General features: G+C 41.9%; 1 protein-coding gene across 1 annotated transcript; it reads right to left on the bottom strand.

The window, feature by feature from the left end:
• Positions 1-13,009: 13,009 nt before the first annotated feature.
• Positions 13,010-69,204, bottom strand: syt14a (synaptotagmin XIVa). The gene is made up of 5 exons (XM_065012890.1): positions 68,701-69,204; positions 57,653-57,924; positions 44,312-44,761; positions 43,753-43,942; positions 13,010-22,295 (listed from the first exon to the last, which is right to left on the bottom strand). The coding sequence occupies exons 1-5, from the start codon at positions 69,002-69,004 to the stop codon at positions 21,982-21,984; spliced, it is 1,530 nt and encodes a 509-aa protein (XP_064868962.1). The 5' UTR covers positions 69,005-69,204; the 3' UTR covers positions 13,010-21,981.
• Between the last annotated feature and the right edge of the window lie 2,885 nt (positions 69,205-72,089).

Below are 72,089 nucleotides of genomic sequence, written 5' to 3'. Positions count from 1 at the left end.
ATTGACATGTTGAATGCACCGAGCTGTCTGTCTAAACTACTGGCACACAGCTCGGACACCCATGCATACCCCACAAGACATGCCACAAGAGGTCTCTTCACAGTCCCCAAGTCCACAACAGACTATGGGAGGCACACAGTACTACATAGAGCCATGACTACATGGAACTCTATTCGACATGAAGTAACTGACGGAAGCAGTAAAATTAGATTTAAAAAACAGATAAAATAACACCTTATGGAACAGAGGGGACTGTGAAGCAACACAAACATTGGCACACACACACACACACACACACACACACACACACACACACACACACACACACACACACACACACACACACACACACACACACACACACACACACACACACACACACACACACACACACACACACACACACACACACACACACACACACACACACACACACACACACACACACAATAACATACGCACTATACATACACATGGATTTAGTGGTGGAGTAGGGGCCTGAGGGCACAAAGTGTGTTGTGAAATCTGTGAATGTATTGTAATGTTTTAAAATTGTACAAACTGCCTTAATTTTGCTGGACCCCGGGAAGAGTAGCTGCTGCTTTGACAGCAGCTAATCTGGATCCATAATTAATAGAAATACAAAATACTGCATCTGATCTGGCAGACTTACGAAGCACAAATACTTAATTTGTAAATTATGTCTGAGTGTTGGAGTGTGCCCTGGCTATCCGTCAATAAAAAAAAAAATTAAAAAATTGTGCCGTCTGGTTTAATATGAGGAATTTGAAATTGTTTATAATTTTACTCAAGTATGACAATTTAGCACTTTTTCCACCACTGGATGTGGTTGGGGGTTATAGCATTTCTTTCACATGAGCCATCAATTTAGACAAGTATGTCTGGGTAAGATTCATCTAATATTTATAAAATCATTTTATCTGGACACTTTCTGTTTACCTGGGATTCTTGCTACCACTTTTAGTCTTAATCTTTACTACACTACTCACTGTTTAGCATATGACCTCACATGTGCATCCTTAAAGAGATGGGTGGGGCTGGTTTAAGAGGGTGTGAATAATGCTGAATGGGTGTACACAAAGGAGAGCTCTCCAGTAGGTACTAAAAAAAGGCCCTTTTCTCAAAAGTGTGTTTACACTTTTGGTTCCTCAAAAATGCAGTGTATAATATACCATGTTGTAGCTCTGAGTCTCTACTTTTATTTAATGTAAAAAAAAAAAAAATCAAATTTTGCTACGTAAGACCGATTTGAGCTGCTCAGTCACATATTATCTCCTGAAGGGGCAGAGCGCCACCCTGAGGACTGGGATCATTAGTTCATTTTGTCATGCTTGTTTTCATATCCACCACTCTTGACAACCGTGTGTCTGAAATTGGGGACGGAACTGTATTTATTATGCCCACAACTGGACAATAATGCACTCTCGATACCCCTGAACACTGAGGAACCTTGGGTAGAAACTCTGTGTTTTCGCATTACTGCTGTTCTGATTCCCGGCCCACACCGTTTACTTCGGCAACCAGTAATGTGCCCCCCCCATTGGCCAAGCCACTTGGGAGGACTGTTGCCCCATTAACTGCTTGGGGTGGAGGGCGTCCTGCTTTTATTTCTCCACGAAACAGGCCTGTAAGGACTCCATAGCTGAGCCAAACAACTTTGTTGGGGAAACTGGCTCATCCAAATACATCCGTCTGTCACTCTCAGGAATCTGGACCAACGTCAACCAGAGGTGGTGCTGAGCCACCACCGTCGCCCCCATATTTTTCCCCACAGCCAGGATAGTACAGCGGGACAGACACAGCACAAAATCTGCCGTAGCACGGATTTTGTCGAGAAGCTCTTAAACCAGCTTTCCTGCCTCTATAGTCTTATTCAGCTCCTGCAGCAAATCGACATGATACATCTGCAACATTGTTGTAACGCCGGGAGAGTGATGGGTGTGGAGTCAGACGCAGAGAGCAGAAGGTAGACGGGAGAAAACGCTTTAATGTCCTCAATCACAGTAACAGGTACAAACATGGGTGAAGCCCAAAACACAGGCGCAACAAACCCCAAACCACTGTTACAAAAATACAGGACAGCGAAAACCCAAAAGTCAACACCACTAACGTAAAATAACCACAAGCCCGCACAAACACCAGCGGGCTAAACAAACTTAAATAACACCCATCCTAAAACCCCAACAAGGAACAGGTGAAAACAATTAGACAAAAACAAACGAAAAGGAAAAAGGGATCGGTGGCAGCTAGTAGACCGGCGACGACGACCGTGTGAGCGCCACCCGGACATGAAGGGGAGCCACCTTCGGTGGTATTTGTGACAGCACCCACCCCCAGACGCACGGCTCCCGCAGCGCGCCGGCCTCGGGGACGACCCGGGGGGGCGAGGCACAGGGCGATCCAGATGGAGGTGATGGAATTCCCTTAGCATAGTGGGATCCAATATATCCCCCACCGGTACCCAGCACCTCTTCTCCGGCCCTTACCCCTCCCAGTCCACAAGGTACTGCAGGCCCCTCACCCGGCGCCTCGAGTCCAGAATGGCCCGTATCGTGTACGCTGGGGACCCCTCGATGTCCAGAGGGGGCGGAGAGACCTCCGGAACCTCACCTTCCTGCATGGGACCAGCTACCACCGGCCTGAGGAGAGACACATGAAAGGAGGGGTTAATACGACACTACAAAGGGAGTAACAATCGATAACACACCTTGTTTATTCTCCTCAGGACTTTAAATGGCCCTACACAATGGCCCTAGCTTCCGGCAGGGTAGGCGGAGGGGCAGGTTTCGGGTCTAGAGCCAGACCCTGTCCCCCGGTGCAAACACGGGGGCCTCTCTGCGGTGACGGTCAGCGCTCCTCTTCTGCCGTCCACTCGCCTGACGCAATGACTCCTGGACGGCTCTCCAGGTCTCCTTAGAGCGCTGCACCCACTCCTCCACCGCAGGAGCCTCGGTCTGGCTCTGATGCCATGGTGCCAGAACCGGCTGGTACCCGAACACACACTCAAACGGTGACATGTTGGTAGAGGAGGTGCTTAGTGAGTTCTGGGCCATTTCAGCCCAGGGGATGTATCTCGCTCACTCCCCTGGCCGGTCCTGGCAATACGACCGCAGAAACCTACCCACTTCCGGGTTCCCTCTCTCCACCTGCCCATTACTCTCCAGGTGATAACCCGAGGTCAGGCTGACCGAGACCCCCAGACGCTCTATAAACGCCTTCCATACTCGGGACGTAAACTGGGGACCCCGACCAGAAACGGGTGAATGGGTGAACAGTGCTTTCGCAGTTTGTAGGGCCGTAGCGAGACCGGGCAACAGGATAAGACGGCAGGACTTCGAGTACCGATCCACAATGACCAGGATCATCGTGTTCCCCTGAGACAGGGGAAGATCCGTAAGAAAATCCACCGATAGATGGGACCACGTTCTGGGGCCGTTCTGGAACGGGGAGGGGTTGTAATTTCCCTCGTGGCAAGTGCCTAGGAGCCTTACTCTGGGCGCACATACCGAACAGGAGGAGACATAGAATCACATGTCTCTCAACAAGGTAGGCCACCAGTACTTCCCTCTAAGACCTCGCATCTAAGCCAGTGTCTCCACACCTTCAGGGCCTTAACCTCTTAAGTCGACCCTCTACTTTTTTGAACATTCTGTTAAAAATCGCGCAACATTTCAGCGCCCTGCTACTCATGCCAGGAATATAGTATATGCATTTGCTTAGTCTGTGTGGATAGAAAACACTCAGACGTTTATAAAACTGGTTAAATCACTGCTGTGGCTTTACCAGAACGGCATTTACATCGAAAAGCACAGGAAAAACTGATCACTGAAAATGGGAAAATATATCCATGCGCTACTTGAACCCATTGATAAAGGTGAACCACAATTAATTGACTGAGGTTGCAGTACCTACAGCTTCCACACGGTGTCTAGAGTCTTGTCATTTCCCTTCGAGTTTTTTCTTGGTCAAACACATGCAGGACACCGTATCTCCTCCGGTCTAGGACCGGATATTTTCGTTGAGTTTCTAGCCGGACATTTTTCCAGACGGACAGCTAATGATCTTTACATCGCCTCCTGATGAATTGTATCGCTTATTAACGTTTACTAATACCTAAAGTTGCATTACAAATGTATTTCGAAGTGTTTTGTGAAAGTTTATCGTCGATTTTTTGAATTTTAAAAAATGACGTTACGTTTTGAAACTATGTTTTTTTCGTTTATCACACAGTCTACATATAACGATATCTAGGCTTTATATGGACCGATTTAATCGAAATAAAGACCCAAATAGTGTTTATGGGACATCTAGGAGTGCCAACAAAGAAGATGGTGAAAGGTAATGAATGTTTTCTATTTTATTGTGCGGTTTGTGTAACGCCGAAATGCTAATTATTTTGTTTACGTCCCCTGTGGGTCTTTTTGGGTGTTACATGCTATCAGATAATAGCTTCTCATGCTTTCGCCAAAAAGCATTTTAAAAATCTGACTTGTTGCCTGGATTCACAACGAGTGTAGCTTTAATTCGATACCCTGCATGTGTATTTTAATGAACTTTTGAGTTTTAACTAATACTATTAGCATTTAGCGTAGCGCATTTGCATTTCCAGAGCTCTAGTTGGGACGCAAGCGTCCCGAGTAGAAGCAACAGGGTAACCATGGCCATCAACTCCCTATCCCCCACATCATAATTCCGCTCCGCTTCTTTGAAAAAAAAGCACAGGGGCGGAGCTTCGGTGGCATACACAAGCTCTGTGAGAGCACAGCTCCAACCCCAGCCTCGGATGCGTCCACCTCTACTATGAATGCCAAAGAAGGGTCCGGATGCGCCCACACTGGCGCGTCGGTGAACAGCGCCTTCAAACGACAGAAAGCTCCGTCTGCCTCTGCCGACCACTGCAAACGCACTGGCCCCCCCCTTCAGCAGTGATGTAATAGGAGCCGCTACTTGACCAAAGCCCCGGATAAACCTCCGGTAGTAATTGGCAAACCCTAAGAACCGCTGCACCTCCTTTACCGTGGTCGGAGTCGGCCAATTACGCACGGCCTTGAAGCGGTCACCTTCCATTACCACCCCCTAGGTGGAAATGCGATAACCCAGGAAGGAAACGGCTCGTTTGGAAAACTCACTTTTCTCCGCCTTCACGTACAGGTCATACTCCAGCAGTCGCTCAAGAACCTTGCGCACCAGAGACACATGCGCGGCGCGTGTAGCGGAGTAGATCAAGATGACGTCAATATACACCACTACACCCTGTCTGTGCAGGTCTCTGAGAATCTCATCAACAAAGGATTGAAAGATGGCTGGAGCATTCTTTAACCCGTACGGCATGAGGAGGTACTCATAAAGGCCAGATGTGGTACTAAACGCGGTTTTCCACTCATCTCCCTCCCGAATACGCACCAGATGATACGCGCTCCTGAGGTCCAGTTTTGTGAAGAATCGCGCCCCGTGAAAGGATGAGGTAACTAAAACCCACAGTGATGGAATTTAGACCTCGATAACCAATACACGGACGCAAACCACCCTCCTTTTTCTTCACGAAAAAGAAACACAGAGGAGACGGGTGACATGGAGGGCCGAATGTACCCCTGTCCCAGGGCTTCCGTGACATATGTCTCCATAGCCAACGTCTCCTCCTGGGACAAAGGATACACGTGACTCCTGGGTAGTGCAGCGTTTACCTGGAGGTTTATCACGCAATCCCCCTGTCGATGGGGTGGTAATAGGGCCGCCTTCTTCTTACTGAAGGCGATAGCCAAATCGGCATACTCAGCAGGAATGCGCATGGTGGAAACCTGGTCTGGACTCTCCACCGTTGTCGCACCGATGGAAACTCCTAAACACCTGCCTGAACACTCATCAGACCACCCCTGGAGAGCTCCCTGTCTCCACGAAATCCTAGGATTGTGAATAGCCAGCCAGGGAATGCCCAGCACCACCGGAAACGCAGGTGAATCGATAAGGTACAGACTAATCCGCTCCTTATGATTCCCCCGTGTAATCATCTCCAGAGGAATCGTGGCCTCCCCTGACCAGCCCTGACCCTAACGATCGCCCCCTAAGGAGTGAACGGGGAAGGGGGGGTCTACTTTAACTAATGGAATCCTCAACCTCTGGGAAAGTCTGCGATCTTTAAAATTCCCCACTGCGCCTGAATCGACTAGCGCCTTATGCTGGAGAGAAGGGAAAAACTTCAGGAAGCAAATTAACAAAAACATGTGACCAACAGGAAGCTCTGGGAGAGTGTGGTGCTGACTCACCTGGGGTGACCAAGGAGTGTTCTGCCTGCCCTCTCGACTCCCAGATGGACTCCTCCAGCACCGACCGGAAGTGTGACCTCTCCGGCCACAATGGGTACAGGGGGAGCCTCCTCCTCCGGTCTCCCTAGATGCAGCCCCTCCAAGCTCCATCGGGATGGGAGCAGGGGGGCCAGGAGGTGGAACTGACAGGACCCTTTCAGAACGTCCGCGAGCAGCCAGCAGATGGTCTAGCCGGATTGACATGTCGAACAGCTCATCCAAGCTGAGCGTAGTGTCCCGACAAGCCAGCTCCCCGTGGACGTCCTCTCTTAGGCTACACCTGTAATGGTCTATCAGGGCCCTGTCGTTCCACCCCGCTCCAGCGGCCAAGGTCCGGAATTCCAGCACAAAGTCCTGCGTGCTCCTCGTCCCCTGCTGGAGATGGAACAATCTCTCACCTGCCGCTCGGCCCTCCGGAGGATGATCGAACACAGCCCGGAAACAGTGGGTGAACTCCAGGTAGTGGCCCCTCGCTGAGTCGGGCCCGTTCCAGACTGCATTGAACCACCCCAGGGCTCTACCCGTCAGGCAGGAGATGAGGACACTCACGCTCTCCTCGTCTGAGGGAGCCGGCCGAACGGTGGCCAGGTAGAGCTCTAGTTGTAACAGGAATCCCTGGCACCCCGCCGCCGCTCCATCGTCCTCCCTCGGAGGCGTGATACGCAGAGCACTGGCACCGGATCCCGCTGGAGGAGATGGTAGAGTTGCTGGTGGGAGGGTAGGTGGGGTAGTAGGGAGACCACTCCTCTCCCAACGGTCCATCCTCTCCATAATTTGATCCATCGCTGATCCCATGCGATGGAGGATGGATGTATGATGAAGGACTCTCTCCTCCATCGTGGGGAGAGGGGGGGTCGCTGCGCCTGCTGACTCCATATGGTGGGTGCGGGCTTCTGCAATGCCGGGAGAGTGATGGGTTACAAAAATACCGGACAGCGAAAACCCAAAAGTCAACAAACACCACTAACGTAAAATAACTACAAGCCCGCACAAACACCAGCGGGCTAAACAAATTTAAATTACACCCATCCCAAAACCCCAACAAGGAACAATTAGACAAAAACAAACGAAAAGGAAAAAGGGATCGGTGGCAGCTAGTAGACCGGCGACGACGACCGCCGAGCGCCACTCGAACAGGAAGGGGAGCCACTTTCGGTGGCCGCCTGAACCTCAGCCTGGTATACTTTGTCCAGCTTATCCTCCAAGAACCGGCACTGTTTATTTGGAACCACCGAGCTAGGAGTAGCCCCCTTGTTAGCCTTTGGAGCTAAGTAACTCGCCAGCTTTACATCCATCGGCGGCGTGCAAATGAGCCCAGTCTCCTCCATACCATCTACATTCATGAACTCGCCATAAACTGGCCTGGCTGAATGAGGGGTATCCTTTACCTTATTGGCTAAATCTTTAAACAGGGGGTAAGCAATGCTTCATTGCTGCAGGGACAGGAGGTAAATACCTTGCCCCAAACCTGGAGGAACTAGCCAATTCAACCCTTAGTTGAGCTGCCGTCCTACGACACATCATCAAAAGCACATTAACCACCAATAGTTCACGTTCCCCCGCCAAATCCAAAGCTTTAGGCTGTTCCGGATTGATGTCATCCGATTCACACTCTAAAAACCCTCCGGAGCCAACCACGGATAGTATATCACCACTGGAATCCGGACACTACCTGAGAAAACAGAATGAGCTTCACTCGGCCGGGATGATACCCATAGCTACTCCAACCACCGCTGCTGCTTTCTCCTGACCTTAGATGACCCCATTCCCAAGGTCATTATCACCGGAAGACCCTTCGCCAGCAGCCCTAATCTTTCTCACAAAGTAAGCCCACCGTCAAATGGAAGTTGAACCCAGCCGGAGACAATGGTCAAACAAACTGGTGCGAGCCAATGCCTCCTGAGCATGTTCACATCCCAGGCAAACAGGACAGTACTCGTGAGTATCTTTCATTTTCAGTGTAAAACCACGGTCGGAGGTTCAAACTTGGCTGGTTAGGCTTTTGTAACTTACTTTTACCACTGGCCATCTTACGCAAGCAAGGAAACACTGGCTACACAAGCAGTGCAAAAAGTAGTGGGTTTTAGCAAACACAAATCCTAACCTAGCAAGGAAGAGTTAGCTACACAAGCAGAGCAGAAAGTAGTTTGCTTTTATCAAACTCAAAAACCGATACCAAGACCCAAAACTCATAGCATCTAGGGGAACGAGTACTCTCTCCCCACTAATAGACACCTAAGTCAGTGCTGAATCTCATGGTCTTCATGTGCTTGAAAAGTTTCTAAATTGCATGACACGTTCTTCCTTCAGGCGAGTTGAAGAGCAAAGAATTGAGGAAATTATTGCGAGCCCTGGTGTTATAGCCAGGAAGGTGGAGTTTCCAAGGGCGGACTCGGCATCCATTGGCCTGTTGGGTGGGATTTCAGTTTTCTTCAGGTTCAATATGATTGGTCATTGACTCTCCACAGTATGCTATTTAGAGTGACCGACTGAAAGGGAACCTTGTATTTATGTGGTGTTTTGACCTCAGACGCCAGACCATTAACAGCTTACTAAAGGTGGTGTTTAGTTTTTAAAAACAAGCACACATAAAACTTAAAATCCATACATGCACATTAATAAAATCATTGAGGATAACACAATACATTCAGGGACTTATTTCCATTGTGGTCCTCTTGACACAAGATGGCTAGACAAGATCAAACACAGTATGGCAGTGAAATAATAAAACAAAAGCATAGAAGAAGAACATCTATCTCATCATTCCAGTTACATCATAGGGGTTATTCATATGGGCACAGAATACATATTTTTACTTTATTTTTAAAACTGTCCAGAGAGGACGTTGTTTTTATAGGCAGAGGCAACTCATTCCATTATGAGGCTCCAGTATACAAGAAAGTACCTTATCCAGCATTACGCCTGAACCTGTATAAGCACACATCAGCAACACCTGATCTGGTGCTGTGATTGTGTGCATCCCTAACACGAGGAAAGTAATCACTTAGATATCTGGGCGCAGGACCATAAATACTCCTGTAAACCAAACCTAGTCTAATCTGGGACACCCTAGCCTCGACAACAGTTCCTGAAAGCAGCTCCTGCCTATGCGAGTACATGGACTCACCTTCAATACTACCCTGATCAGCATATTCTGGGCTATCTGGAGCTTCCCCTTCATAAGATTAGATATTGAAGGTTTCTCGGAGGGTATTGTTTTATTTCTGAATGTTTTTTATTTGATTGTGTATTCATTGATATTTTTTTTCTCAGGTCACCATTGTAAGTGAGACACTGGTCTCAATTTGGCTGAATAAATAAAAGTAAATAATTTGATATACAGTGCATTCGGAAAGTATTCAGACCCCTTGGCTTTTTCCACATTTTGTTATGTTACAACACCGAAGGGATGGTGCCAAGTTTCCTACAGACGTAACGCTTAGCAAAAAGCCCAAAGAGTTCAATCTTGGTTTCAACAGACCAGAGAATCTTGTTTCTCATGGTCTGAGAGTCCTTTAGGTGCCTTTTGACAAATTCCAAGTGGGCTGTCATGTGCCTTTTACTGAGGAGTGGCTTCCATCTGGCCACTCTACCAAAAAGGCCTGATTGGTGGAGTGCTGCAGAGATAGTTGTCTTTCTGGAAGGTTCTCCCATCTCCACAGAGGAACTCTAGAGCTCTGTCAGAGTTGACCATAGGGACCTCAGACTGGGGCAAAGGTTCACCTTCCAACAGGACAACGACTCTAAGCACACAGCCAAGACAGCGCAGGAGTGGTTTCAAGGACAGTCTCTGAATGTCCTTGAGTGGCCCTGCCAGAGCCCGGACTTAAAAATCTGATCGAACATCTCTGAAGAGGCCTGCAAATAGCTGTGCAGCAATGCTCCCCTTCCAACCTGAAAGAGCTTGAGAGAATCTGCAGAGAAAGAATGTGAGAAACTCCCCAAATACAAGTGTGCCAAGCTTGTAGCGTCATATCCAAGAAGACTCGAGGCTGTAATCACTGCCAAACATTCTTCAACAAAGTACTGAGTAAAGGGTCTGAATACTTATGCAAATTAAATATTTCAGTTTAACATTTTTTTATAAATTAGCAAAAATTTCTAGAAACTTGTTTTTGCCTTGTCATTATGGAGTATAATGATTCACTAAAATGTATTAAAAGATCAGAGGCAGTGAGGATAACCAGGGATGTTCTCTTGATAAGTGTGTGAATTTGACCATTTTCCTGTCCTGCTTAGTATTAAAAATATAACGAGGACTTTTGGGTTTCAGAGAAAATGTGTGGTACATTAAAAAGTGCATTATCTTATTTAGGAATGTAGTGAAGTAAAAATAAATATTTTTCTAAAATATAAATATTAAAGTAAAGTACAGATCCCCCTCAAAAAATGACTTGTTCTAAAATATTTTAACTAAAGTACTTTACACCACTGCAAACCCACCCTCCCTGGGTGGCGACAACAGCCAGGCATTGTCAAAACTTGTAAAGAAAGTTGTTTATTTTGATGGACGGGGGAGAGATCCATTTATCGTTTGGAGAAACAATTTGTAAGATACGGTATACATATTGGTAACCATCTGGATGTCACCGTGACATGACATTTAGCTAACATACCTGTGCTCAGGAAGCACGACAAGCTGTTGTGAATGACCAGTGCCACTGGTGTTGAATCAAGGTGAATACCGAAGTCATTTGCTTCCTGCAGCTGTTTCACCTACCGCTGGTGGTAACTAGCGTGGCCAATTGTTTCCAGCCCACTATTTGGAGAAGGATAGCAGCTTACAAGAAAAATAACTTGTAATATTGGTAGTAACAACCTCAACATCACAGTGATAGTCTATTGCTCAATGGGGGGAGTATGCGCTGCAAGCCGAGGCACAATTTGTCACACAGTATGGAGAGGGAAGTAGCTGTCTAGCAAGTATAGCCAATATCAGGGTGACAGATAAAGCACAGTTATTGCAGTGATTTTCACAAAACATTTTTTTTATTACTCCATTCAAAACAGAATTATTCTGAACCTGTTGATAATGCTGCCAAATATTTTACGTTGAACAGGAAATTACGGTCTTGTCACGACTTCCGCCGAAGTTGGTGCCTCTCCTTGTTCCGGGCGACGTTCGGCGGTCGACGTCACTGGTTTTCTAGCCGCCACCGATCTATGTTTCATTGCCCATTTGTTTTGTCTTTATTGTACACACCTGGTTTCTATTACATTATTAGTTATTCCCTATTTAACCCTCTGGTTCCCACATGGTTTTTGTGCGTGTTTGTTCTGTGTTTAGCAGTCACAACTATATGGTGAGAGCTGGATTGTTTTCCCTACGTGGAATTTATTTTATGGTCGTCTTGAATAAAGTCTGTTATCTCATCCTCTGTTTCCTGCGCCTGACTCCGTTACACCTGCTGCACATCGACCCATTACAAGTCTTGGGACCAAGCCAAGACCTCATTGGTTACATTGATAAAGGTCAATGCGATTGAGTATCGATTGTGTGGATTGAGTTGTATCGGCAGAGCTTACCTCTGTGACCGGGCTCTCCTCATAATGAAAAGCTCATCTCTCGAATTGAAGAGGCACATCACAACATAGCTCGAATGTGATAATGCACTTGACATAATCGTTGGCACCGCTTAATACAAGCATTATATTTGATTTTGACATCCGAGGTGTGCTTATGTTGTTTGTAACTCGACACAGCCCATTCCTTGCACCAAGTTTTCATTATACATTGTTTAAATTATATAGTAAAAAAAAAGCCATAGTCCTGGAATATATGCTCTAGCATGCTTAATGGAGAATCTCCATTGAAATTGCTTTTTATGATAGAATAGGTGTAATCCGTGTAATATGGATCAATATCTTTGTTTTGTTTTTACTTAAATAGCAGCCTACCATTGTCAACAGCGATATCCTATGGCAGGTGGTAATTCGTTGAAGTTAACAGAGAAAAAGTGGTTTGTTCTGTTTTCCTTGAGAAAAGCCTCCCGAAATCAACATCTGCCAATCGAAAATATAGAGATAAGCATTCTACAAGTTCTAATCTAACCAACCATATATAGTTTATTCCAAGTTGCCTTGTGGCCTTTGAATTGTGGTAGTTTAAACAGCGCTACACCCCAAACGTTTGCCCCTGTTCTATTGATGTCAGCGGGATATCGATGGAAGTCATTAACAAATAAAGTGTTTCATTACACTTACTGCATTGGTGGCCTACTTTACTCAAAATACAACACTTCAAAATGTATCTCGCTGTCCTCTACAACTGGTAAATAATCAGTGATGTATTCCCAGATTCCGTGTGGTTTTTTAGCTCTGTGTTTTTTTTTTAGCTTAGTTCGATTTTAACAGGACATGCAACCTCATCTCTCCCATCTTGCACAATTGTCAATTTTTGACATTTGGCTATTTATCAATATGTCTTATCAACAGGAAGCAGCGACAGCATCATTTTCAACCTACCTTTTAGAAATATAAATGGAACTTTCAACATTAATTTCCAATGGTATTGTACTTATTCAGGTAAAAATTGCTGAAATAGTCCAAAAGCATGCTGCAATTGATTTATTTTGATGATATACCAGAAATCACCAAAATGGGTTTGCCCTGCCTACTAATGTCTTGGTTAATGTTCTAAGAATGGACGGAAAGTATATACAAAATTAAACACTAAGACAAAGTAGTTGTGTTTGATGCCAAAGAAATCCTTTTTTAATCAATAATAATCATAAAATACATTCTTACAAATCAAATCTGATCTCTAGTACACAGGTAAGTACAGAAGTACATTTACACACAGTGACACAAAGTCGTAGTAATTCCCAAGAGAAAAATGTATAGAGCCGATCGAATCGGTGGTTTAGGCAGTTTTTAAAAAGCAAGAAAATGAATCAAAAACTGAATAAAACTACTATGTAAATCAACTAATTGACAAAATAATAATAATGCAAAGCATATAACATACTTGTAAACATGTTACGTTTCAAGCCATGGTAGTGTGAAAGATTTACAAAAAAGGGTGCCAAACCTAAATGTTTTCCATATTATACAGAGTCACTGTGCTGTGTCCTTTGTGCTATCAACTGCCAGCCTTGGCACTTTCTATGCACCACCAGTGCATAATGCCAGTGGTGGAAAAAATACTCAATTTTCATACTTGCGTAAAAGTAAAGATACCTTACTGGAAAAATAGTCAAGTAAAAGTGAAAGTCACCCTGTAAAACACTACTTGAGTAAAAGTCTAAAAGTATTTGGTTTTAAATATACTTAAGTATCAAAAGTAAATGTAGTTACTAAAATATACTGAAGTATCAAAAGTAAAAGTACGAATAATATAATTCCTTATATTAAGCAAACCAGACGGCACAATTGTCTTGTTTTTATTTATTTACGGATAGCCAGGGTCACACTCCAACACTCAAACATCATTTAAAAACAAAGCATTTGTGTTTAATGAGTCAGCCAGATCAGAGGCAGTAGGGATGACCAGGGATGTTCTCTTGATAAGTGTGTGAATTTGACAATTTTCTATCCTGCTAAGAATTTAAAATGTAATGAGTACTTTTGGGTGTCAGGGAAAATGTATGGAGTAAAAAGTACATAATTGTATTTTGGAATGTAGTGAAGTAAAAGTAATAGTTGTCAAAAACATATCAAGTAAAGTACAGATACCCCAAAAAACTACTTAAAGTAGTAGTTTAAAGTATTTTTACTTTAGTATTTTACACCACTGCATAATGCATTATTAATAGTTTATAGTGACTTACAGTATATCACTCCATGCTGCATTATGAGCCCAAATTCCAAAGTGAATTATAAGACTATAAGCATTCATAACACCTTTTATAAAAACATATAGGCCATCAATATATTCAGAAATAATTACATTCTGCATTCTAAAAACGTTATATACGCTTTTATCACAGTTTATGGCTCCCTATGGCAGCATGTATACTTTAAATACCTATAAATGCATTCGCATTGCGTTACACACAGGCGGGTTGTTGAGTGCAAGACCCCGCAGGCTAATTCAGATTTATCTGTTGTAATGCTGGTGAAAATCTGTGAATTCTGTCATAACATGACACAAGCAGATGTCTTCTTAGTTGCTGTTTCTTTGGTAACAAAACATTTAGGTCAATGGTGTTATCATTCGGAATGTCTATCAGCGTCTGACAAAATTTGCTGACACTAGAACTTGTCTAACAATTACAAAATGTATAGGAAAGGGTTGAAATGTGTATCATCGATGTTTCTCATGCAAGGGTACATTGTAATAACAAAATGTGCCATGGGATTTCAGTGCTGGTATTTGTGGAGTCTAAAATTTGAGTAGATTTCTTTTTACTACATTACTGAAATTTGATAAAATCCTACATACTGTATATCAGGACAATGTTTACACACAGTAAATAGGCAAATACCAGTAGTAACTGTGCAAGTGTGTACATATGTGTTAAAAATGGCAATAGGATTGGGGTGTTACCTCATAAAAAATATTGACATCTTGAGAGACTGCCACTGGATGATTGAAACATTTGGTGGAGGACTGACACTTTCACACTCGTCTTATTCTGGACAAAAAGCCTACACCTCTGATTGAATAGAGAGAGAGAGAGAGAGAGAGAGAAAGAGAGAGAGATAGGGAGAGAGATAGGGAGAGAGAGAGAGAGAGAGAGAGAGAGAGAGAGAGAGAGAGAGAGAGAGAGAGTGCTGGTGTACTGTGGGACTTCTTGTGGAAGTTGACTCTACATATTTTCCTTTCTTATTTCTTTATCCTTTTTTGGGGGGGAGATGGGGGTTACAAGCTAAAGAACTGTACAAGAAATACACATTGCTTCTCTAAGTAATGCTGACAACAGCACTTAGAGACAACATCCCCCCCATACATTTAGTTTTTATTTGTATTATTCAATTCCCTACAGCATCTTATTTTGACAACAACAAAAAAACAGGAAAAGTGTGTTGCTTTGCTCTACTGTTCAAATTATTTATCCATATATAAAGAAATAAATCAACTAAAGTGTTTGAACAACGTATGTGACTAAAAACAACTTCTCACAGAGCTATTTCCCACTATCAATACAAAAATAGATCAACATTTTCTTGAATTTATTGTATACAGGATGTAACAATCAAGAAGTGAGAAGTATCTTTGCTGTAGTCAAATAGAACAGTTAAGTAGTGGAACATATACAGGATTTGTGATACTCCACAGAAAAAGCAACAACCACGTACCAGCCATACTAGTTGTGCACTTTGAAATGTAATGCAAAATTATTTAATTCTGTCCGGAGTGACCGGTAGTTTCTTTTGTCTCCTTTATTAAGTTGGACTTTTCCTTTAAATTATATGCTTTTTGCACATTTTGGCACTGTAACGTTGCGTGAGAGTTGTGAATGTGCTCCATTTGTCCTTTACCCCTACAAGAAAGCTCACTGGACTCCATTGGCCTTTGAATGGATCCTACACCAACAGGAGGATCAATAACGGGTAGAACAAGAGCTATGGCCCAATTATCTCTCCTCCCAATGTGTGCACTTGTTCACTTCCCTTCAATGATTTGAAAGGAAATGATTCGTATAAGAAATATGGCGGAAACTCCCACTAGCCCATGTCTCCACCAATCCAATGCTTTTATATTTTACAACTGTACGCTTTAGGAGAAAGGAGAAACCTAGAGTGTACGGCAAGTGAATGGGATTCTTGTTGTGCCCCCACAGCACACAGCACCAGGGGTCAGGGAAAAGAGAAATAATAAAGAACAGATGAGTGACAATGCTATATTAGACAGTACTGTAACGGTACTGAACAACCAGTTGAAAAGCGTTGAGATTATGGTGGCCCAGAGGGTGATTACTGCACAAGGTTTGCGATGTCAAATGGTCACATCCATATTTTTTTAAATTGTAATTTTACCCCCTTTTTCATGATATCCAACTGGTAGTTACGATCTTGCCTCATCGCTGCAACTCCTCAACGAGCTCAGGAGAGGTGAAGGTTGAGTCATGCATACTCCGAAACATGACCCGCCAAGCGCTGCTTCTTAAAACACTTCTGTCTTTACCAGTAAGCCAGCCTCACCTATGTGTTGGAGGAAACATTGCTCAGCTGACAACCGAAGTCAGCTTGCAGGTGAAAGGCCCGCAACAAGGAGTTGCAAGAGTGCAATGAGCTAAAGAAATCCCCCTGGCCTTAGCCTCCCCTAACCCAGACGACACTGAGCCAATTGTGTGGGCACTATGGGGCTCCCGGTCACGGCCGGCTGTGACACAGCCTGGGATCAACCCACAGGGTGTAGTGGCGCCTCAACACTGCGACGCAGCGTCTTAGACAGCTGTGCCTGGCACAGGTCACAGCCATATTGATCAGGCCACACCTTGCCACACCCACCAAACGGGTGCAAACGTACCTCAAAAGCTGTTGAAGAACAGTGCACACCATTCAAGGAAAACATGTCGTTCAGTGCAATCCGTCACACAACGTAGCAAACGTTGAAGCAAACTGAATGCAGGTACAAATAACCAAGTGACACATCATTAGATAAGGCTGCTAAAGATCCCTATCCATCATCGTTAAACGAAGGCTCAGAATTCCCTTGGTTTTGTGAAAAACTTGCTTAGTTGAAGGGCATGTGTGGCACTTGCACCTGCTTGATTGACCACCAACAATTATTCACATCTCCAATTTGCTATTGTTATTAAAGTAGAAGCTCAAATATCTCCTACTAATATTGTGCACTCAAAGTGTCACTTTTTGGTAATATGACAACACACATCAGGAGTGCTATTCCCCAAGCACTTCCAATTAGGAAATGTGTGGAGAGTACATGTGCAATTGAATCTGGATCAAAACACGCCACCTTTCTAACTCCAACTCCCCACGTACATTAGGCCAGTAACGTCATTGTGAGAAACAAGCAATGCTTAAAAGTTTAGACCAACCAGTCAGATTGGTATGTGAGAGTGCAGTCACTTAGCTTAGAGCAGGGTTCTCCAACCCTGTTCCTGGAGAGCTACGGTTCTGCAGGTTTCCGCTCCAACCCTGATTCTAATAACTAACTGGTTGATAATCTGAATCAGGTTAGTGTGTCCAACTGTGGTTGGATTGAACACCTACAGGAGGGTAGTTCTCCAGGAACAGGGTTGGAGAGCCCTGGCTTAGACCATTCACTCATCAAGACAGTTTCCTCTTTTTCCATTGTTAATCCCGGTACAGGTACAACAGCTGAGACGAGACGGTTTTATGCTGTTTTAAAACAATGTTTTCTTGATCTGAGCAGTCTAGTTTTAGAACATCTCAAGTCGGCTTCTGGAGTTTCCAAGATTCAACATGTCAAACCTTGGCTAAAGACTTGAGATGAGATGGGTCTTTTTAGCCAATCAGAGAACAGTGTGCTGAAGTTATGTGTTTAGCCAAGCAGCTGTTTTGCTGCAATCAGTTAGCCTAGTCTCAAAGTGGGCCCTGTTTCTGGTGCATGTATTTCATGATACTCGTTTGTTACAGCACCTTGCTACAACAAATGGCAATTTTGTTTCAAACTTTTATTACGTCATTGTAAAGAGGGAACGTTACTGTGGAAACGGTCTTAACCGCATCTCTTGTATTTTTTACCTGAATGCCCTATCTTTAGTCTGCTGTTTTACAACACAACACATGAAATGGGCTAGTTTTTCTAATCTTGCCTCTCATTATGTCGGCTGTTGTATCTGTACCGGGCTTTAGTCTGCTATCCTATTAATAAGCATGTTTATATAGGCATATTTGGATCAAATATTTCACTCTGGGAAAGGGACTAGGCAAGCGCTAGTCAACAATCATCAGACAGCATGCAGTTTTTCTAAACAAGTTCCACACTTGCTGAAAATTAGCCAGCTGTATGTTGGTCTTGACTCAAAGTGAACCTGTGTATAGTTGGTCCCATGTTTCATGAGCTCAAATCAAAGATCCCAGAAACTTTCCATACACACAAAAAGCTTATTTCTCTCAAATTGTGTGCACACATTTGTTTATATCCCTGTTAGTAAGCATTTATCCTTTGCCAAGATAATCCATCCACCTGACAGGTGTGGCATATCAAGAAGCTGAATTAACAGCACAATCATTTCATAGGGAAATAAAAGGCCACTTTAAAATGTGCAGTTTTGTCACACAACACAATGCCATAAGTGTCTCAATTTTAAGGGAGTGTGCAATTGGCATGCTGAGTGCAGGAATGTCCACCAAAGCAGTTGCCAGAGAATTTAATGTCAATTTCTCTACCATATGCCACCTGAAACGTTGTTTTAGAGAATTTGGTAGTATGTCAAACAGGCTTCACAACCGCAGACCATGTGTATGGTGCCTTGTCTGCTAGCAGCTTGCTGATATCAATGTTGTGAACAGAGTGTTCCACGGTGGCGGTGGGGTTATGGTTTGACCAGGTATAAGCTACGGACAATGAACACAATTGAATTTTATCGATGGCAATTTGAATGTACAGAGAGACCGTGCCGAGATCCAGAGGCCCATTGTTGTGCCATTCATTTGCCACCATCACGCCATCATGTTTCAGCATGATAACACCCCATGTCACAAGGATCTGTACACAATTCCTGGGAGCTGAAAATGTCCAAGTTCTTCCATGGCCTGCATACTCACCAGACATGACACACTGCATACTCACCAGACATTGAGCATGTTTGGGATGCCCTAAATCGACATGTACAACATCATGTTCCAGTTCCCGACAATATCCTGCATTGTGCTTACTTACTTTATCGTGTTCTTCTTATTTGTTATTTTTTGTATTACATTGTTATTGATTACTGCATTGTTGGTGTTATAGCTTGCAAAAAAGCATTTCACTGTAGTTGTGCATGACATTAAAACTTGAATCTAGACAAACTAGTTCTCTGTATCTGGGCCATTCTTGAATTCTGGTGGCATTTGGGCATGGCATTGTGAAAGAATACTTGATTTTTTATGCATTCTGGTACATGTTTACATTCTAAATAAACTAATATGGCAGCTTAATTACTTTAAATAATATTGACTAATTATGAATACATTGGAACAATTTACTAAAGTGATATGATTCAATTTAGCTTACAATGTAATTTACCTTCATTTAAATTGAGTAACACCAATGGCATTTTGTATTGAGACATACTAGAAGGTTGTGATTAGCAGAGAATGCTCAAAGTCCTTGTCTATCTTTGCATTGATCGATTTTCAAGGAATAACACCAATGGCATAAACTTAGGGACACGCTGTATTTGTTATTCATAAAAATAAAGGTATTTTAATAGCCTCGTTTTTATTTATCTATACAATATGTTAAATAATTTTGTTTACTTTCTAGAGTAATAATTGATCGTTATCTCTAAATCCCCAAAACATGTCACTACAACTCTACCAGGTCACTGTTTGGAGAAGCCAATTTGCTTGCCCTATGTACTATAAACAATGCATAAACATAAAGTTCTGCAATATAAAGGACTTGCATTATATTTTATGATTGATAGAGTTCAAAAACATGTATGATGTGCAACTATTTGCAATTTTAAAGGGTTTTCATGGTAGCAAATGCGAGAGCGCAAATGCCACCACAATTCAAGATCTGTTCAGAATGCAAGCTCACAACTCAAAACACACTGCAAAACACACTGCAAGTTTTCAGACCACTAGACTTTTTCCACATTTTGTTACGTTACAGCTTTACTCTAGAATTGATTAAATTGATGTTTTGACTGTCTACAAACAATACCCCATAATGACAAAGAAAAAAGAGGTCTTAGAAATGTTTGCAAATGTATAAAAAGTACAAAACTGAAATATCACAAACTACATAAGTATTTCGACTCAGTACTTTGTTGATGCACCGTTGGCAGCGAAAGCAGCTTAGAGTCTTCTTGGGTATGACACTAAAAGCTTGGCACACCTGTATTTGGGGAGTTTCTACAATTATTCTGTGCAGATCCTCTCAAGATCTGTCAGGGTGGATGGGGAGTGACGCTGCACAGTTCTTTTCAGATCTCTGGCAACATCTCAGATGTTTGATCTGGTTCAAGTCCAGACTCTGGCTGGGCCACTCTCAAGGACATTCAGAGACTTGAAGCCACTCCTGTGTTTTCTTGGCTGTGTGCTTAGGGTTGTTGTCCTGTTGGAGGGTGAAAATTCACCCCAGTCTGAGGTCCTGAGTGCTAAGGGGTAGGTTTTCATCAAGGATCTCTCTGTACTTTGCTCCGTTCATCTTTCCCTCGATCCTGACTAGTCTCCCACTCACTGCCGCTGAAAAACATCCCCACAGCATGGAGCTGTCACCACACTTCGCCGTATGGATGGTGCCAGGTTTCCTCCAGACGTGCAGCTTGACATTCAAGCCAAAGAGTTCAGTTTTGGTTTCATCAGACCAAAGAATCTTGTTTCTCATGATCTGAGTCTTAAGGTGTCTTATGGCAAACTCCAAGGGGGATGTCTTGTGCCTTTTTACTGAGGAGTGGCTTCAGTCTGGCCACTCTACCATAAAGGCCTGATTGGTGGAGTACTGCAGAGATGGTTGTCCTTCTTTGAAGGTTCTTCCATCTCCACAGAGGAACTTTGGAGCTCTGTCAGAGTGACCATCGGGTTCTTGGTCACCTCCCTGACAGTTAGGCCGGGCGGCCAGCTCTAGGAAGAGTCTTGGTGATTTCAAGTTATTCAATTTAAGAACGGATGCCACTGTGTTCTTGGGGACCTTTCAATGCTGCAGACATTTTTTGGTAGGCTTCCCAAGATCTGTGCCTCGACAAAATCCTGTCTCGGAACTCTATGGCTTTGCTTTTGCTCTGACTTGCACTGTCAACTGTGAGACCTATATAGGCAGGTGTGTGCCTTTCCAAATCATGTCCAACCAATAAAATTTACCACAGGTGGACTCCAATCAAGTTGTAGTTATTTCTGTTTTTTATTTTTAATACATTTGCAAATATTTCTAAAAACCTGTTTTTGCTTTGTCATTATGGAATATTGTATATAGATTGATGAGGACATTTTTTTATTAAATCAATTTTAGAATAAGGTTGTAATGTAACAAAATGTGAAAAAAGTCAAGGGGTCTGAATACTTTCCGAATGCACTGTAAGTACTTAACAATGCGAAAGAGCACTGCTATTGTCAAAACAGAATGTATTCATATTCCTCTCATTGTACAATTACGTGAGAGAATTGATGATTCATCCAGGTTTAGCATTAAACAGTGCAGATATGCAATACATACTGTATCTATCTTTGCTTCCCAAATACATGTGAAAACAATAGATGGAGCAGTAAGCACTCTTGAAGTAATATGATCTCTTTCAATTACTGCACAGATTTTGCACTGTAAATATTTCACCCAATGTGTCAAATTGTAAATGTGTTGCAACCATGACAAGATGCTAGGACCCTGCAGGGAATTTCGTATCAGCTTTGACAAGTGTTCATCCTAATCAAAGACGATTTAAGTAACACTGTCAAGTCATTTGCCATCGCCTAGACCACATAACACCACCCACCATGCCCAACCCATCAACCCAGTCCACATAAAGAATGTTTCACCTGAGCAGAGACACCTATGGGCTTAGCCGTGCCACTGTTCCCCATCCCTCTCTTCCTTCTTCTCAGCCACCTTTGCTTCCTCCTGTATTCTGTCGGTCTATGATTCCAACAGACTGTGCCACCGGCAGACCTGCTGTCCTTTGGACTCTTTCATCTGGGTCCAGTGAGTGAGTTCCTCCTCTCCAGAGCTGTTGAGGCCTAGCGAGATCCAACCGATCATCTCCTTGCGCTTCATGCTGCGCTTGTTGTACACGGAGAGGATGAGCGTCACGTCTGACAGCTGGAAGAGGGCAACCTGGAAGACAAACGTCTCCTTGTATGTAGGGTTGGGCTGGCCATGACAGATCGACGTCTTACACTTGGACATCTCCTGGCCCATTGAGTTCAATAAGGTCAGCTTGACATATGTATCTAAGAGGAAGAAATGGGGAGAATGATTAAGGACTAGAAACAAAACAATTCTATATCTCAAATGCTGAGATACAGCTTATAGTCCAAAAATAACAATTGAGTTAGATTTCTTGAGGGGTGATAAATATGAAGAAAAAAATGGGGGGGTACATAAATACAATAAATGGATAAGCTACAGCACGGCAACATGCAAAACTGAACATACCCCCATGGGAAGGCAATTACGGAAGCATAAAAAATGTATTAAATCATATCACTAGTTATTCCTAGATCATTCCTTATTCAATTACCTCCCAGAAAAACAATGTAGGGATTCAACTCCAACTATTAGAAAGTGAATAGTCATCACTTACTTTATTTCGTATTTTATCTACAGGCAAAAAAATCCTGAGACAACAACTGATGACATCCAAGGCTGCAAACCAAATTGGAAGAAACAGCGGCAAGCATAGCAATCACAAAGGCTTTGATCATGTTTCGCCTTTGGCCATATCATAACCATTTTCCATAATGTTCCATATTTCTACTGCTGTGAATGAGTGGGTAAGGCATGAATTGACAGGGCTTTCATAACGATCAGTGCCATCTGCTTTTGAAGGCCTATACTGTAGCTGTTTGCCTTGAATTCAGGGGATATCTTGCGCTCTTTGACACTACCAAAATAGACTTCTTTTTTTTTTAGCTTGCTGTAGAATGGCTTAAACTGTAAAACTGTTGGTGTCTTAAGAGGCCAGTCGTGGTGGAGAAGTTATTGTACCATTGTCAATGAATGAGAGGGGTTGTGACAGCTGATTAATGTGCCATTTCCATCCTCAACTACCTGTGCAATCACATCTTTGCATACAAATTCAAAACATAATTCATGGCCTGACTGACTTCACAGCTTTTAGATTCGTCAGTATAGCCAGATGTTACTATTTCTGTAAAGTCAATCACATCTGAATTTAATCAATATTCAGAAGACAAAAACTCCCTAGAACACCTGCTGACCGCACAAATAAATTCCCATGTGAATAGCGATATACTGTAGCATGAAATTCATGTAATAGAGCAATTACAATTACTTTTGGTTGACTGATGCTTTATTGCCAATAGATTTTCAGAAGCTTTAACTTCACTGGGAAAGCTTTTACGCAAATCTCCAGAATTAAAATGGCTGTTCGTAACATATTGTAAAATATAACGTTACAATACTATAATAAAACAAAATTGTATGGAGAGACAGACAATTGTTATGAAGTACAGTGGGTTCCCAAATTGACACCTTTGATAAATATAAGCAATAATGACTGTATAAAATAAATAGTTCAAATACTGAGCTATATTGTATGCTCCAAAAATTGGGGGAAAAAATATGAATGCAACATGTAATGTTTTGGTCCCATGTTTCAATAGCTGAAATAAAAGATCCCAGAAATGTTCCAAAAAGCTTATTTTTCGCAAATTTTAAGCACAAATTTGTTTTACATCCCTGTTAGTGAGCATTTCTCCATTGCCAAGATAATCCATCCACCTGACAGGTGTGGCATATCAAGAACCTGATTAAACAGCATGATCATTAGAGGTGCATCTTAAATAAAAGGACAATGAAAGGCAGTTTGTGCAGTTTGTGCAGTTTTGTCACACAACACAATGTCACAGTTTTGAGGGAGTGTGCAACTGGCGTGCTGACTGCAGGAATGTCCACCAGAGCTGTTGCCAGTGAATTTTTTGTTCATTTCTCAACCATCGCCTCCAACATCATTTTAGATAATTTGGCAGTATGCCCAACCGGCCTCACAACTACAGATCACATGTATAGTGTCATGTTGGCGAGCAATTTGCTGATGTCAACATTATGAACAGCGTGTTTCAGTTCCCGTCAATATCCAGCAACTTCACACAGCCATTGAAGATGAGTGGGACAACATTTCACAGGCCACAATCAACAGCCTGATCAACTCTATGCAAATTTCATGCTGCATGAGGCAGATGTTGGTCACACCAGATACTGACTGGTGTTCTGATCCACACCCATACCTTTTTTTTAAGGTATCTTTGACCAACAGCTGCATATCTGTATTCCCAGTCATGTAATATCCATAGATAAGGGCCTAATACATGTTTGAATTGACTGATTTCCTGATATGAACTGTAACTCAGGAAAATCTTTGAAATTGTAGCATGTTGCGTTCATGTTTTTGTTCAGTATATATTATTTTATACTAATACAATTGCTCAGAGAAACAGATTTTGTTTAACAAGTCATGCTTTTTTTCTCAAAAAAGGTTGGGGGCTATATTATTGACACCCCTAAAACTTATTATAAATTTGTAGTCAAAAGCTTAGTATTTGGTCCCATTTTCCTAGACTACATCAAGCTTGTGACTATAAACTTTGCTGGATGCATTGCAGTTTGTTGTGGTTGTGTTTCAGATTATTTTGTGCCAAATAGAAATGAATGGTAAATAATACAATAACAATAATAATAATCGTACAAAAAAAAGTATGAAAACGTATGCAGTCATTATTGTAAGTCACTCTGGTTAAGATCGTCTGCTAAATTACACATTTTTTAAATAATATATTGTGTCATCTTGGAATCACTTTTATTGTAAATAAATGAGACATTTCTACATTAATGTGGCTGCTACCCTGTTAACAAATAACCCTGAATGAATCGTGAATAATGATGAGTGAGACATTTACAGAGGATCAAAGATCATACCCCCAAGACATCCTTAACCTCCTCTGTTATTGGTAATGGTGAGTGGTTAGCATGTCTTGGGGGTATGATCTTCGACCCATACTCATTATCATTATTCACAGTTAATTCACTATTATCTGTAAGCATGGTAGCATCCACATTAATGTAGAAGTGTCTTATCTTACTTACAATAAAATCTTATTTCAACAAAATATTTTACTCTGAGTAATTATATTAGTATAAAATAATATAATTTCCCAATTTTTGGAGCATACAATATAGATCTGTACTTGAATGATTTATTTTATACACTGATTATTGCTCATCTTTACCAAGGGTGTCAATAACTCTGGACCCCACTGTAGAATATGTGCCAAAAGACTGCATTGTTTGTCACCAAAGTCACCAAAAAGTTGGCCTGAATTACTCTTAATATGGAGAAGCAAGCTATCATGATTCCCACAAGCCCACATACAATGAAAAAAAGCAGGGAGCAAGGCTCAGGGCTGGACGGGGAAATACATACATGAGAATAACCAGGAATGGGGAGAAAGTGAAAAACACACACACACACACACTGTTCAAAGCTTTGAATTAGCAATGTTCGGTAGCACTTTATAATAACTCCACGTAATAAAGAATTTATAATGGATTAGTAAATAGTTTATTCCTCATTTATGTATCATTACTCCCACATTTGTAAATGTTAGTAACATAGTTATTCACACATTTATAAACAACTTTTAAAATATTGAATAATGATTCATAAGAAAATTAATAAGATATTTAATATAGGTCCCTAATAAACCATTTACTACTCATTAGAGCACTAAATCTAGCAGATTCATTACTCACCAACAACAGCTGCAAATTCCAATAAAACTACAAAATGTTTTGAAGTTCACTTTCCTTGCTTTGTTTAACCACACTATCATGAATCAAGCAAAGAAGTTTTGTGCGTCAGAGAGCAGTATTTATTTAGTTTCATAGAACAAACGTACATCGTATTCGGAAAGTATTCATACCCCTTGATTTTTTCCACATTTTGTTACGTTACAACCTTATTCTAAAATTGATTCAATTGCTTTATTCTTCATCAATCTACACACAATACCCCAATGACAAAGCCAAAAACAGGTTTTTCTTCACATAAGTATTCAGACACTTTACTCAGTACTTTGTTGAAGCACCTTTGGCAGCGATTATAGCCTAGAGTCTTCTTGGATATGAAGCTACAAGCTTGGCACACCTGTATTTGGGGAATTTTTCACATTCTTCACTGCAGATCCTCTCAAGCTCTGTCAGGTTGGATGGGGAGCGTCGCTGCACAGCTATTTTCAGGTCTCTACAGAGATGTTCGATTGGGTTCATGTCCAGGCTCTGGCTGGGCCACTCAAGGACAGTCAGATTTGTCCCGAAGCCACTCCTGCGTTGTCTTGGCTGTGTGCTTAGGGTCGTTGTCCTGTTGGAAGGCAAACATTCACCCCAGTCTGAGGTCTTGAGCGCTATGGAGCAGGTTTTCCATCAAGAATCTCTATGTAATTTACTCTGTTCATCTTTTCCTCAATTCTGACCAGTCTCCCAGTCCCTGCCGCTGAAAAACACATTAGGGATGGTGCCAGGTTTCCTCCAGACGTGACACTTGGCATTCAGGGCACAGACTTCAATCTTGGTTTCATCAAACCAGAGAATCTTGTTTCTCATGGTCTGAGTCCTTTTGGGCACTTTTTGGCAAACTCCAAGCGGGCTGTCATGTGCCTTTTACTGAGGAGTGGCTTCAGTCTGGCCACTCTACCATATAGTCCTGATTGGTGGAGTGCTGCAGGGATGATTTTCCAATTGGAAGGTTCTACCATCTCTACAGAGGAACTCTGAAGCTCTGTCAGAGTGACAATAGGGTTCTTCGTCACCTCCCTGACCAAGGCCCTTCTCCCCCGATTGCTTAGTTTGGCTAGGGGCCAGATCTAAGTAGAGTCTTGGTGGTTCCAAACTTCTTCCATTTAAGAATGATGGAGGCCACTGTCTTCTTGGGGACCATCAATGTTTCAGAAATGTTTTGCTACCCTTCCCCAGATCTGTGCCTTGACACAATCCTGTCTCGTGCTCTAGGGACAATTCCCTTGGTTTTGGCTCTGACATGCACTGTCAGCTGTGGGACCTTATATAGACAGGTATGTGCATTTACAAATCATCTCAAAGATCATCAATGGAAACAGGATGCACCTGAGCTCAATTTCGAGTCTCATAGTAAAGGGTCTGAATACTTACAGAAATAAGGTATTTCTGTTTTTTATTTGCAAAAATTAATTTATGTATGTACAGTACCAGTCAAAAGTTGACACCTACTCAATTTGTACTATTTTCTACATTGTAGAATAATAGTGAAGACATCAAAATGATGAAATAACACATATGGAATCATGTAGTAACCCAAAAAAGTGTTAAACAAAAATGAAAATATTTTTGTATGTATGAGATTCTTCAAAGTAGCCACCCTTTGCCATGATGACAGCTTTGCACACTCTTGACATTCTCTCAACCAGCTTCACCTGGAATGCTTTTCCGACAGTCTTGAAGGAGTTCCCACATATGCTGAGCACTTGTTGGATGCTTTTCCTTCACTCTGCGGTCCAACTTATCCCAAATCATCTCAATTGTGTTGAGATTGTGTGATTGTGGAGGAAAGGTCATCTGATGCATCACTCCATCACTCTTCTTCTTGGTCAAATAGCCCTTACTCAGCCTGGAGGTGTGTTGGGTCATTGTCCTGTTGAAAAACAAATGATAGTCCCACAAAGCACAAACCAGATGGGATGACGTATCACTGCAGAATCCTATGATAGCCATGCTGGTTAAGTGTGCCTTGAATTCTAAATAAATCACAGACAGTGTCACCAGCAAAGCACCTCCACACCATCACACCTCCTCCATGCTTCACTGTGGAAACTACACATGCGGAGATAACGGTGGTTGGAACCAAAAATCTCAAATTTGAACTCATCAGACCAAAGGACAGATTTCCACCGGTCTAATGTCCATTTCTCATGTTTCTTGGCCCAAGCAAGTCTCTTATTTTTATTGGTGTCCTTTAGTTGTGGTTTCTTTGCGGCAATTCGACCTGATTCAAGCAGTCTCCTCTAAACAGTTGATGTTGAGATGTGTCTGTTACTTTTATTTATTTGGGCTGCAATTTCTGAGGGTGGTAACTCTAATGAACTTGTCCTCTGCAGCAGAGGTAACTCTGGACTTTCTTTCCTGTGGTGGCCTGCATGAGAGCCAGTTACATCATAGCACTTGATGGTTTTGCGACTGCACTTGAAGAAACTTTCAAAGTTCTTGAAATTTTGCGCCTTGACTGACCTTTATGTCTTAAGGTAATGATGGACTGTTGTTTCTCTTTGTTCTTGCCATAATATGGACCTGGACTTTTACCAAATAGGGCTATCTTCTGTATACCACCCCTACCTTGTCACGACACAAATTACTGGCTCAAAGGCATTGAGCAGGAAAGAAATTCCACAAATGTAGGCCCACCTGTAAATTGAAATGCCTTTACAGGTGACTGCCTCATGAAGCTGGTTGAGAGATTGTCAAGAGTGTGCAAAGCTGTCATCAAGGCAAAGGCTGGCTACTTTGTAAAATCTCAAATCTCAAATATATGTTTTATTTGTTTAACACTTTCTTGATTACTACATGATTATGTATGTGTTATATGTCTTCACTACTATTCTACAATGTAGAACATAGTGAAAATAAAGAAAAACTCTGGAATGAGTAGGTGTTTCCAAACTTTTGACTGGTACTGTATATATATATATATTTTTTTATACAAATGCGAAAATAGTTGTTGCATAACTATTTTCATAACAGCCCCTTTGTCTTGGCAAGCCTAGTTCAGGAGTAAAGTTTGGCTTAACAAAATCACATAATAAGTTATATGGACTCACTATGTGTGAAATAATAGGGGTTGACATGATTATTGAGTGACTAAACCTTTCTCTGTCCCCATACATACATCTGTAAGGTCCGTCAGGTATTTAATACCAAGCACATATTTAACTACAAAGACCAGGGAGCTTTTTGAAAGCCTCATAAAGAAAGGCAGTGATTGGTAGATGGGTAAAAATAACAAAATTAGACAATGAATATCTCTTTAATCATGGTCAAGTTAATTCTGATGTGGATTATGTATTAAACCACCCAGACACATAAAAGATGCAGTGTCCTTCTGAACTGATCTTCAGAACAGGAATTAAACTGCTCAGGGATGTTATCATGAGGCCATTGGTGATTTTAAAACAGCTACAGAGTTCAATGGTTGTAATGGGAGAAAACAGAGGATGGCTCAATAACATTCTAGTGACTCCACAATAATGACCTAAATGAGAGTAAAAAGAATAATACAAATATACAGAAAAAACATTTCCAAAACATGCATCAAGGCACTAAAGTAATATTAGATAAAAACACAGCAAAGGAATACACTTTTTGCCTAAATGCAAAGCCTTATGTTTGTGGCGAATCCAACAGAACACATCACTGAATAACTGCCTCCTTATTTTCAAGCATGCATCCCGGTATGGGTACGCTTGACATGGGCAAACACTAGGGAGATTTTTAGGATAAAAATGAACGTAATGGAGCTAAGCACAGTCAAAATACTAGAGGAACCTTTTAGCAGGACAACAACCTACAACACAAGGCCAAATCTACACTGGAGTTGCTTACCAAGGACACCGTGAATGTTCCTGAGTGGATTTAAGTCTTAACTTAAATCTCCTTGAAAATCTGTCGCAAGACTTTGCTGTCTAGCCATGATCCCCAACATCTTGACAGAGCTTGAATAGTTGTTTAAATTATATTTTACAATCCAGGTGTGCAAATGTCCTACAGACTTATCCAAGAGGACTCACAGCTGTAATCGATGCCAAAGGGGTTTCCAACATGTATTGACTCAGGGAGCTGAATAATTATGCAATGACTATATTTGAGTTATTTATTTATATATATATATATATATATATATATATATATATATATATATATATATATATATATATACAGTTGAAGTCAGAAGTTTACATACACCTTAGCCAAATACATTTAAACTCAGTTTTTCACAATTCCTGACATTTAATCCTAGTAAAAATTCCCTGTGTTAGGTCAGTTAAGATCACCACATTATTTGAAGAATGTGAAATGTCAGAATAATAGTAGAGAGAATGATTTATTTCAGCTTTAATTTCTTTCATAACATTCCCAGTGGGTCAGAAGTTTACATACACTCAATTTGTATTTAGTAGCATTGCCTTTAAATTGTTTAACTTGGGTGAAACGTTTCGGGTAGCCTTTCACAAGCTTCCCACAATAAATTGGGTGAATGTTGGCCCATTCCTCCTGACAGAGCTGGTGTAACTAAGTCAGGTGTGTAGGCCTCCTTGCTCGCACAGGCTTTTTCAGTTCTGCACACAAATTTTCTATAGGATTGAGATTGAGGCTTTGTGATGGTCAATCCAGTACCTTGACTTTGTTGTCCTTAAATCATTTTGCCACAACTTTGGAAGTGCTTGGGGTCATTGTCCATTTGGGAGACCCATTTGCTTTAACTTGGGGTAATACCATACTGATGTCTTGAGATGTTGCTTCAATATATGCTTCAATATATCCACTTAATTTTCCTCACTCACGATGCCTGATGCCATCTATTTTGGGAAGTACACCAGTCCCTCCTGCAGAAAAGCACCTCCACAACATGATACTGCCACCCCCGTGCTTCACGGTTGTCCCCCTTTTTCCTCCAAACATAATGATGGTCATTATGGCCAAACAGTTCTATTTTTGTTTCGTCAGACCAGAAGACATTTTTCCAAAAAGTACGATCTTTGTCCCCATGTGCAGTTGCAAACAGTAGTCTGGCTTTTTTATGCCGGTTTTGGAGCAGTGTCTTCTTCCTTGCTGAGCGGCCTTTCAGGTTATGTCAACATAAGACTCGTTTCACTGTGGATATTGATACTTTTGTACCTGTTTTCGCCAGCATCTTCACAAGGTCCTTTGCTGTTGTTCTGGGATTGATTTGCACATTTCGCACCAAAGTATGTCCATCTCGAAGAGACAGAACGTATCTCCTTCCTGAGCGGTATGAGAGCTGCGTGGTCCATGGTGTTTATACTTGCTTACTATTGTTTGTATAGATGAACATGGTACCTTCAGGAGTTTAGAAATTGCTCCCAGGGATGAAACAGACTTGTGGAGGTCTATAAAAAAAAAAAAATTCTGACGTCTTGACTGATTTTTTTTTATTTTCCCATGATGTCAAGCAAAGAGGCACTGAGTTCGAAGATAGGCCTTGAAATACATCCACAGGTACACCTCCAATTGACTCAAATGATGTCAATTAGCCTATCAGAAGCTTCTAAAGCCATGACATCATTTTCTGGAATTTTCCAAGCTGTTTAAAGGGACAGTCAACTTAGTGTAAGTAAGCTTCTGACACACTGGAATTGTGATACAGTGAATTACAAGTGAAATAATCTGTCTGTAAACAATTTTTGAAAAAATTACTTGTGTCATGCACAAAGTAGATGTCCTAACCGACTTGCCAAATCTATAGTTTATTAACAAGAAATGTGTTGAGTGGTTGAATAACGAGTTTTAATGACTACAACCTAAATGTATGTAAACTTCCGACTTCAACTGTATACATATATATACATATATTCAAATTTTTCTTCCCCAAAAATACAATTCAATTAATTTTAATCCCACTTTGTAACACAATAAAATGTGAAGAAATCCAATAGATGGTCGGCCGAAGCCGAAAACTTGAAGTTGATCGATCCCTGTTGAGGGAGGAGCAGAGTTTCTTTATATGACAGCAAAACATTCTTAGATAACAAAATGTGTTGGCACCTTCAATTCTTGCACATTTTCTCATAAAAAGTATATTTCAACACTATCTGCTCAGGCAAATTTGCCAAACTGCTAACCTTGGAACCAATCAACTGCTATACCTTAAAGAAACATTATTTTATTTAACTAGTTAAGTCAGTTAAGAACAAATTAATAATTTACAATGATGGCCTACCCCGGGCAAACCCGGAAAATGCTGGGTCAATTGTGAACCGCCCAATTGTGAACCGGTTGTGATACAGCCTGGAATCAAACCGGGCTCTGTAGTGATGCCTCTAGCACTGAGACGCAGTGCCTTAGACCACTCAGGAGCCCGTAGATGTGTGTGTGTCATGTATGCTAGAATGGATGTTTAAAAATGACAGCTGCATACAGTGCATTTGGAATGTATTCAGACCCCTTCCCCTTTTCACCATTTTGTTGTGTTACAGCCTTATTCTAAAATAGATTAAATAAAAAAGAATCCTCATCAATCTACCAACAATACCCCATAATGACAAAGCGAAAACAAGTTTTTAGACATCTTTGCAAATGTATTAAAAATAAAAAATGTATTCAGACCCTTTAAACCAAGCCATGAGGTTGAAGCAATTGTCTGTAGAGCTCCGAGACAGGACTGTGACGAGGCACAGCTGTCTATCGTTGTCTCAGATTGAGAACCATACTTAGGTAGCCTTTCCCACCTGTGTGGTGTGGGTAGTTATTTTCTGTTTAGTGTGTTTCGCACCTGACGGAGCTGTTTCAGTTGTTCTTTTGTTGCATATTGTTCAGCTTTACCATTAAAATGACGAACACGTACCACGCTGCACCTTGGTCCTCACCTTCTTCCACCAACGGCCATTACAGGGGCCTCCAGCATTCTGAAATGGAAGTTTAGAACCACCAAGACTCTTCTTAGAGCTTGCCACCCGGTCAAACTGAGTAATTGTGGAAGAAGGGCTGAGCTCCAGAGTTCCTCTGTGGAGATGGGAGAACCTTCCAGAAGGACAACCATCTCTGCGGGAGCAACAACATCTCAGCCACAAAATAGTAGGCCACACAAACTCACGGAACGGGACCGCAGTTCTGAAACGAGTAGTGAGTAAAAATCGTCTGTCCTCGGTTGCAAAACTCACTCTGAGTTCCAAACGGCCTCTGGAAGCAACATGAGTACAATAACTGTTCGTCGGGAGCTTCATGAAATGGGTTTCCATGGCCGAGCAGCAGCACACAAGCCTAAGATCACCAATGCACAATGCCAAGCGTTGACTGGAGTGGTGTAAAGCTTGCCGTCATTGGAAGCAAGTCCCTGCAGCAATGTTCCAACATATTGTTTCATGTGAGACAAAAATAAAAGAATGAATAAAATAAATCATCACAGCAAAGGAGTGTTTGTGAGCTAGAAAATGAACATCCTGACAGTCTGAGGCAGGGTGCTCTGCAATCCTCTGACTCTAACTATTGACAAGGATAATAATGTGGCATTTTTTATTTGTCAGTATGAATGAAATGGGTCCTGCCTTGACAACTGTATTAGATTTACACTACTTGTCTTATAGATTTTTGTAGTCTTAAATTATTACTTGAAATAAACTGTTAGCTAAAATGTAACTTTTTTCCGGAATGACATGCTAGCTAGTGATAAAGCTATCTGCTCCTGCTAGCAAGCAACAGTTCTACTTGTTGTAACTAGCTAGCTAACTAGTAAGGTTGCAGTGTTCTACGTTGCGAGTAAATGTACGGCTTGCAATGATGGTATCACGTTTCTTCTGGTATACTTTACCTGATAGCAGTTTGTCGAACAAAGAACTATCTCGAGATGTCGGCAGCTGTCTACTACTGTACCTTAGATACAGATAATGTGATTGGCAGACGTGATCAGCAGAGATAGTACCATATATAATACAGAGTTTTGATTGGTTCACAGTTTAGTACTCTAGGGCATTTGCCTGTCCAACTAGCAGACTAATAAATAATAAATATTTTGAAACAAATTGCAAGAATTGACATTTCCAAAAAAAGACGGATATCGATCATCTCGAAAACCAAAGTATATAGCTTGCCAAGTCCCACCACCTAGAAGGGGTCTGAATACTTTTGCAAGTCACCGTAAAATTGAAATGTTGCTACATTTGCGGATAAAATTCTAATTGACTCATCTTAATTTTGGGCTGTTATACGTTATACATACTTTATAAATGTTTTGAGTGTTGTTGATATATAAAATTGTTGCTATATTTCTTTTAACATCCAGTGTTGTGTGCTTATTCTTTTACCAATGATATGATCTAGGCCAGGGGTGGGTAATGATTTTGGCTTGATGGTCACATTGAGATTTCCAAATTCAAAGGAGGGCCAATTATTTTGCGACCAATTTCTTAGTCAAAATCAATTTGCGGCATAGAAAAAAGGTAGTTACTTGAAAACATACGGGTCATTCTAATTTCTACATACTTTATATCTAGTGTTAGACGTTCAAGAGTGGCCTGTAGTGTTTTGCTAACCCAAAATAATCACCCAACCCCCCCCAAATAAAGTTTTTACTCAAACCTCTCCCGTATGTTGCCCACCACTGTTCTAGGCTATTTGGAGACCATAAGGGGCATGTCCCTCTTTTTGTGAGAAATTACACTGGTCACTCAAAACATTTATAAAGTACTTATAAAGTATAAAAGACTCCACACTTTAGATGAGGCCATGCAACAATACTTAACTAATGATTATTATATAGTTTACAAGGACCTAAATTAAATCTTATGAATGGAGTAATGATTAATAAATTATGAATAAACAATTTACAAATCCATAACAAATGCTTTATTACATGGAGTTATTACAAAGTGCTACCCAATGTTCTTCATGGATGAGTCATTTTTATCCAGAGCCACTTACAGGAGCAATTAGGGTTAAGTGACTAGCTCAAGGGCACATTGACAGATTTTTCACCTAGTCGGCTCGGTGATTCAAACCAGCGCCCTTTCAGTTACTGGCCCAACATTCTTAACCGCTAGGCTACCTGCCGCGTTATATGCAGTAGGATAAGGTTAACAAATTAAGGCCAAGTATTGCCTATATCTGGTCCTAGTCAGTGATCTTTATCGTTTGTGGTTGGGTGACATATAATATAATGGTGAGCTGTAGGTTTTTTGGTACATTTTGTAGGTTTTCTCATCTTAGATGTGCCACTGTCAAATCACAATTATTCACTAAGAATTGACATTGAAATTGCATATATTTTATTGGCAGCCTGACAACCTGCATCCATGAGAATACATTGCGACTTCCTAGTCAACTTACATCTCAGTGCAGAGAGAGAGAGAGAGAGAGAGAGAGAGAGAGAGAGAGAGAGAGAGAGAGAGAGAGAGAGAAGAGAGAGAGAGATAGAGAGATAGTTGGGAGCTGGCAGACACCTCAGTCTGTTAGCCAAAGAGACTCACCTCTGATAATATAAACCTGGCCACCTATCAAGTGTTTTAGGCAACAGAACAGCCCATCTGACAACAAGGGTTGGTAAGCAGTAAGAGAAACAATGGACCAAGATGTCAATAGTTGGCGTGAGAGAGTTCAGGAGCAGACAAAACAAAGAGAGAAAGTGGGAACACAAACAACAGCAGGAGAGAGAAACAGGGTCAGAAGGTCATCAGTATCACACAAACTTGCTGGAGCCTCTGGTCATTTTGGGGAGTTGGAAGGGAGATGAACGGTAAAGGGGGTAAAAACAGGGGGAAAGTTTGCAGCAAGGTAGTGCTCAGACAACTTCATACGGCCTACATATTTGATAATTTCCTGAAATTTAAGAGGTATATGAACTAAATATTTTCAATTGTGGCATAATAATAATAAAACAATATAGGAAATGTCCATTTTCAGAGGTGGGGGGTTCCTCGATGACATGATCATGCAAGGAATTTGATGGATGTGACCCAAGACACACTAACCTGAGATGTAGGTAATATTATTGTCAAACTCAAGTTCATTCTTTTTGACATGAATCAAAAAGAACTATAACTTATACCGTATGTTCTTCAAAAACAGCGTTTACCCTGAATGCGAAGGCAGGGATATTGGTTTTGTCCGAATACCCGTACTTGGGTTCTAAATAGTAGGCATTTTGGTTACGTGAAAATAGAAAGCTTTATATTATGTAACATTTTCAAAATGTTGTATGCTTTAAATGCCAGAATGTCTTTACTGATTTTGTCTTTTCATCTAGTAGAATGAACGAATAGCGGGAATCAACTGCATTATTTTATCTAACCTTTATTTATTCAGTGGAACCCATTGAGACCAGGGTCTCATTTACAATTGTGCCCTGAAGACAACAATTCAACAATATCAATGGATATTTCCAATAAAATACAAATTAAAACAACAATTTGCAAATTCAGCACCACAATTTCAACAATACATACACATTTTTATACACAATCAAAACAATTACAACTCTCATTTAACATCACCAGAGTCCTAAACTGCTGTAGAGGCACCAGGGTATCAAGAGCCTTATAGGCCATTCCAAAACTTTTCCTAGCTACGTGGAGACTAGTGGGACTTCAAGAGTTAATCAAACCTGTCAACGGGTTTGGTGCCTCGTATTTTTATACCTTAAAAGTGAGGCAAGATAAGCTGGAAGCTTGTGCAGCAGAGCTTTATAAACAAAAATGGATTCATGAAGTGATCTTCCGACCTTCTGATACAGGATGCAAAAATGTGTACTAAACATGTAAACCTGTCACTTGTGATAAAGTGAAGAGCGCTGTGGTAAACGGCATCTAAGGGTTTTAGAGTAGTGGCTGCTGCATTCTGATAGATGGTGTCACCATAGTTGAGAACTGTCAGGACGGTTGGCTGTACACTCTGCTTCCTGGTGTTAAGGGAAAGGCATGATCCATAAAGAAAAGCTTTAAATCCGTATGCATTTTTAAAAGTTAAATTTTTGTCAATCCAAATGCCCTGGGCCCGACTTCCCAAAAGCATCTCAAGGCTACGTTCATCGTTAGAACCTTTGTAGGAGCATCGTTAAATCTTCGAGCTGTTTCCTAAAACCATCTGTGGTAACTTTACAAGGATTATTATCCACACCCGTTTAATGCCTTTACTTGCAAACTACAAAAATAAGGGGTACAGCCATGTACAAACGGTAGAAAACAGGAGTGCGATATACGCAACTCAACATGAGGTAGAGTCCCATTAATGCTGTGTCAAATCTGGGTGATGACATCACAGGCATATAAAGGTCACCACCAATGTCCATAATAACCATACTCCCATGAATAGCAATTTTTACCTCGACTATCCGGTGCCCCCGCACATTTGACTCTGTACCAGTATCCCCTGTATATAGTCTTGCTATTGTTATTTTACTGTTGCTCTTTAACTACTTGTTGCTTTTATAGCTTACTCTTATTCATATTTTTTAAACAGCATTCTTGGTTAGGGGCTTTTAAGTAAGCATTTCACTGTAAGGTATACACCTATTGTATTTGGAGCATGTGACTAATAACATATGATTTGATTTGATAGTAATAATACTATACTGCAGTTAAGTACACCACCTATTCAGTAGGAATTATTTATATAGCGTCCACACTATAACACCAACGTTACTAAAGTTGCTCTTCAAAATGCTTGTTACTTAACAACTGCCTCAGACCACTCTTAAAATAGCTAAGTAAGTCGTTAGATGCGTTTTTGCCCTTCTTTACACACAAGATCTCCGCTAAACACAAAATCTAAATGTTTGTCTTTCTGTGACCGCTGATAACTTCAGAACGAATGTTACAGTAATACATTAGCATCCACAGTTTTTGTCCAAGGAAAGTCATACCATATAAAAAACCTGTGAGCTGTTGGCTAGAGCACACATGCCAAGACAATGTAGGCACATTTACTATTTAAAGCAACAATTTTTGTAACAAAACTAGAGTGGTAGAGATGAAAATGTGATGGAAACACTTTGAAATTTCAACTTTTTTACGGGATGTTAAAACGTGGGCGAAAATGTACATTTTGTGTGCACTACCTCATCACGCACTGATTCTTTTCTGCAACAAGTTTGTTTGGTGGAAACACAAAATATGCAGATTTGAGAAAATATGGAAAACTAGCTACAAACCATTCTTTGCATAACAAGTGAGGATGCTTCAAAACAAAACCGAGAGGAGTGTATTAAAAGATAAATACATAGACCGAATATACAAAACATTAAGGACATCTGCTCTTTCCTTGACTTTTCCACATTTTGTTACGTTCCAGCCTTATTATAAAATTGATCAAATTAAATACAAATCCTCATCAATCTACACACAATACCACATACTGACAAAGCAAAAACAGGTTTTTAGAAATGTTTGTAAATTTATTACATATAAAAATAAGAAATACATTATTTAAATAAGTATTCAGACCCTTTTACTATGAGACTCGAAATTGAGCTCAGGTGGATCCTGTTTTCATTGATCATCATTGAGATGTTTCTACAACTTGATTTGGTCAACCTGTGGTAAATTCAATTGATTGTACATGATTCGGAAAGGCACACACCTGTCTATAAAAGGTCCCACAGTTGACAGTGCATGTCAGAGCAAAAACAAGCCATGAGATTGAAGGAATTGTCCTTAGAGCTCCAAGACAGGATTATGTCGAGGCACAGATCTGGGAAAGAGTACCAACACATTTCTGCAGCATTGAAGGTCCCCAAGAACACAGTAGACTCCATCAATCATAAATGGAAGAAGTCTGGAACCACCAAGACTCTAACTAGAGCTGGCCGCCCAACCAAACTGAGCAATCGGGGGAGAAGGGCCTTGGTCATGGAGGTGACCAAGAACGCAGTGGTCACTCTGACAGAGCTCCAGAGTTCTTCTGTGGAGATTGGAGAAACTTCCAGAAGGACAACCATCTCTGCAGCACTCCACCAATCAGGCCTTTATGGTAGAGTGGCCAGACGGAAGCCACTCCTCGGTAAAAGACACATGACTGCCCGCTTGGAGTTTGCCCAAAAGGTACCTAAAGGACTCTTAGACCATGAGAAACAAGATCCTCTGGTCTGATGAAATCAAGATTGAAACTTTGGTCTGAATGGAGGAAACCTGGCTCCATCCTTGAGGTGTAGATTGATGAGGAAAAAATATTTTAGAATAAAGCTGTAACGTAATAAAATGTGGAAAAGGTCAAGGGGTCTAAATACTTTCCCGAATGCATTGTATGTAGCCAGGTGAATCCAGGTGAAAGCTATGATCCCTTATTGATGTCTCTTGTTAAATCCACTTCAATGAGTGTAGATGAAAGGGGAGGAGACAGGTTAAAGGATTTTTAACTGAATATTAGGAAGGTGTTTGTAATGTTTGGTTTACTCAGTGTATTTGAAGGATATTGAAATCAGTTTAATGTAAATGTATTTTATTGAGTTTTATTTATCTATGTACGCTACTGTCACATTTTTGGCTCAATATAATTCATGATGTGTAATGTATGCAATGATGCAGCATCTTGAATTAGTTCATTATTGTAGGGCAATCATTAAAATAAGCCGCCTCAATATTTGTAGCCATCGGTGATTATATCTCTATAGGAGCTGATTCGTCGCCAGTATTGTGGAATAATTCTAAAGTTAATTAAGGTAAGATTGGAAAGGTAGAACACTGATCAGAGAGCAGCCCTGCCTTTCTGTCGATCCTATCAGTATCGACACATGCCTCAACAACGCACTTATCAAACGTTCTCTCTGCGTGTTGTTTTGGGAAAAGCATATTACATCTTTGGCAGTTGTAGGAAAGATGCATCGTTAAAACACTCTAAGCCTAAATTCCATCGCTATCGGTAAAACGGGCCAAGATATTTTTAGGCGGGAACTCAATCCATGAGAGAACCATCCAATGAATAAATGTGTAATCCATTGGAGACATTTTTGCCTGAATAAGAGAACAACATAAGTCCTCATCTGGCAGCTTCCTTAAATAGTACCCGCAAAACACCAGTCTCAACGTCAACAGTGAAGAGAAGACTTCGGGATGCTGGCCTTCGAGGCAGAGTTCCTCTGTCCAGTGTCTGTGTTCTTTTGCCCATCTTAATCTGTTATTTTTATTGACCAGTCTAAGATATGGCTTTTTCTTTGCAACTCTGCCTAGAAGGCCAGCATCCCGAAGGCTTCTCTTCACTGTTGACGTTGAGACTGGTGTTTTGCGGGTACTATTTAATGAAGCTGCCAGTTGAGGACTTATGAGGACTTATGCTGTTCTCTTATTCAGGCAAAAATGTTGGCCGCGTACACAGATTTGTAGATGTTATCGCAGGTGCAGCTAAATGTTTGTGTTTCTAGCTCCAAAAGTGTAGTAATACCTAGCTCTGCCTGCCCTACGTACACTCACCTACGCTGTCTAGACTGCCTCATAAATTACTTTTTTTTTTCACGTTTTCTTGCATTATTCAACAAGTGTTTCAATAGCAGAATACTCTCAGACAAAAAATCAACACGCATGGCTCTAGGTTACACCTATTTAAACATATTTTACATTGTTTTGCGAGATCAGGCATAATATCACTCACTATAATCCGAGTGTTCATTTTCGGAAGTGTGTAATCTAATTTGTAAACATTTCAACTGTATTAATAATAAAAATTCTACACGCTTGGCTCAAGATTACACCTATCAAAACATACTTTACATTGTTTGCGAGATCAGACATAATATCACACACTATAATCCGAGTGTTCATTTTCAAGAGTGTGTAATCTAATTTGTAAACACTTGCATTTAATAATACAACTGTATTAATAATAAAAAATAAAATTACCTTTCTTCTGATGTAAGTGTCAAGACGGAGCGTTAAATCTTCGACAAAGCTTTTGCATTCTAATAAATTCAATGGTAAGACAATATACTCCATTTAGCACATTTCAGCCATTACCAGGGAGTGTTTGACAGGTCATTACAATCTAGAGGCGAAAGAAACGTACACCTATTTAGGCGAGCTGCTGGCTAACGGAGTGAAACACTTAAAAAATAAAGGAGAGCCAGATGCAAAAATATTTATGTCCAACGTTTTGACAGACAAGCTGTCTGACAGGTCATTACAAACAATTCCACGGTCATAATGTTAACGGGGAAAAATGAAAGGCACAAGCAAGAGTACGAAAGAGTCACAGGAGTAAATGTAAAGCAATCAATCCAGCGAGATTTAAGTGACAAGTGGATTTTGCACCCCTCAAAAACAGGAAAAAGATGGCTGAAAAAGTCAGATCCTCAGGTGGGCAGGGCATGAGCGTTGCTCATAATATTGTTGTATATAGACTCGGAAGTTTTAAAATTGATAAATTAAGGGCAGCTAAAGGGGAGAGTCAATTTAACCAACCATGGAAGTAGAGTTGAAGTCGGAAGATTACATACACTTAGGTTGGGGTCATTAAAACTCGTTTTTCAGCCACTCCATACATTTCTTGTTAACAAACTATAGTTTTGGCAAGTCGGTTAGGACATCTACTTTGTGCATGACACAAGTAATTTTCCCAACAATTGTTAACAGACAGATTATTTCACTTATAATTCCCTGTATCATAATTCAAGTTGGTCAGAAGTTTACATGCACTATGTTGACTGTGACTTTAAACATCTTGGAAAATTCCTGAAAATTATGTCATGGCTTTAGAAGCTTCTGATAGGCTAATTGAAATCATTTGAGTCAATTGGAAGTGTACCTGTGGATGTATTTCAAGGCCTAACTTCAAACAGTGCATCTTTGCTTGACATCATGGGAAAATCAAAAGACATCAGATTTTTTTTTGCAGACCTCCACAAGTCTGGTTCATCCTTGGGAGCAATTTCCAAAAGTCTGAAATTACCACGTTCATCTGTACAAACAAAAAGTATAAACACCATGGGACCACGGAGCCTTCAAACCGCTCAGAAAGAAGATGTGTTCTGTCTCCTAGAGATGAACGCACTTTGGTGCAAAAAAGTGCAAATCAATAACAAAAAAACAGCAAAAGACCTTGTGAAGATGCTGGAGGAAACAGGTAGAAACTTATCTATATCCACAGGAAAACGAGTTCTATATCGACATAACCTGAAATACCGCCGCAAGGAAGAAGTCAGTGCTTCAATACCGCCATAAAATAGCCAGACTACGGTTTGCAACTGCACATGGGGATAAAGATCGTACTTTTTGGAGAAATGTCCTCTGGTCTGATGAAACAAAAATAGAACAGTTTGGCCATAATGACCATCGTTATGTTTGGAGGAAAAAGGGGGAGGCTTGCAAGCTGAAGAACACCATCCCAACCGTGAAGCACGGAGGTGGCAGCATCATGTTGTGGGGGTGCTTTGCTGCAGGGGGGACTGGTGCACGTCCCAAAATAGATGGCATCATGAGTGAGGAAAATTATGTGGATATATTGAAGCAACATCTCAAGACATCAGTCAGGAAGTTAAAGCTTAGTCGCAGATGGGTCTTCCAAATGGACAACGACCCCAAGAATACTTCCAAAGTTGTGGCAAAATGTCTTAAGGACAACAAAGACAAGGTATTGGAGTGGCCATCACAAAGCCCTGACCTCAATCCAACAGAAAATTTCTGGGCAGAACTGAAAAAGCATGTGCAGGCAAGGAGGCCAACAAACATTTTTTTTTTTTTTTACCTTTATTTAACTAAGAACAAATTCTTATTTTCAATGACAGCCTAGGAACAGTGGGTTAACTGCCTGTTCAGGGGCAGAACGACAGATTTGTACCTTGTCAGCTCAGGGGTTTGAACTTGCAACCTTCCGGTTACTAGTCCAACACTCTAACCACTAGGCTACCCTGTCACCCCTGACTCAGGTACACAAGCTTAGTCAGGAGAAATGGGCCAAAATTCACCCAACTTATTGTGGGGAGCTTGTGGAAGGCTACCAGAAAGTATAACAATTTAAAGGCAATGCTACCAAATAATACTATTGATTGTATGTAAACTTCTTACCCACTGGGAATATGCTGTAATAAATCAATCTCTCTACTATTATTCTGACATTTCAAATTTTTTAAATAAAGTGGTGATCCGAACTGACCTAAAACAGGGCATTTTTACTAGGATTAAATGTCAGTAATTGTGAAAAACTTATTTAAATGTAGGTGTATGTAAACTTCCGACTTCAACTCTATGTAGATTTAATTTATATTAAAAAACTGAATATCACTTTAAAAAAAAATGTATCCTCATAAATTGGTTCCTCAAAGTGTAGACTTCTGACTTTAGTTTTTTATACATGGCAGCTAAAATCTAAATTGCTTATACAATTCAGCATATACTGCTGATGACAATGGTGCTATGTGTCAACAGACATTTAATTTATAGTCAATCCATATGGTTGGGAATTTATTTTGGATAATTTGATAATTACTTTGGATGATTATGGTATGCACGTGACAATTAGTTCACACGTGGTGTAAGAAGGTGCTATATCTGCCTTGTAAGGTGGGATGGAAAGGAATCCCCAAAATAAAGGGCCATACCTATAAATGCTGTTTCTGATTGAAAAATAACCTACACACTGAGGAATGCTGTTAGGCTGAAACGTCTGTGTATGCTATCCTGGTGCAGTAAAAAGTAAGCTTTATGCAACATCTTTTTGAGTGTGGACCCATCACACTTTTTTTTGCTTAAATCAACAGTTGCACAGAAATGTATGATCTTGACAAACACATATTACTGCTAGTTACAAGAAAATTCCTCATTCAATGTTGCTTCACTTGATCTATCCAGTGCTACTCTGGTCCTTCATGTGACCGAGACCAGATCTGAAAGCAAGGACTCTCTTAATCGTTAAATGAAAACTGGACTCAGGTGACACTGACTATTATTGACAAAGTGTTGACAAGCAACCAGAAGAATGTCTTGGTGTACTTACTGGGTGGCTTGTTGGCAGCCAGATTTTTGAAGTGACTGCCTTTTATGATCTCCACTGAGAGACGGCCCGTGGTGGCATTGTAGACGAGCCCTACCAAGATCTCTGGTGTGGAGCCATGGCTGGCTGACTGGAATGAAGAGGCACTTTCGCTGCAGGACATCTCCGATATACTAGCCTGTGATTCACCGCCCTGCTAGCACGTGGGTGGACAGATGGACCAACAAGAAGGTCAGTGAATTTTCAGGGTCTGCATCTCAGAGTAGGAGTGTTGATATAGGATCAGTTTTGCCTGAATTTGTCATAATTAATACAATTACATGGACAGGGGGTGACTTGATCCTAGATCTATATTCATTTACAACGAGCTACATAACTGATGTTTGCAATGTGGAAAAGAATCCAGGCAAATACCAGAATGTCAGAAATAAAGTCTTCATGTATTATCCGGGTAGGTTTTTAGTAAGTACATGACAAAATTACCCCAGGAACAGCATTCTACCATCACAGGTGTTGTGTACAGTAAATGCTTGAGGCCTAGCTTTTACTTTGATCTACTCACAGGGAAGGCACAGCAGGGGTCCAGTATGACCGGCACCGACATCTTGCCCTGCAGGTTGAGCTTGGTGAGGTAGAACACCTTCTCTCCCAGCACCTTCTCTTTCTTCATCCGCCGCACACTATAGAGACGGAATCGAATGGAGTAGTTGCCGATCATCTCTGACTCCACGTGACTGAAGCGGAAGGTCTCTGTGAAGACCGGGCAGGGCCCTTTCTGGATGCACGTCTTCGCCCTCTGCTTTTTTGTGGGCAGCAGCACCAGATGTACCTGCCAGGCAACGTTGCCTGTACGCTTGAGGGCCGGGATGTCTGTTGCGGCCGTGACTGTCACCGCCAGCCGCTGGTCCTGGGAGTTGTAGTCGAACACCACATCCAGAGTGCCATATTTGGCCAGGGGTTCCGGTTCGTAGCCCTTGGGGAGCTGAGACGCTGACCCCCGGGCTGACATGTCCTAAAGACACATTACACCACACAAGAAGTAATGTACAAAAGATTGGCAAACACAATTATGTAACATTTTTTTAAGTCTACACCGCCATATGTATGATCTATCATACGTTATGGAGTCATCACAGCTCTTGGACTATTTCTACATTGCTACTCACTTGAACTAGAGAAGTAATGAACGTTTGCTTGAAACTGAAAAGCCTCGACTATCACAAACACCTGAGCTATGAGAGAGATCCTAAAGACTCAACATCTAGTTTCTACTTGGGTGAACAGGGTGAATTGGAGGATTTGAAATATGGGAGGTGAAATGGATCAGGACAATCAAAGTTACCTTATGATTTCGACGTAGTTTATCGTTGCTCTTGTACCATGACCTGTATAAGGGCTTCTGTCAGATAAAAACATAACACACATTTATGAAGGAAATCTATCAGACAAAATCCTGACAGTGGTGTAAATGTTTATAAGGCTGTTTCAAAGGCTGGATTACAATCTGATAATTTAGTTCCTCCTTCTGCCCTTGTTGGCTCCCCCTCGCAGATCTGAAAATACTTCTTGGTAGCAATATAGCAATAGCTCAACAATGTGGGGGGCCGTTTTCAACATCTTGTTTACATACATCCAATCCTTCCCAATCTCTGAGGGTGAGGGGTTAACAGGGAGTATATTGGATTGGAATTCAAGCAAAGAAAGTGGGACATTTATTGGGAGAAATAGAGGTTGAGAGACTTTGGCTATCTGTGTGCATGTGTGTGTGGTCGTGAAGCCCAAAATAAGTGTTTCATTCCGATCATTTCTTCCCACCACGGTAGTCTTATGCATGAAAAATCTACAGGTGCAAAAAGGAACTTTAGAATCATATTCTATAGACCACACACCAATATCATAAATAGTCAGAAAATGCAATAATCAAATTACCGAAACAGCTATACAGCCTCTGAGCTCCAGTCTTGTCTAAACCTGCAGGTTTCTCAATCAAAAGACTTCAATAACTTTTCTTCTTTCTTTTAATTTAAGCCTCTTGCTCCTTTGTGAAAGAATGGTTCATATTTACTCTTGAGGTGCTGTCCTGTAGCATCCTCTACAACTACTGTGATTATTATTATTTGACCCTGCTGATCATCTATGAACGTTTTGAAAATCTCGGCCATGTTCTGTTATAATCTCCACCGGCACAGCCAGAAGAGGACTGGCCACCCCTCATAGCCTGGTTCCTCTCTAGGTTTCTTCCTAGGTTTTGGCCTTTCTATGGAGTGTTTCCTAGCCACCGTGCTTCTACACCTGCATTACTTGCTGTTTGGGGTTTTAGGCTGGGTTTCTGTACAGCACTTTGAGATATTAGCTGATGTACGAAGGGCTATATAAATACATTTGATTTGATAGAGGACGGAGGGTCTTCCAAATATTGAAAGTGTGTAAATAGTTACCCATGTTATTTTGTAAATGTATATATTTTTATCTTCATTTTTTCCCCCATATTTTTTTTTACATTTTTTTTTTTTTTTTGGGGGGGGGGGTGTTAGAATACCATTTTGGTATTTTGTATATAGTTATTTGTTTCAAATTGTATACCTTCACCAATTTGGCCACTTGGGTGAATTTGGGCTACTTGTGTGGGACACCTGGGTGACTTCATGATATATGTCATGTAGCACACTCATTTTGGAAGTTATCATTCTGAAACTTTGCACAAGTACTTTTGCCCTCTTATATTTTTCACTGAACTTGTCCCCATCATCCTATCTGAATGTTTGTTTTATCTTGTTCATTTTAAAGATGATACAAAAATAAAAATAAAAAACATATGTTTTTTTCATTGTATCTAAACCAGATCTGTTGTGTTATATTCTCCTACATTCAATTCACATTTCAGAGTGTTTTCTTTCAAATGGTACCAAGAATATACATATCCTTGGTTCTGTACCTGAGCTACAGGCTGTTAGATTTGGGTATGTCTTCAGGCAATAATTGAAAAAAGTAGGGGGGTAGCTCTAAGAGGTTTTAACGAGTCCAACGAGAAGGATATTCTGCTTTCACTGGAACAGGCCCAGATCCACGCCTTTTGCGTGAAGAAAAGACACAGGAAAAGGGGCAGCAGAGAGGGCAGTCTTCTGAGAATCCGTAGGCGAGCGAGTAAACTCCCATTGCCACCCATTCTTCTTGCTAGCATGCAATCATTGGAAAATAAAATTGATGACCTACGATTAAGATTATCCTACCAACGGTACATCTTATGTTTCACCGAGAAGTGGCTGAACGACGATATGGACAATATAGAGCAGGCGGAATTTTCCATGCACCGCAGAACAGAGACGCTACCTCTGGTAAGAAGAGGGGTGGGGGTGTGTGTCTATTTGTCAATAACAGCTGGGTGTGTGTATGTTGTCGGAAAATGTTATAGTTAGGGATGGCAGAGTGTGCTAAAGCAGTGAATAAAACACACTTAGGGAGGAGGCTTCTAATGTTAACATGCATGAAACCAAGGCTTTTACGGTTACAGAAGTCAACAACTGAGAGCACCTGGGGAATTGGAATGGAGCTAGGCATTTTTTAACACGAGTTTGAATTAAGGTGGGTTCCGCCTACTCATTACTTCACATAGAAGTAGCCCATTTCAGTGTTGCGGACAATTTAAGGTTGAGGCTTTACTGAGCCGGACAAAATTCCCACTTCGAGGACAGCCCTTCCCCGTTTTTTCCGCACATCAAGAATACAGACATTTGCTCAGTCTTGCACAAACTGGCACATTTTCTGACTGTCGCTCACTTTCTTGCATTGTTGTTATCCTTCCAATTAATGACTTTGGACATGTGTGCATTCCTATCAATGTAACTGCCTTATTTTTTGTATGTCATTGTAGAACAATAGTGAATACATCAAAACTATGAAATAACACATATGGAATCATGTAGCAACCAAAAAAGTGCTGAATAAATGAAAATATATTTGAGATTTTACATTCTTCAAAGTATCCACACTTTGCCTTGATGACAGCTTTGGACACTCTTGGCCTTCTCTCAACCAGCTTCATGAGGTAGTCACCTGGAATGCATTTCAGTTAATGTGTGCCTTGTTAAAAGCTAATTTGTGGAATTTCTTTCCTTAATGCATTTGATCCAATCAGTTGTGTTGTGACAAGGTATGTGTGGTATACAGAAGATAGTCCTATTTGGCAAGAACAGCTGAAATAAGGAAAGAGAAATTACATGAAGGTTAGTCAAGGGGGACATTTTCAAGTACTTTTGAAAGTTTCTTCAAGTGCATTCGCAAAAAACCATCAAGCGCTATGATGAAACTGGCTCTTATGAGGACCGCCACAGGAAAGGAAGACCAGCGTTACCTCTGCTGCAGAAGATAAGTTCATTAGAGTTAACCGCACCTCAAGCAATGGACCAGTGGAAATCTGTCCTTTGGTCTGATGAGTCCAAATTTGAGATTTTTGTTCCAACCGACGTGTCTTCGTGAGACGCAGAGTAGGTGAACGGATGATCTCCGCATGTGCGGTTCCCACCCTGAAGCATGAAGGAGGAGGTGTGATGGTGTTGGAAAATGTCCCTGGCTATCTGGTCGCATCCGCGCTTCGGTCTGCAGGTTGTATAACTTTTTCATTACATTTCATTACATTTCATTATAGTACAACGGTCTGATTTGTCTAATCTTAGCAATTTCCTCTTAGCTAGCTACATAGTCGTCGTTGTATCAAAGATAATTGCGTAATTATCGTATTTCGTCGTCTCCTATCTGTCCAACACGTTCACCGTCTACCGTAGCACTGTAGTACTATCACACTCAACTGAACGTCTTGATTAGTGTAGTGTTAGCTAGCTACATAGCTAGCTACATAGTTGTCTTTGCTGTCTTCGTTTCCAAGATAATTGTGTAGCTTAGAGTGTGGAGTCTTAGAGTGATAATTGCGTTATTATTGTATTTCGTCGCCCTCCTATCTGCCTAGCAGCTAGCATACGTTCACCGGCTACCGTAGCACTGTAGTAACTATCACACTCAACCGAACGACTTGATTAGTGTAGTATTAGATAGCTACATAGTTGTCTTTGCTGTCTTCGTATCCAAGATAATTGTGTAGTTTAGAGTGTGTAGTCTTAGAGTGATTATCTTAATTCACCGAGGTTAGCTAGCCAGCTATTTTGTCGTCCTTAACGTAGGAGACACTCCTAGCTAGCCAACAGCCAGCCAACGTCTACTGAATAGAACTTTCGCATCCCGGTCGCATTCGCGTCGCTCCACAGGTAGTATCACTTTTTCACTTCATTTCATTACAGTCCCAACGGTGTGATTTGTTTGATCGTAGCTAGCTACATAGCTAGCTACATAGCCGTCTTTGTTTCAAAGATAATTGTGTAGTCTAGAGCGATTTTCTAGGTTAGTTAGCCAGCTATTGTCGTTCTCCTACGCAACGTAACGTAACCAACACTGCTAGCTAGCCAGCTAGCTCCCGATAAGCAGCATTGTAGAAACTTCACACTCAACGGTACGACTTGATTAGGGTAGTGTCAACAACGCAGCTAGCCTACCCCAGCAGTACTCTATCATTTTAATCATTTTAGTCAATTAGATTCTTGCTACGTAAGCTTAACTTTCTGAACATTCGAGACGTGTAGTCCACTTGTCATTCCAATCTCCTCTGCATTAGCGTAGCCTCTTCTCTAGCCTGTCAACTATGTGTCTGTCTATCCCTGTTCTCTCCTCTCTGCACAGACCATACAAACGCTCCACACCGCATGGCCGCAGCCACCCTAATCTGGTGGTCCCAGCGCGCACGACCCACGTGGAGTTCCAGGTCTCCGGTAGCCTCTGGAACTGCCGATCTGCGGCCAACAAGGCAGAGTTCATCTCAGCCTATGTCTCCCTCCAGTCCCTCGACTTCTTGGCTCTGACGGAAACATGGATCACCACAGACAACACCGCTACTCCTACTGCTCTCTCTTCGTCCGCCCACGTGCTCTCGCACACCCGAGAGCTTCTGGTCAGCGGGGTGGTGGCACGGGATCCTCATCTCTCCCAAGTGGTCATTCTCTCTTTCTCCCCTTACCCATCTGTCTATCGCCTCCTTTGAATTCCATGCTGTCACAGTTACCAGCCCTTTCAAGCTTAACATCCTTATCATTTATCGCCCTCCAGGTTCCCTCGGAGAGTTCATCAATGAGCTTGATGCCTTGATAAGCTCCTTTCCTGAGGACGGCTCACCTCTCACAGTTCTGGGCGACTTTAACCTCCCCACGTCTACCTTTGACTCATTCCTCTCTGCCTCCTTCTTTCCACTCCTCTCCTCTTTTGACCTCACCCTCTCACCTTCCCCCTACTCACAAGGCAGGCAATACGCTCGACCTCATCTTTACTAGATGCTGTTCCTCCACTAACCTCATTGCAACTCCCCTCCAAGTCTCCGACCACTACCTTGTATCCTTTTCCCTCTCGCTCTCATCCAACACTTCCCACACTGCCCCTACTCGGATGGTATCGCGCCGTCCCAACCTTCGCTCTCTCTCCCCCGCTACTCTCTCCTCTTCCATCCTATCATCTCTTCCCTCTGCTCAAACCTTCTCCAACCTATCTCCTGATTCTGCCTCCTCAACCCTCCTCTCCTCCCTTTCTGCATCCTTTGACTCTCTATGTCCCCTATCCTCCAGGCCGGCTCGGTCCTCCCCTCCCGCTCCGTGGCTCGACGACTCATTGCGAGCTCACAGAACAGGGCTCCGGGCAGCCGAGCGGAAATGGAGGAAAACTCGCCTCCCTGCAGACCTGGCATCCTTTCACTCCCTCCTCTCTACATTTTCCTCCTCTGTCTCTGCTGCTAAAGCCACTTTCTACCACTCTAAATTCCAAGCATCTGCCTCTAACCCTAGGAAGCTCTTTGCCACCTTCTCCTCCCTCTTGAATCCTCCTCCCCCTCCCCCTCCTCCCTCTCTGCAGATGACTTCGTCAACCATTTTGAAAAGAAGGTCGACGACATCCGATCCTCGTTTGCTAAGTCAAACGACACCGCTGGTTCTGCTCACACTGCCCTACCCTGTGCTCTGACCTCTTTCTCCCCTCTCTCTCCAGATGACATCTCACGTCTTGTGACGGCCGCCGCCCAACAACCTGCCCGCTTGACCCTATCCCCTCCTCTCTTCTCCAGACCATCTCCGGTGACCTTCTCCCTTACCTCACCTCGCTCATCAACTCATCCCTGACCGCTGGCTACGTCCCTCCCGTCTTCAAGAGAGCGAGAGTTGCACCCCTTCTGAAAAAACCTACACTCGATCCCTCCGATGTCAACAACTACAGACCAGTATCCCTTCTTTCTTTTCTCTCCAAAACTCTTGAACGTGCCGTCCTTGGCCAGCTCTCCCGCTATCTCTCTCAGAATGACCTTCTTGATCCAAATCAGTCAGGTTTCAAGACTAGTCATTCAACTGAGACTGCTCTTCTCTGTATCACGGAGGCGCTCCGCACTGCTAAAGCTAACTCTCTCTCCTCTGCTCTCATCCTTCTAGACCTATCGGCTGCCTTCGATACTGTGAACCATCAGATCCTCCTCTCCACCCTCTCCGAGTTGGGCATCTCCGGCGCGGCCCACGCTTGGATTGCGTCCTACCTGACAGGTCGCTCCTACCAGGTGGCGTGGCGAGAATCCGTCTCCTCACCACGTGCTCTCACCACTGGTGTCCCCAGGGCTCTGTTCTAGGCCCTCTCCTATTCTCGCTATACACCAAGTCACTTGGCTCTGTCATAACCTCACATGGTCTCTCCTATCATTGCTATGCAGACGACACACAATTAATCTTCTCCTTTCCCCCTTCTGACGACCAGGTGGCGAATCGCATCTCTGCATGTCTGGCAGACATATCAGTGTGGATGACGGATCATCACCTCAAGCTGAACCTCGGCAAGACGGAGCTGCTCTTCCTCCCGGGGAAGGACTGCCCGTTCCATGATCTCGCCATCACGGTTGACAACTCCATTGTGTCCTCGTCCCAGAGCGCTAAGAACCTTGGCGTGATCCTGGACAACACCCTGTCGTTCTCAAATAACATCAAGGCGGTGGCCCGTTCCTGTAGGTTCATGCTCTACAACATCCGCAGAGTACGACCCTGCCTCACACAGGAAGCGGCGCAGGTCCTAATCCAGGCACTTGTCATCTCCCGTCTGGATTACTGCAACTCGCTGTTGGCTGGGCTCCCTGCCTGTGCCATTAAACCCCTACAACTCATCCAGAACGCCGCAGCCCGTCTGGTGTTCAACCTTCCCAAGTTCTCTCACGTCACCCCGCTCCTCCGCTCTCTCCACTGGCTTCCAGTTGAAGCTCGCATCCGCTACAAGACCATGGTGCTTGCCTACGGAGCTGTGAGGGGAACGGCACCTCACTACCTCCAGGCTCTGATCAGGCCCTACACCCAAACAAGGGCACTGCGTTCATCCACCTCTGGCCTGCTCGCCTCCCTATCACTGAGGAAGTACAGTTCCCGCTCAGCCCAGTCAAAACTGTTCGCTGCGCTGGCCCCCCAATGGTGGAACAAACTCCCTCACGACGCCAGGACAGCGGAGTCAATCACCACCTTCCGGAGACACCTGAAACCCCACCTCTTTAAGGAATACCTAGGATAGGATAAAGTAATCCTTCTCCCCCCCCCCCCCTTAAAAGACCTAGATGCACTATTGTAAAGTGGCTGTTCCACTGGATGTCATAAGGTGAAAGCACCAATTTGTAAGTCGCTCTGGATAAGAGCGTCTGCTAAATGACTTAAATGTAAATGTAAAGGACAACAGTCAGGTTTCAGTCACTGATAAGGTAAGACAGTCGTGGATTAGGGAGGAGGGAGCAAATCGGCAGAGGTCAGGTCAGATGAAGTGAGAAGGAACAGTCCTACACACATGTAATTCCATGCCCACAAAGGTTCTAGCATGAGGCAAGGCCATGACTACACCAGTGAGTGGGACCAATTAAGTTCCTGACAAAGATGTATTGGCTGTCTAGATGTGCAAGGAGTTGACTCCGACTAGTAGGGGTGTATAAATATATGTGCTTGTGTAAACATGCATTTGTCTTTGCAGCTGTATGACCCAGTAGGTGGATAAACATGGTTTGAGCTTTTTCTAGTTGTCCGTGAGTGTGTTCAGAACCTAACAATAATTTCAAAATCTTAGCTAGCAAGCTAGACAAGCAGTCATCATGAATCAAGTCGACAATCTACTGGGAAATCCTTTTCAATCGCTGTCATATGAAGATGAATTATAAATAAAACGTACCGGTGCACATCGGCCATTGGACATAAACATTACAAAACAAGTTGGAAATCGAAATTCAACAATGAATGGTTTGGAAGGAATCTGTGGCTAACCGCAACTTCCTGCTACTCATGCCAAGAATATAAGATATGCATATTATTAGTAGATTTGGATAGAAAACCCTCTGAAGTTTCAAAAACTGTTTGAATCATGTCTGAGTATAACAGAACTTATGTAGCAGGCAAAACCCTGGGGACTAACCGTTCAGAATAAACATTTTTTTGAGGTCTCTGTCTGTTAATTGAGTTCTCATTGGCAAACAATATTTCTTGTTTTCAGTTCCTACCGCTTCCACTGGATGTCACCAGTCTTTGAAATTTGGTTGAGGTTATTCCTTTGTGCAATGAAGAAGTCTGGCCATCTAGGAACTGCATAACACTGTTGAGAGTTGACTTGAAAAGTAGCTTGGTTTGTTGTGTTTCTGTATTGAACACAGATAGACCCGTCTTCAATTTGATCGATTATTAACGTTTAAAAATACCTAAAGTTGTAATTACAAAAGTAGATTGAAATATTTTTGGCAAAGTTGAAGCAACTTTTGAAATATTTTGTAGTGGGGGTGCGCAATTTGGAGGCTGTTTTTTTCTGGATCAAACGGGCCAAATAAATTGACATTTTGGATATATATGGACGGAATGAATCGAACAAAAGGACCAATTGTGATGTTTATGGGACATATTGGAGTGCCAACAAAAGAAGCTCATCTGCGTTTTGTGTAGCGCCTGCAGGGTTGAAATATGCTACCCTCTTTGTTTACTGTTGTGCTATCATCAGATAATAGCTTCTTATGCTTTCGCCGAAAAGCCTTTTTAAAATCTGACATGTTGGCTGGATTCACGAGTGTAGCTTTAATTGAGTATCTTACATGTGTGATTTAACGAAAGTTTGATTTTTATATCATTTGTTTTGAATTTGCCCCTCTGCATTTTCCCTGACTTTTTCCCTGGTATAGGACGCAAGCGTCCCCTATACCATAAGAAGTTAAGGATTCACTCCATGGTACTGAAATGAAGCTCTGCTGTTGGGATAGCTTTATGTAGGCCGGCACCGTTTGTCACCGTTATAGTCCAATTAATATATTGTTTAGTGTTGTGTTGTGTAGTGGGTTTGCTGGCATGCATCTAAAAACAATTTATTTTGCCCCACTAAGATTTACATGCTAAAATTGTCACTGGCCTTTATACTTTGTAAATACTTGATAAATATTTTGAGTGACCAGTGTAATTTCTCACTAAAAGATGGACATGCCATTGGTAGACATTCCAGCAGTACCTGTTGTTCCTTAAAACTTCTTCGGGATAGGGGCAGTATTCGGAAGTTTGGATGACTGAGGTGCCCAAAGTAAACTGCCTGTTACTCAGGCCCAGAAGCTAGGATATGCATAAAATAATGCCTGTGGGTATAAGAGAACTGATATGGCAGGCGAAAACCAGAGGAGAATCCATCCAGATTTTTTATTTTGAGCTCACCACTCATTGAAATGGCTGTCTATGGGAATATCAATGGAATACCTCCTTTATTGCAGTTCCTATGGCTTCCAGTAGATGTCAACAGTCTTTAGAAATAGTTTCAGGCTTGTTTTTTGAAAAAAGAATTTGTAGAATTTGTAGTTTTTCTAGGTGGCTCCCATTTTGGCTGTAGTGTTGTGGCGTGTGTCGGTGAGGGCGCGCATTTTGTTATTTATCTCCAGTAATGTAAATAGCGCTGTCCTCAGATAATCGCATGGTATGCTTTCGCTGTAAAGCCTTTTTGAAATCTGACAAAGCGGCTGGATTAACAAGAAGTTGTGCTTTTAAACGATGTAAGGCACTTGTATTTTCATGAATGTTTAATATTCTGAATTTTGAATTTCGCGCTCTGCAATTTCACCGGATGTTGTCGAGGTGGGGCGCTAAGCGGCACGCCTATCCCAAAGTTAAGGTATGAAAATAGCCTAGAACAGGGACAGGCATTTTCGATGGGGGTCGGAGCCACAAAACAATGGAACTCAACATGAGGGGCAGCAGTGGCTCATGGGTCTGCGTACCCACATCCATACCCCATTTTTTTTAATGAACATCCATAATGTACTTTTTACTCCATCCTTTTTCCTTGACACCCTAAAGTACTTGTTTATATTTTGAATGCTTAGCAGGTCAGAGACATTTTCCAATTCACGTAAGAGAGCATCCTTGGTCTGCCCTACTGCCTCTGATCTGGTGGACTCACCAAACACACATGCTTAATTTGTAAATTATGTTGTGGTGTGCCCCTGGCTATCTGTAAATAAAATAAAAACAAGAAACGGTGCCATCTAGTTTGCTTAATATATTCTTAGAAGTCTAAGCCGTTGAGGGAGGGGGGTTCTAAGCAGACATATAGAATTGTTTTAAGAAGGTCATACGGATCATTTAGCTACTTTATTTAGCATTTTAGGACCCCTTTAGATATAAAAAATAGATATTGAATTTGGCTTTCACTACTAGAGCCCATAGAAACACATTGAATAACACATTCATAAATGGCAAAAAAGACATAAGGGTTTGAAGCGTCTGTCCTATATCTAGGAGATATTAGAAAGGAAAAAAATATTTTTTCTTTTACACAGGAATTATAGGTATATATATATTATCTTCTCACCTATTCATTTGTATGAGTTACCTTAGACGAGTCGGAGAAAGCCATCGTGTTCGTGAGACTCTCCTTTTCCTACAGGGGGTCATTTTTGGTTTTTCTAGGTCTAACCTGTCACAGATTCCCCCGGTACTGCTGCTCATTCCCTACACCATCTCTGGAGGTCTACGCCACCGGCCTCTAGGCGTCACTGAACTGTTTCATTACGCACACCTGGTTCCCATTTCCCCTGATTAGTAATTGTATACAGTATTTGTGCCCTCTGTTCACCATTGTCTTGTCGGTTATTGTTCCCATGTCCGTTGGTCTATGAGTACCTGTGCTTTGTTATTTCGTGTTGCGTGTACTGTGCACTTTTTATTACAGGTCTTGTCCTGTGTATTGTTGTGCATTTGTTATTACGGGTCTCGACACCGTGTAGTGTATTACGGGTCTCGCCCCGTGTATTTATTAGGTTTTACCTCGCTCTTTTGTTTGGGTTACATCCCTGTGTTTTTGTATACGTGTTTGTTTTGGGCTTCATGGCAGGTACTCATCAGGTACTACTGGAATGTCTACCAATGGCATGTCCATCTTTTTGTGAGAAATTACACTGGTCACTCAAAACATTTATTTAGTCATTATAAAGTATAAAAATGAATAAACATTTTACTAATCAATTATAAATGGAGTTACATGGAATTATTATGAAGTGCTACCCCAAAATGTTTTTAGCATTAAGGCCTGCAGTGTGAACAAAGCATAAGAGTGCAATGTAAAACTTCACCCTGGAGTATTGATTTACTGACTGATCTGTAGGGATACAGTTTGTGTGCTTCCATGTGTTCTATCTCTCCATCCAGCCGAAGGTCTCTTGTAGGTTCTGGATAGCACAATTTCTAAGAGTGTACAAGGCAAGAGGCCAATCTCATCAGCATTTAATTTCACACCGTTTTCACATTGCACGAGGGTGGAGAGAACTTTTGCGTAAATGTACAAATGCTTCACAATATCTGTGACAAGATCAGCCTCTTGTTTAGCACTCTCTCTGTACTTTCCTTATTTGCACCACTGTTTATGGTCATGCCATATCAATGAGTCTCAGTTTACACCTTTTTATTTTATGTTAGTGTCTGATCTCATCTCTGATTCAGACCTTTTACACCTACATATTGTGGAAGGACCACCAGAGGGCAGGCTGGGCTCACGGATAGTAGCCCAACAAGGCATGGGAGACAAGGTAACCAGAGGCAATTAAGCACAGCTGACGGTACTAATGACATATTCTCCTTCCCCTATAAGAGAGAGTGTGGAACCAGCAGAAGGGGGGGGGGAATCTCTGAAAGATGGCCACTGAGACAGAGGAGCTATCCATGAAGAACCGCTAAGACGGTGACATTCCCGTGACTTTTGTTGTAGTTTAAAGATAATCGTATTGTGTTCCTATTTGATCTGGAGAAGAAGATGTATGTTTTTTCCTTGGGAGATTTTCATTGATTATGTTGGAGTGTTTGTGTTGACCAAGTGCCCTCAATAGAGAACTGTGTTCAATCAAGAAAACCTACTCCTGACTCGTTTATTCCACCTTTCCGCTTTAGAGTGACGCCCAATTACTTGGTCCGCTCACACAATATGATAATCACAAACATGCCTCACATCTTTCAAAAATAAATATATTCCAAATACATGTTGAACAAATGACTATATTATGTTTGATTCACTATTCAATTTGCATCATTGGCATACAAACTCAAGTGGTCATTTACCTTAGACGTAGCCTACATCCTTTATACGGTATGTTTTATAGAAATGTGGCAAAACACATTGGAGCGCTTTCCTGGACACAGATTAAGCCTAGTCCTAGACTAAAAAGCTAAGAATATCCAATGAAAATAATTTTGAGTCCAGGACTAGACTTAATCTGTGTCCGGGAAACTGGCCCTCATGAAAAACTCTTTCTCCAATATGTTACTGGTTATGTCTTTCCGGTATGTCCTGTGGTGTCTCTCACCTCTGGGCTGAGCACAGCTGTGCTGTCGCTGGGTATGTCCTCCTCATACCCCTTGTTTAAGTAACTCTCTGTCTCCTGTCCATTGCTGGCCTCGCTCGGACACTTGCCGTAGGAGTGATGGGGACTGTCGCTGTTTTGGGACAGGTTGCACTTGGCGTCGCCCAGGTCTGATGGTGTGTAGGACATCCGCGGGGAGCCGTCCTCGTCCTGGTACGGTGGTGGTTGAAGCTCATCCAGCGGGGGCGTTCGCCTCATCCTCTGGATGCAGTTCGCTGGTTGGGGGGGAAGGAGTAGAGATCATCAAACACAAACAAAATTACTTTGGCAGGCTCAAACCCAAACTTGTCTCTTCCTGTACCCTTGTTGAGTGACAATCTCCTACAATTGTAAGGGATTGATTTGGTGTATTCAAGCCAATCTTAAAAATGAGTTTGACAGTTCTATCTAACTTCTGCTAGTCCTTTCTTGGATCACATTTTCAGTGTGAAACACTGATATTCAGGCAGTCCCTCCAGGATTTTTAAAATGTATGCCCCCCATAATCTGTAGGTACTAAAAAGATTAACATACATATCAAAACAAATGTTATTTGTCACAGACCTTACAGTGAAATGCTTACTTACAAGCCTTTAACAAACAAGGCATTTTTAAGAAAAATACCTAAAAAAATAATAAATAAAAGTAACAAATAATTAAAGAGCAGCAGTAAAAGAACAATAGCGAGGCTATATACAGGGGGTACCGGTACAGAGTCAATGTGCGGGGCACCGGTTAGGCGAGGTAATTGAGGTAATACGTACATGTTGGTAGTTATTAAAGTGACAATGCATAGATAAAAACAGAGAGCAGCAGCAGCGCAAAAGAGCAATGCAAAATAGTCTGTGTAGCCATTTGATTAGATGTTCAGGATTCTTATGGCTTGGGTGTAGAAGCTGTTTTAGAACCCTCTTGAACCTAGACTTGGCGCTCCGGTACCGCTTGTCATGCGGTAGCAGAGAGAACAGTCTATGACTAGGGTGGCTGGGGTCTTTGACAATTTTTTGGGTCTTCCTCTGACACCGCCTGGTATAGAGGTCCTGGATGGCAGGAAGCTTGGCCACTGTGACGTACTGGGCCATACGCATTACCCTGTAAGTGCCTTGCGGTTGGAGGCCAAGCAGTTGCCATACCAGGTAATGATGCAACCCATCAGGTTGCTCTCGATGTTGCAACTGTAGAACCTTTTCAGTCTCCTGAGGGGGAATAGGTTTTATTGTGCCTTCTTCACGACTGTCTTGGTGTGCTTGGACCATGTTAGTTTGTTGGTGATATGGACGCCAAGGAACTTGCTCCACTACAGCCACGTCGATGAGAATGGGGGCGTGCTCGGTCCTCCTTTTCATATAGTCCACAATCATCTCCTTTGTCTAGATAACATTGAGGGAGAGCTTGTTGTCCTGGCACCACACAGTCAGGTCTCTGACCTCCTCCCTATAGGCTGTCTCACTGTTGTGTCATCGGCAAACTTAATGATGGTGTTGGAGTCGTGCCTGGCCGTGCAGTCATGAGTGAACAGGGAGTACAGGAGGGGGCTGAACACGCACCCCTGAGGGACCCACGAGTGGAGGATCAGCTTGGGGGCCGTGTTGTTACCTACCTTTACCACCTAGGGGCGGCCCGTCAGGAAGTCCAGGATCCAGTTGCAGAGGGAGGTGTTTAGTTTCAGGGTCCTTAGCTTAGTGATGAGCTTTGAGGGTGCTATGGTGAGTTGTAGTCAATGAATAGCACTCTCGCATAGGGGTTCCTTTTGTCCATGTGTGAAAGGGCAGTGTGGAGTGCAATAGAGATTGCATAATCTGTGGATCTGTTAGTGGTATGCAAATTGGAGTGGGGTCTAGGGTTTCTGGGATAATTGTGTTGATGTGAGCCATGACCAGCCTTTCAAAGCACTTCATGGCTACAGACGTGAGTGCTACGGGTTGGTAGTCATTTAGGCAGGTTATCTTAGTGTTCTTGGGCACAGCTACTAAGGTAGTCTGCTTGAAACATGTTGGTAATACAGTCTCAGACAGGGAGAGGTTGAAAATGTCAGTGAAGACACTTGCCAGTTGGTCAGCGCATGCTCGGAGTACTTCGGCCTTGTGAATGTTGACCTGTCTTACTCACATCGGCTACGGAGATCGTGATCACACAGTTGTCCGGAACAGCTGATGCTCTCATGCATGTTTCAGTATTACTTTCCTCGAAGCGAGCATAGAAGTAATTTAGCTTGTCTAGTAGGCTTGTGTACATAAAAACAAAGAAAAACACCTGGGGTCCAATCTGCAATTAACCCTATCAGTCCAGAGACCCCTGCAAAAAAAACGTTGTATTTTTCTGACTTTCATTTATCTACATGTCCACCCTTAAATATAGTCTCACAAGTATGCGTTTTACAATTTTATTTTCATGATAACCAGGGCTACAAGTAGAACACCATACAATTAGGCATACGGTCCAGTAAAAGGAAAAACCTGATAAAAACAAATTTATATGAATGCTGAAATAGTTTACACATTGGGAAATAAATATCCAACTAGTCAGTGACAGCTTAGTGGAGTTTGTGACAGCAACCAATATTGTTTTTTTTATAATGAAATAAATCATGCCTTAGTTTTAAAAATAGGAGAAAGATTGTTCAAGCAACGTTTTTTCTTGTATTGGATGTTGGTGAAATTGTTAACTTGCATGCGGAAACCTCTGTTTTAAAACCCTTGGACGCAGTCTACCATTCCGCAATACGTTTTATCACAGGGGACAATTTTAGGACTCATCATTGTAGTCTGTTCAAAAATGTGGGATGGACCTTTTTGTCTGTAAGAAGAAAGTTGCATTCCCTTTTATTTTTTCAAAGCAATCTTACAGAAACTCCATCTATATGTAACATCATTCATTAAGATAAGAATCATAAGTTACCAAACCCATTCACAGGAATGAATAACACTAGAGATCCCTTCAGTCTCCACAGATGTAGGAAAATCCACGTGTAGTTTTTTTGCCCCTAATTTGTGGAACAATATGCAGAGTTCACTGCAGCTAGATGTACTGTTGCCACTCAGGCAGTTTAAATGATTGATTGAGGACTTCTATGTAGTTGTTAATTGTGTGCTGAATTACATTGTTTTAAACACTTGTATGTTTTAATATTCTGTTTTTATTGTAATGTGTACAGGGCTCTCTTGTAAAATAGATGTTTAATCTCAAGGTTAAATAAAATAATAAAAACATAAAACTATGAGCCTATTAAACTATTATAGACACTATATTCTAGGATTTCCTATGATCTTCTATCTAACGACTCTTGTGTAGCTTGTCAGCATTATAGTGCAAAATATGCATTACTTGTGCGTGTTCGTGAGAGTCTCAGCATTTCATACATGGCTTTTAATAGTTTGTAGCTCAAACCATTCAGGCACTACTGTCACACCCTGATCTGTTTCACCTGTCTTTGTGCTTGTCGCCACCCCCCCCCCCCCCCCCCGCCCCCACAGGTCGCCCATCTTCCCCATCATCCCCAGTGTATTTATACCTGTGTTTTCTCTTTGTCTGTTGCCAGTTTGTCTTGTCTCGTCAAGCCTACCAGCGTCTTCCCTGTACTTTTCCCCGTGATTTTCTCTAGTCCCTGTTTTCTAGTTCTCCCGGTTTTGACCATTCTGCCTGCCCTGACAGTGAGCCTGCCTGGCGTTCTGTACCTTTCGGACTCTGCCTGTCGTTTTCCTGCCCCCTGTTTATGAAACAAACTTTGGTTACTTCAAACTGTCTGCATCTGGGTCTTCTCCTGAGCTGTGATAGGTACAGTTATGTTTTTAAAGACCCCTTCGGGACCCGCCCTTGTCTCACAACCATCGCTCTAGCTCAGACCCCATTAATCACACAGACTTATGTTGTTGTTATCTACAGATGAAGAAGAAATAGACAAATTCAATGGTACAACCCAGAAGTCTGTAACCCATTTTAAACACACAATGTTTAAAATGGGTTACAAGTTCAAAATGCTCCAGCATTATTGTGGGACTCATTGGGTTAAGACATGAATCTTAATTACATCTTCCATGATAACAATAAGAGACAAAATGCTATTTTGGGCTGTTTCTTTTTTTGAACAAACACAACTCTTTTTTGGAAAATAACAGTTGGTGAGAGCCTAGCTAATCTAGGCCTAAATTTCAATGTCATTATACAGTTCATTGTCCATTTCATCCTCCTTATCCTTATACCAATAGCTCCACTGCATAGTTGTTGGTTGTGGTACATGAAGACTCAAAAACTTTTTTGAGTGTTGCCAAACCAATAGCTTTGCTGTCTAGGCACACAATGGCAGTTCAGACAGAGAGTCAAAAGCTGCTTACGAAAATCTTTTTTGATCAGGGCTAGTCCCAAAAAATAAACTAGCCTAGCCTATTGCCTATGTTCTGTTCAGTTTTTGAAGGACAACACAACGATTTGAAAGAGGACTGGATGTCAACTTTGATAAATTGCTACTACTTTAATTGATTAAAAAGTATATGTTTCTAACCCATGATGTACAGTGTCTTCAGAAAGTATCCATACGCCTTAACTTATTCCACATTTTGTTGTGTTACAGTCTGAATTCAAAATTGATTAAACATGTTTTACCTATCTACACACAATACCCCATAAGGACAATGTGAAAACATGTTTTTAGAAATGTTTGTAAATGAAATACAGAAATATGAAAAAAATATAAGAAATAGAAATAGAATAAAAGAAATATATATATAACACCTCTGAGTCAATCCTCTGTAGAAGCACCTTTGGCAATTTCCAGGTCTTGTCATATATTTTCAAGTAGATTTAAGTAAAAACTGTAAATTGGCCACTCAGGAACATTCACTGTCTTCTTGGTAAGCAACTACAGTGTAGATTTGGCCTTGTGTTTTAGGTTATTGTCCTGCTGAAAGGTGAATACACCACTAGTGTCTAGTGGAAAGCAAACTCAACCAGATTTTCCTAATGGATTTTGCCTGTGCTTAGCTCCATTCCATTTGTTTTTTTTAATCAGGAAAAACTCCCTAGCCCTTAATAATTACAAGGATACTCATAACATGATGCAGCCACCAGTATGCTTGATGTTTGGCTTTTCCCCAAACATAACACTTTGTATTCAGGACAAAAAGTGAATTGTTTTGCAACAGTTGTTGTAGTACAGTATTACTTTAGTGCCTTGTTGCAAACAGAATGCATGTTTTAGAATATTTGTATTCTGCACATTCTTTGTTCTTTTTACTCTGTCAATTAGGTTAGTATTGCGAAATAACCATAATATTGATCCATCCTCAGTTTTTTTTCCTATCACAGCCATTAAACTCTGTAACTGTTTTAAAGTCAACATTGGACTCATGGTGAAATCCCTGAGCGGATACCTTCCTCTCCGTCAACTGAGTTAGGAAGGACGCCTGTGTCAAAAAGCAGGCGGCAGGTAGCCTAGTGGTTAGAGCTTTGGACTAGTAACCAAAAAGTTGCAAGATCAAATCCCTGAGCTGACAAGGTAAAAATCTGTCATTTTGCCCCTGAACAAGGCAGTTAAGAACAAATTCTTATTTTCAATGATGGCCAAGGAAGAGTGGGTTAACTGAATTGTGCGGCGCCTCATGGGTCTGCCAGTCAAGGCCGGCCCCACAACAGAGCCTGGACTCAAACCAGGATCCCTAGTGGCTTAAAATGTTTTATTGATTTGGAACATTTTCTAAAAACATAATTCAACTTTGATATTATGGGGTATTGTGTAGGCCAGTGACAAAACATCTCGATCTAATCCATTATAAATTAAAACTGTAACACAACCAATTGTGGAAAAAGTCAAGGGCTGTGAATACTTTCTGAAGGCACTGTATTTATTAGTTATTGACCTCACAATAAGACAGATTTCGAGTAACTTACATTGTGGTGATGAAACTTGAAGAAGCAGCCATGGCACAATCAATTGGAAATGGACAGCTCATGGTGCTGAAATAAAATTTGAGTAGGCATAATTCATTTCAACTAGCTTTCAAGATCCGGCTACGAACGAGGGTTCGAGGCAGACACAGCAGTACTTGAGATGGTGTTTTAAGGCAAAATGGAAAGTTCTTTAGGCAAAAATATAAATCCACAACGTCTCACGGTATCCTCAACTTGCCACGAGATCGGGGCCACGATCTTAGCGGCAGGAAGGATAGGCATGTCAGTATCCTCTCGAATGGCAGGAGCGTAGACTCGGGACAAGGCGTCCGGTTTGAGATTCTTAGACCCGGGCCGATAGGTGAGGATAAACTGGAGTCGATTGAAGAAAAGAGACCATCGAGCTTGTCTGGAGTTCAACCGCTTCGCCTGCTGGATATACTCCAGATTTTTGTGGTCCGTAAGCACTTGAAACAGTTGAGAAGCCCCCTGGAGCCAGTGTCTCCATTCCTTCAATGGCATCTTAACCGCTAGGAGTTCACAATCCCCCACATCGTAGTTCCTCTCGGCTGGGGTAAGCCGGTGTGAGAAGAAGGCGCAAGGGTGGAGCTTCCTGTCTTCACCCCTCTGAGACAGGACAGCTCTAACACCAACCTCTGATGCGTCTACCTCCACCACAAAAGGTTCATCCGCAGTCTGTAGTGTCAGGATGGGAGCAGAGAGGATGCGCTGCTTGAGTCCTTGGAAGGCCGTCTCTGCTTCTTTTCCCCACAGAAACCTTGCGTTGCCACCCTTGGTTAAAGCTGAGAGAGGGGCTGGCACCAAGCTGAAGTTCTTGGTGAACTTGCGTAAAAGTTTGTGAAGCCCAGGAAACGCTGAACTTCCTTAACGGACTTGGGGGTGGGCCAATCCGCTTCCTGGAGTCCATTTGGACTCGACCGGTTTCCACTACAAATCCCAGGAATTGTACTCGGGAGGAATGGAATTCACATTTTTCAGGCTTAACGTACAAATGGCTGTCTAGGAGGCGTTTGAGTACTTGTCTGACATGCTTTGTGTTTTCTTGAAGGCAGCTCAAAAAGATGAGGATGTCATCCAAGTAAACGAACACGAAGATGTTAAGCATATCCCTAAGCACATCGTTTATGAGCACTTGGAACACCGCCGGGGCGTTGGTCAGGCCGAAGGGCATCACCAAGTATTCGTAGTGACCAGTAGGCGTGTTGAAAGCGGTCTTCCACTGGTCACCGTGTCTGACCCGCACAAGATGGTATGCGTTCCGCAGGTCAAGCTTAGTGAAGACAGCTGCTTCCTGGAGCAGCTCATCTGCTGTGGCCATAAGGGGTAGCGGGTAGCGGTTACGGACGGTTATGGCATTGAGTCCCCGGTAGTCGATGCAAGGACGTAATCCACCGACTTTTTTGGACCCAAAGAAAAACCCTGCCCACGCGGGCGAGGTGAACGGACGAATGAGGCCTGCTGTTCGGGAGGAGATAGGGAAAAGATCCGACCTCTGGGGAGGGGGGCTGATGGGCTAATCGTAAGGTCTATGGGGTGGTAGCATGGTGGCCCGCTGTTTGCTAAATACCGGTTTGAGGTCATGGTAACACTCGGGAACTCAGGACAGGCTAAAATTGTAGACCTTCACAAGGCTGGGATGGGCTACAGGACAATAGGCAAGCAGCTTGGTGAGAAGGCAACAACTGTTGGCGTCTGAGGCTCCATGCAAGATCTCACCTCGTGGGGCATCAATGATCATGAGGAAGGTGAAGGATCAGCCCAGAACTACACGGCAGGACCTGGTCAATGACCTGAAGAGATCTGGGACCACAGTCTCAAAGAAAACCATTAGTAACACACTACGCCGTCATGGATTAAAATCCTGCAGCGCACGCAAGGTCCCCCTGCTCAAGCCAGCGCATGTCCAGGCCCATCTGAAGTTTGCCAATGACCATCTGGATGATCCAGAGGAGGAATGGGAGAAGGTCATGTGGTCTGATGAGACACAAATAGAGCTTTTTGGTCTAAACTCCACTCGCCGTGTTTGGAGGAAGAAGAAGGATGAATGCAACCCCAAGAACACCATCCCAACCGTGAAGCATGGAGATGGAAACATCATTATTTGGGGATGCTTTTCTGCAAAGGGTACAGGACGACTGCACCGTATTTAGGGGAGGATGGATGGGGCCATGTATCGCGAGATCTTGGCCAACAACCTCCTTCCCTCAGTAAGAGCATTGAAGATGGGTCGTGGCTGGGTCTTCCAGCATGACAACGACCCAAAACACACAGCCAGGGCAACTAAGGAGTGGCTCCGTAAGAAGCATCTCAAGGTCCTGGAGTGGCCTAGCCAGTCTCCAGACCTGAACCCAATAGAAAATCTTTGGAGGGAGCTGAAAGTCCGTATTGCCCAGTGACAGTCCCGAAACCTGAAGGACCTGGAGAAGGTATGTATGGAGGAGTGGGCCAAAAACCCTGCTGCAGTGTGTGAAAACCTGGTCAAGAACTACAGGAAACGTATGATCTCTGTAATTGCAAACAAAGGTTTCTATACCAAATATTAACTTCTGCTTTTCTGATGTATCAAATACTTATGTCATGCAATAAAATGCAAATTAATTACTTAAAAATCATACAATGTGATTTTCTTGATTTTTGTTTTAGATTCCGTCTCTCACAGTTGAAGTGTACCTATGGTAAAAATTACAGACCTCTACATGCTTTGTAAGTAGGAAAACCTGCAAAATCGGCAGTGTATCAAATACTTGTTCTCCCCACTGTATGTATTCAGACCCTTTCCTATGAAACTTGAAATTGAGCTCAGGTGTATCCTGTGTCCATTGATCGTCCTTGAGATGTTTCTACAACTTGATTGGAGTCTACTGGTGCTAAATCTAATTGATTGGACATGATTTGGAAAGGCCCACACCTGCCTATATAAGGTCCCTCAGTTGATAGTGCATGTCAGCGCAAAAACCAAGCCATGAAGTCCAAAGAATTGTCCGTAGAGCTCTGAGACAGGATTGTATCAAGGCACAGATCTGGGGAAGGGTACCAAAAAAATTCTGCAGGATTGAAGGTCCCCAAGAACACAGTGGCCTCCATCATTCTTAAATGGAAGAAGTTTGGAATCACCAATACTCTTCCTAGAGCTGGCCGTACGGCCAAACTGAGCAATTGGGGTAGAATGGCCTTGGTCAGGGATGTGACCAAGAACCCAATGGTCACTCTGACAGAGCTCCAGAGTTCCTCTGTGGAAATGGGAAGGACAACCATCTCTGCAACACTCCACCAATCAGGCCTTTATGGTAGAGCGGCCAAACGGAAGCCACTCCTCAGTAAAAGGCACATGATAGCCAGCTTGAAGTTTGTCAAAAGGCACCTAAAGGACTCTCATTTCTCATGGTCTCTCATGGTCTGATGAAACCAAGATGTAACTATTTGCCCTGAATGCCAATGCGTAACGACTGCAGAAAACCTGGCACTATCCCTACGGTGAAGCATGGTGGTGGCAGCATCATGCTGTGGGGATGTTTGTCAGTGTCAGGGACTGGGAGACTAGCCAGGATTGAGGCAAAGATGAACGGAGCAAAGTACAGAGATCTTTGATGAAAACCTGCTCTAGATCGTGCAGTGCCTCTGACTGGGGGCGAAGGTTCACCTTCCAACAGGACAATGACCCTAAGCACACAGCCAAGACAACACAGGAATGGCTTCGGGACAAGTCTCTGAATGTCCATGAGTGTTCCAGCCAGAGCCCTATCGAACATCTCCAAAGAGACCTGAAAATAGATGTGCAAAGACACTCCCCATCCAACCTGACAAAGCTTGAGAGGATCTGCAGAGAAGAATGGGAGAAACTCCCCAAATACAGGTGTGCCAAGCTTGTAGCGTCATACCCAAGAAGACCGGAGGCTGTAATCGCTGCCAAAGGTGCTTCAACAAAGTACTGATTAAAGGGTCTGAATACTTATTTAAATGTGATATTTCATTATTACTTTTTAATTTCTATGCAAAAATGTCTAAACACCTGTTTTTACTTTGTCATTATGGGGTATTGTGTGTAGATTGATGGAGGGAAAAAAACTATTTAATCAATTTTAGAATAAGGCTGTAATGTAACAAAATGTGGAAAAAGTCAAGGGGTCTGAATAATTTCAGAATGCACTGTACTTTAATCATGTGTAGTACTTACTATAGAATGTTGTAGTATACTGTAGAATAATTTAGTAAATACTACAGTGTACTACAGACCACAAAAAATACTAAAGTAAATACTACAGTAATGTCCCCAAAAACATTACAGGAAATACTACACTGAACAAAAATATAAATTCAGCATTCAATTATTTCAAATATTTTTTTTGAGTTACAGTTCATATAAGGAAATCAGTCAATTGAAATAAATTCATTAGGCCCTAATCTATGGATTTCACGACTAGGAATAAAGATATGCATCTGTTGGTCACAGATACCTTGGAAAAAAAGTAGGGGTGTATATCAGAAAACCAGTTAGTATCTGGTGTGACCATTTGCCTGGACATTATGGAGACTATTTGGAAGTCCCGTCTGCGTTGTCGTGACCGCTCTTTCCTGTGGATTTCTGAACATAACACGACAAACAAACGGAGGTATTTTGAGTATAAAAATAATCTTTATGGAATAAAAGGAACATTTGTTGTGTAACTGGAAGTCTCGTGAGTGAAAACATCTGAAGATCATCAAAGGTAAACGGTTAATTTGATTGCTTTTCTGATTTTCGTGACCAAGCTTCCTGATGCTAAGTGTACATAATGCTATGCTAGGCTATCGATAAACTTACACAAACGCTTGGATTGCTTTCGCTGTAAAGCTGAGACGACAGGTGGATTAACAAAAGGCTAAGCTGTGTTTTGCAATATTGCACTTGTGATTTCAGGAATATGAATATTTTTTAGTAATATTATTTGACTGTTATGCTATTCAGCGGTTACTGACTAAAATGATCCTGCGACAGGGATGGGTAGCGTCAAGAAATTAACATTTAATTTTTAACTGAGCCTTTTCAATGTAGTTACAAAAGACAGCACCCACACTGTGCCCACCGTTGCCCTAAGATTTTCCACCTTTGCCTTATAGACGTAACCTACCGTCCTCTGCCGAAGCCTCGCTGCTGTAGCCGTCATACTCGGCTGATAGGGGGCTGTACTTCTGCCTCATCTCCCAGCCGTAGCCATTCGACTGGCTGCCGCTAGCCCCGCCTCGGAGACCCTGCGATCGGTTGACTGCTTCTTGGTACTGGCCCATCACCTCATCCTCGCTGTCTGACGACGAACCCTTCAGGTCACCGTCAGGGTAGATCTTTTCTAGAGGTGGAAGATAAAAAGGGAAAGAGATATGTTCCAGTGGATTTCTGTACTTAAGATCAAATGTAGGATCAGCTTTAATTACCATTTTTTCATTTTTATTTTAACCTCTACTTGATCGGTGCCCCCTCCCCCGCGTTACGGTTAAGCTCACGTAGGCTAATGTGATTAGCATGAGGTTGTAAGTAACAAGAACATTTCCCAGGATATAGACATATCTGATATCGGCAGAAAGCTTAAATTCTTGTTAATCTTACTGCACTATCCAATTTATAGTAGCTATTATAGTGAAAGAATACCATGCTATTGTTTGATGAGAGTGCACAGTTATGAACTTGAAAATGTGTTAATAAACCAATTAGGCACATTTGGGCAGTCTTGATACAACATTTTGAACAGAAATGTAGTGTTTCGTTGGATCAGTCTAAAATAGTGCACATACACTGCTGCCATCTACAGGCCAACATCTGAATTGTGCCTATATTCCTAAGTCATATATTGGCCTTTCTCTTGCATTTCAAAGATGAATAAAAACATTAAGTAATGTTTTTTTCTTTGTATTATCTTTTACCAGATGTAATGTGTTATATTCTCCTACATTAATTTCACATTTCCACAAACTTCAAAGTGTTTCCTTTCAAATGGCATCAAGAATATGCATACCCTCGCTTCAGGTCCTGAGCTACAGGCAGTTAGATTTGGGTATGTCATTTTAGGTGAAAATTGAAGAAAAGGGTCCGATCTTTACAACAAATAGGCCTCAGGATCTCGTCACGCTATCTCTGTGCATTAAAATGGCATTGGTAAAACACAATTGTGTTCGTTGTCCATAGCTTATGCCTGCCCAGACCAGAGAACCCCACCGCCAGAGTGTGCTCTTTTGATCTGAGCGTTCTGACCTAACAACAGCAGTAAAGCACCCAAGTTAACTGGCTAACGTTGGCTAGCTTGCTAGCTACTTCCATACCCAAATGAGAGAACAGCTCACTCTGACCATTTTACTCATCCTAGCAGAGCTGGTTAGACTGTTTTTATGTTATCCAGAGTGTTGGTGTCTGCAACTGTGCTGCTGCTTTTTTTCCAACGTTTACTGACACCGTCCATATTCAACAGGTGTTGAGCGTTCGTAAATTTGTCAGTTGTGATTCTGCGCTCTGGCACACTCAGACGAGTGTTGCTGTTGCTTTCATATTTTTGTTCAGAGTAGAAAGGCTATGTCACCACTATACATGCAGTAACTTTTCATAATATTGTTTCATAAATCTTGTATACTTTTTGCCCCATATCAGGTCGAATGTTTCACAACAACAATCAAGAGTCAAATTAGAGGCTGCTTTGAGCCAAGATGGCAGTGGACAGTCATCTGGTAGAGGCAACAAACTACCCAAAAGAGTAGAACTGACTTGGAAATCTCCTGGCCCTACCAGTATACAGTATCATATGCAGTGGTTTAAAGTACTTTAGTAAAAATACTTTAAACTACTACTTAAATCGTTTTTGGGGGTATCTGTAATTTACATTACTATTTATATTTTTGACAACTGTTACTTTACTACATTCCTAAAGAAAATTATATACTTTTTACTCTTATATACTTTTTACTACTTTTTACATTTTGAATGCTTAGCAGGACAGAAAATGGTCCAATTAGCACACTTACCAAGAGAACATCCCTGGTAATCCCTACTGCCTCTGATCTGGCGGACTCACAAACACAAATGCTTTGTTTTTAAATGATGTCTGGGTGTTGGAGTGTGACCCTGGCTATCCGTAAATAAATACAACATTTTGCTTAAAATAATGAATTTGAAATAATATGTACTTTTACTTTTGATACTTAAGTATGTTTTAGCAACTGCATTTACTTTTGATACTTAAGTATATTTAAAACCAAATACTTTTAGACTTTTACTCAAGTAGTGTTTTACTGGGTGACTTTCATTTTCTATTAAGGATTCCTTTCTTTTACTCAAGTATGAGATGTAGTACTTTTTGCCACCACTGATCATATGAGGGAAAAAATGGCAGCACCCATACTACTCTACCAAGCAAAAGAGCAGTAACTCAGTGAAACTGAGAATAATGACTTAAAAGTTTTTTTAATTGTCCAGCTAAATTAATTGTAGGCAGATCAATGGAGATGTGGTTATCTGATGTCTTACTATGACGTAATTGTTTATTCATATTGACTCTGACCACTGACATGTCCTTTGACCCTAGAAGGCAGTTACTGTCTTCTTGCTTGGTACAGCCACTGGAATACGTTTCCATGACGAATAAAAAAAAATACAAACTTGTGTTACTATATTTATTTGTATGTGGCTGTCAGTGGCATATTTAAGTGATAATGCCCGAGAAGCCGGTGTTTGGAGGGTATATTGGCATGGGTGTTGTTAGGCCGAGATTAAGTCGAGGGCCAGCAAACTGTGCCAATATATACTCCAAACACTGGCTTCAAGGGTATTATCACTTTTATACAACAGGTTACCAACATATTCAAATAATGATTGACATATTTTGATGAATTTATTTATACTATTTCATCCTTCCACAAGATATAGTCCCCAAATAAATCTAGGGTTGCTACTCAAGCCGGCTGGTCGTTCATTCTATTGGTTCGGTTGCCAGAGATGAGATCCAGTTGTTCAGTTTTTTTTGTGTATCTATGGACGCGACCCAGTCGTTCATTCTAAATGTTCCATTGACCTACTGGCTGGCAACGTTCTTATCTCTTGGTTGCTAGCTAGCCAACAGAATAACGACAGATGCAGTTTTCTAGTGACATTTATTTGGATACATCCATAACAATGAGCTAATGAGAAACGATTTCGCCTGCCATAGAAAATGTGCTCTCTTGTTAGCACACTGTTGTTCAGAGGAGCTAGCCAACAACACAGCTAACACAATAACTTCAAACCGAAGCCGGAAAGACTGTAAACTAAGCTGTTTTCTAGTGACATTTATTTTATATATCCATAAAAATGATGCCAGCCGATTCATGATTTCGACTGGCTAGGAAACGATGCTTGTCTCTCTCTCTCTCGTCCCAACTCCCGACCCATACACGTTCATTACTATGGGACAGGTGGAGATCGAATTTGAATATTGAAACAATGTTGCAAATGTTGGAGAGACAGACAGCAAGGTTTATACAAATCTCCGCTATTGAAAAC

Source organism: Oncorhynchus nerka, linkage group LG28 (genome assembly GCF_034236695.1).
Source record: "Oncorhynchus nerka isolate Pitt River linkage group LG28, Oner_Uvic_2.0, whole genome shotgun sequence".
Lineage (NCBI taxonomy): Eukaryota > Metazoa > Chordata > Actinopteri > Salmoniformes > Salmonidae > Oncorhynchus > Oncorhynchus nerka.
This window is presented reverse-complemented; position numbering and strand designations above follow the sequence as displayed.

Coding starts and splice junctions, on each gene's coding strand:
- syt14a (XM_065012890.1), bottom strand. CDS start 69,004: ATGGTAATTAAAGCTGATCCTACATTTGATCTTAAGTACAGAAATCCA. Junction 44,762..57,652: donor CAGCTGTGCTCAGCCCAGAG/GTGAGAGACACC, acceptor ATGTGTCTTTAG/GACATGTCAGCCCGGGGGTC. Junction 22,296..43,752: donor GGCTGCCAACAAGCCACCCA/GTAAGTACACCA, acceptor TCTTCCTCTTAG/ATACATATGTCAAGCTGACC.